Consider the following 71662-nt stretch of genomic DNA (forward strand, 5'->3'; position numbering starts at 1 on the left):
CCCCTACCCCCACACCTCCTACCTCTAGTTTTGACAGAATCTCTTGTTTAAGTCAAATCACCCATTTCATCCAAGTTAACATCATAGATTCAACGAACACCAGTTTCTTGTTACACTAACCCTTTGCTTCTCCTAGGTGGTAATTTTGAAGGTCTGCCTACTCAGGATAAAGGGAACCACAGTTGCATCAGCATGTCTCCTAATCCCATTGTAACTAGAGACTGAAATACCAGCTGATTCTGCAACACCTTTCATTTGTTCCTTAATCTGCCTTGCATTTCTAGTTATCCTTAAAGCCTTGGCATCTTTAAAAATCTAACTTGGACTATCAGCATCATACACCCATATGTGTATCTCATTCTTTCCAGCCAAGTCAGAGAACATCTTCATTAAGTCCTTATCACTATTAAGATAGTGGTATTTCATCTTATGCACATATCTAAATGTAGGGAATTTGGGTATTTCAATACGTCATTCAACAACATTATCCCAATAATCTATAATCACATCAATAAGGTTTATCTTATCAATGTCCTCGACAACAACATCTACATCACCACTTCTAAACCGGAACTTCAACACAATAGCATCACCCATTACAACCTAACAACCCTAAAAATACACAAGAATTTTTCCATTACAACCCTAGAAATACACAAGAATTTCTCCATTACAACCCTAGAAATACATATCTCAATTCAACTTGCAGAACTAACCACCCTATTAATACACAAGAATTTCTCCATTACAACCACAAGCATTCACATATACAAACCCAAAAAAACCACACACCAATTAACAATAAAACATACCCTAAATTTCATGAAAGATTTAAAATTTCAGTACATTAAACCCCCGATTATTCAACCACAATCATCCATTTAAAAAACAGGGCAATCATAACAACAATTCATTTAAATTCGAAAAAAATAGGAAATTTAGGGTTAAGATAGGATGAAATACCTTGTAAAAGTTGAAATCCGGCACCTTGGAGAGATTTGGATCAAAATTCGTAGATTGATGATTGTTGTTTTAGCGCTCCTCGAAGTTCATCAACGCAGCAGCAGAAGTTCGAACGTCTTTAATTGAATGCGCCTTTAATGAATTATTAGTGGGTGTTAGAGCGTTGCATTTACAAAATTAAAAGGGGTAGTTTAGTCAATTCCAAATTAGTTAACCATGGTTAGTAATTTAACTTAATTATGACAGATTTAGTAAAATAATGCTATATTAGAGAGCAATTAAATTATTAATGCTATTTAAGAGATTTTGAAAAAAAATTTGCTACCATTGAGAATGTGCAAAAGTTTATACTCCTTCTGTTTGTTTTTTATTTGCATCAGTTTGACCGACACATTTGCCGAGATGCAACATTGACCATTAATATCTTTAATTGTATATTAATAAAAATTGTAACAAAATTATATTATGACACTAGATATTATGACTAATCTAATGATATATTTTAGTATTATATACTCCTGGAATACAATGGATCATGGTACTCCTTACCCAATATATTTGATTTATTTTGCGCACACTTTATGTTATTTTGTTTAAATGTTGTGTTATTTTGTTACAACATGTTATTTACTTATTTATTAATTCAACCTCAACTCATGCTATTTTTAATTTACATTAAATAACATATATATAAATTGAAATAATAATAAATTCACATCAAAATAACATTAGCATTGTTGAGTTTTAAGGCATCGTGAATAGAATCAAACACTTTAGAAGATACTAAAGTTCTGGACATAAACACATTTAAACCCTTAAATGACCTTCAAATCAATTGATTTCTAAGAAACCTAGGAAATTAGAAGAAGAAAAGAGGAGAGAGAAAGTGTGTTTGATTTAGAGTTGGAGTAGTGAGAGGAAGAGAGATCAAGAGTGAGTGAGACTCAGGTTGATTCCTCAAAAACCCAGAAAATTGAAAGAAAGGAGAGAGAAAGTGTATGATTTACTTGGAGTAGTTGAGAGGAAAAGAGAGTGAGTGTGGGAGAAAGATGAATGAGAAAAGGGCGAAATAACATACATGTCGTATTTAAAAATAACATATACATAATTTGAAATAACAAAGAGTTAACATCAAAATAACATGAGTATTATAAAACCTAGAGCACCGTGTACATGGTACTCCAGGAGTATGATAAAAATTGCGTATAATAACATTTATTTCCCTGCCTTATAAAAAGTAGGAGATTGCGCTTATGAATAGTGCACGGACCTATATGCCCTTCAAAATGTTTGTTTACGTTCTTACCCCCATATATAATTTTTTTACATTTATATCATTCCACGTGTACAAATGTAATAATGAGTGTTGAGTTTTCCTTCTCCTTATATTTATGCACTTTATATTATTTATTTATATTATATGTAAATATATTATAGGTAAATTTAAACGCCATCTATATTGCAATATTGTATTGTTGAATAATTGCATAGATGTTTTGTAAAAAAAAAAAAAAAAAGTTGTAAACAACTAAAAAAGCCGTGCATGAAAAATGAAAGGTTCAACACTACGTGAAAAAATGAAATTGGCACCGGTTCAAACCCGGCCTAAGGCACCGGTTTGAACCGGTGCCAGAGTGGGGGGTGCCAATTACCCCCCTTTTTGGCACCGATTCAAAACTAGTGCCATAAACAGGTTTTGGCATCGGTTCACCGGTGCCAAAAATACTTTTAAAAAATATTATCCCTCCTTTCGGCACCGGTTAACCGGAGCCAAAAATGTCCAAATTTTTTTTTTGTTTTTTTTTTCACTTAACAATTAAATCAACTAAAAAAGATAACATCACAATATAAATGGAATTGGTTTCAATATAATCCAAAATTTACAACATATAATCAAATCCAAAATTACAATATAGATCAATTACAACTAACATATAAATAAATAAATAAAATTACATTATAAATCATAAAAAAATTACAATATACTCGTAAATCAAAAAGAAAATTACAATATAACATATCAATATTCTTGCATAATCTATACCTGCACCAATTAAACAGAAAAAAAATCAATTGGTAAAAATAAGCTTAAGAAAAAATTAAAAAAAAAACCCAGAAATTCAATCCAAACAATTCAAACCCAGAAAAAAAAGCATTAATTCAAACCAAGGAAAAAAAACAGAAATTGAAATCGAAATTAAAAAAATATCAAAATCGAAAAAAAAAAAACAAAAATTGAAATCGAAAAAAAAACCCAAATAATCGAAAAAAACAAAATCAAAATCGAAAAAAAACCCAATTAAAATTGAAACCCAAAAATTAAAATAAAAATTAAAACCCAAAAAACTAAAATCAAAAACAAAATCCCAGAAATCGAAAACAAAAACCAAAATCAAAAATTCAAAATTGAAACCCAAAAAACCAAAAATCAAAAACAAAATCCCAGAAATCGAAAAAAAAAAACCAAAATCGAAACTAAAAACCAAAATAAAAAAAACCAAATCCGAAAAAAAAAACCAAAATCGAAAAATTTGAATCGAAAAAAAAATAATTAAAATCGAAAAAAAAAACAGAACTTGAAAAAAAAAACCCAAAATTGTTGTTGATGTTGATGCCGGTGGGAATTGCGGCGGTGCTCGAACTTTGTGGTGTGGTGGCGGCTGTTGTTGTGGCGACTGTTGTTGCGGTGGCGGCTTTGGTTGCTGCAGATCTAAGGGGAGAGGAGATCGAAGGGAGATGAAAGAAGAACGAAGAGAGAGAGAGAGAGGAGATCGAAGGGAGATGAAAGAGGATGAAGATGGAGATGAAAGAAGAACGAAGAGAGAGAGAGGAGAGAGAAGGAGAGGAGAGGAAATGGGGAATGGAGGCGGAGAGAGGAAAGTTATTAGGGGTTTAGGGTTTTTGCTATGATCCGTTTTTTTTTTTTTTTTTTTTTAATGTTGCACTGGTTCAGTGGCACCGGTTCAAACCGGTGCCCTTTGTATTTTTGGCACCGGTTTGAGCTGAACCGGTGCCATTACTCTTGGTCTAAAATCCCGCCCATTTTAAGGGCGGTTTTTGCCACCGGTTTGGTCTGAACCGGTGCCATTTGGGGGTTGCCTTTTTATATTTTTCTACTAGTATTTTATAAAAGTGAAAAAAAAATTAAGTCAAGTATAATACTACGTACATGAATACTAAATAGTGCAAAAATCAAAGTGACACGCTATAAAAAAAAAAAAAAAAAAAAAAAAAAAAAAAAAAAAAAAAAGGAGTCTCTTATCTTTTTAAAATCCATATACTACCTCTGTTACATGTTATATGGAACGATTAGACATTTTCCCTCTCTACTTGCTTTATGTCAAATCATTGCAAATGACGGTACCATTTTGATTGGGAGCGCACGCATGGTATAATGTAATTTTCATGTATCAAATCAAACCTTTCACTGTACTCTTCTTTCTAGGGTTTCTTCTTCCCTCCTTTTTTTCCATCAAACCCAAAATTTCTTCACCAAAACCCTAGAAATCGAAATTCTCTGAACATAAAAAATGGTGGATTTTGCTAGAGTTCAGAAAGAGCTTCAAGAATGCAATAAAGATGTCAATTCTTCTGGCGTTAGCGTGAAGCCAAAAGCTGATTCTCTCTCTCATCTCATTGGTACTATTCCTGGTCCTGTTGATTCTCCTTACGAAGGTGGTACCTTCTTAATCGACGTCGTTTTACCTGGTAATTAAAGCATTGTTGTTGTTTGATTTTAATTTACTTTGATAATTTTGATATTTGAACTGTGTCAATTGGTGTTGTTAATGTTTAATTTGTCCTTTTGATTTCTATTGAATTCTGAAATTTGTTGAATTCTGAAATTTCTTCATTAATAAAATAGAGGCTTTTGTTTCATACATTTGATTGCTCCCGTAAATTTGAATTTTGCAAATTTGTTTTACTCCGTATTAGTTAGGATTATTATACATAATCTTGCTAAGTTTGGGGAATTCTTTGTGAAAATCATCTTGAGTAAGGAAGGAAAATGCCGAATCGCGGTAGTTTCTGTTTGCAATCAAGAATTATCCTTTCCTGTATTATATGAGTTGGAGTTTTGTAGTTATTCATTTGTAACTATGATTATTAATTGAAATGCAATGTTGAATGGTCAACTATTTGAATTTTCACTTGCGATATTCTGTGAATGGGTTGTTATATGATATTTATCTATTGCCTTTCTTTGATGGACGGTTGATCTGTTGCTTTCCCTCATTTCTCCCTGTTAAATTATTTTGCTCTTAAGGTATGTGTAACGATGTTTATTTACTTGACTGATAGTAGTAGTGCTGCTTTCCTTTTTTTTTTTTCAATCACAGATGGATACCCTTTTGAGCCACCCAAGATGAAATTCCTGACAAAAGTTTGGTAAGACATTTCTGTGCAGCCTTTTCACTTGTTGATTCATCTTGCTTTGTTTTGTTGAATTGCTGCATTGTCCAATAATGGCAATTGTATTTAATATGGAGGGCGGGGGGGGGGGGGATTCGCATTTATCATTATTTGCGAAGTAGTCAAATGTTTGGAAGTAAGATATATTGCATTAATCTGCACTTGTTAGCTTAAGTTGGCTTTTGCGTGATGAATGGGGTTCAAAATTTTCAAATGATGAATTTAGTTGGTTTGTTGCGCCAGTGCAAGTACAAATACTCTGTCTGATTTCTAGAATTTCTGTTGGTTAAATTTGGTGTAACATACCATCAGCAGTATTCTGCTTATGGTGCTCAATTGGCAGTGTATTTTACATATGATGAGAAAATTAGAATTATCACAGTTATCCCTGTCTGATGTGTCTGTGCTGATCCTTTGTGCTCTGATGCATATGTACTGCCAAATGAAAGTATATCGCCATTTTTAACTTTTAAGACTCTAGGATATTTTTCTTACAATCTATTTTTGTCTAATTTTCTGTTTGAGGAATTTCCAAACCTAATATGTGTAGCTTTTCAATTTATTTAGATTCATTTGTGGTAATTAAACTTTTGGGAAATTAGGTTCTGGTCTAATCATAACATCTTAGTGTGCTGCTGAGCAAGTGATTTTGCTGTTCATTTTTGAGGCTAATATCCATTAGATAGAAATTCTAAGGGCTGTATGTTTAGGAGAGATTTGGGGAAAAAAGAGAGTTTTGAGGCAAAAGAGAGGTTATCAAATCTCTAATGCGATTGTTTGGTTAAGAGAAGATTTCAGGAGGATTTCGAGTCCTAAATGCTAATTTTGAAAAAAGCTAATGATGGGAGCTTTTTGGTAAGAGAGGTCAGTGACTTTTCTATCTTAAAGTTGGTTAAATTTACTACCCATAACCAATTTTGCTCAAATTAATAATAAATTATGCATACACAATAAACGAGCTATATAACTTGTATTTATCAAACATACATCAGCTAGTCAAACTAGCTCATATATCAGCTAGTCAAACTAGCTCATATATCAGCTAATCAAACCTGCTCATACAAACCACAAACAACTAACCTCTTGTTGCCAAACAGGGTCTAAAGCTTTCTACTGCTAAGATATTTGTGGATTTAATCTCTTTTCCTTCTTTTGGCCATATATGTAGTTTGTACTCTTGGTAGGGGAGATTTGTGTTTAGCATGTGTTCCCCTTTAATGATTCTCACCCTTCTTTCCAATCCGTTCCAATCTTGGGATAATTATTTAGGAAAGACATCTGATTTTGATATTCGAAGGCACCCATCAAAATTAAAGTGGAAAATTTAACAATTTTATGGAGTATGGTAACTATTTGGAGTATAATCTTGCATACAAGCTGAGAGCTCGGTAATAAAGTGTCATACCTTTAGCCTTCCCCATCGCAATGACTTTTCTAAGGCAGCACCCTAAACCAAAAACTAAATTAGCTTATATACCATTGAAAATCAAACATTGATAACCATGTTAAGGATTACAAGAGTGATTAAATCTGCCAAACTGATTTATAATCTTAATCAATACTACAATGGAAGTACAACCTCATTGATCATTTCCTTATCCCCCTCAAAGCAGTTAGATGTTAAAGACCAATGCACAATTCATATAAAAGCTATAACGCCTATTTAATCTACAAATGTTGTTTGAAGGAACACCCAAAATTTAACCTAATGAATTTCTAACACATGTCAATAGCACAGTAACTGTTGAAGGTCCCAAAGAGCTTCACAACGAACCAAAAGGAGGTTCAAAACTCTAACTAATTCTATACATATTTAGTATTTCTAAAAATTCAATTGCCTTTCAAAGCGAGTCAACATAGAGATAGAATTAAGGGAAGGGAAGACTGAAAATATATGAAAGAAGGCCATAAAATTTACCTGTTGTTCGCTGATAGGCGAGGAAAGCCACAGCTACTATCAATGCGTAATTAAATCAAATCAATTTCTGCTTGATGACTGTAAGAGAAAAGTAAGAGGGAGCTTAATGATTGCAAAGACATCCTAGTCTATCAACCTCCCTTGTACACTTCTTTTCTCTGAACATGGAAGAAACTGTCAAGTAAGAAACATGATGTGATTATCTGCCCACAATATTATTTTGATTTTGGCTTTTGCTGGGTTGTCCTAGGGATTGTCAAGGATCACAAAATCATTCTACCACAACTGTAAATAAAATCGAATCATACACATTCTGCTTGCAAGAATATTTCCCATCTGTAAATTTTAAAGCTGTCTGACTACTGTGTTCTTTTTCAATAAAAAAGTAACAAAAAGCAATGTCAAGAAAACAAAGTCAATGCAACAACTTTTAATTTTAAGCCTCTTGATCAGAAATGTCTCCAAATCAATATCTACGGAGTCTTATTTTTATTAGGAATTTATGCATGCAAAATAGATTAAAGTGGAGTGAGAAAGTATCGTTTTAAGTGGTAACATCTAACATGAAAACTCTAAAGACAAGTGGAGAATATTCTTGTCGTCTTCTGCAGTCAAGAACTCAAGATCTGACGGAATTAGAAGGAAAAAAAAAGTAAATAAATGGTGATTCCATATCAAACTCTAAATTTCACATCATTCCAAATTTAATCTATATAACACAACCCAAAACAAATTCAATTCTAAATTTCAAACACAATAACTGGGTTATTACCTTTGTTATTTTAAAAATAAGGAAGAAGACAAGGAGGATTGTAAGGGAGAGATATTGTCTGTAAGAAAATGGTAGAAAAATGGAGGAAGAAGCAGCAGAATTAGAAAAAAAAGGGGGGGGGGGGGGGGAGGAGACGCAGTGCTTAACTGATAATGTTCATAACCTGCAATAAATTTCATGATATTTTTTCAATCAATTCACTGTAGTAGTGAACAATATGAGTTAGGCACTTTGAAGGGCTAGAGATGTTTGCAAAAGCCATAGAATCCAAATGCCTGTACCCTCATAATTTTCGTTTGGATGTCTGACTCTGAGGTTCTTAAGAGGGTGGAACCGTGGAAGTTTTAAGTGTTCAGGTAATTATTTTATCTAAACATGCACTGATAATAAATTTGCAAGTCTGAAGGTCTACCATGCTCAGTGTGTTTCTTATACACTGTTAAAGTGGTATGACAGGGAAATTATCTTCCGTTCTATTGTGAAATGGTCTTTTTCTTATTCCCACCTCCATATAAGAGCATTTCTAGATAAGATATGTTGGCTCTTAGGCAGCTTCATTTTCTTCTGATTTTGTGGTTTTCTTTCTGCTGCATAATGGGAGAATTTTCTGTAACATGTGATAAGATTATGGCTTAATTTGGGTGTTTCACTTTGGTCTCTTGGTTCGAGCCTCCTAGAGTCCTAGGCCTTATCAGGGCTATATATGATCATGTCTAGTGCAACGGTCATGCAATAGTGAATTGTGCACATTCCATTTTCTTTTTTTTTTGGGTGGGTGGTTGTTGGGGGGGGGGGGGGGTATACTTCTTATTTCATTTTTGGAAGTGTTTATATGTATTAAAAAAGTATGATTATGCACGACTCCCAGGGGATTACAAGCTTAATGTGTATTCATGCATTATATTGAAGGCATCCTAACATTAGCAGTCAGAGTGGGGCTATCTGCTTGGATATCTTGAAAGACCAATGGAGTCCTGCTCTTACTTTAAAGACAGCACTTGTCTCCATACAAGCATTACTTTCTGCAGCAGAGCCAGATGACCCTCAGGATGCTGTCGTTGCTCAACAGGTTGCTTTGCTGCTAAATTGCATGTTTTGTTTTTTTAATTTGATTTTCTCAAGTTTCAACTTTCGAGACCATCTCCTTACTTCCCCTTTTGTGCTTTGGGGAAGGGAATTTGGTGGTTTTACTATTAATCGCCAATAGCTAACCAGTTCATTTCATTAAACATGCATTTCATCATACTTATTTAATTCATGTGGAGCACCATGCAGTACCTTCGGGATTACCAGACCTTCGTAGGCACTGCTCGTTATTGGACTGAAGCTTTTGCCAAGACATCTTCCCATGGGATTGAGGAGAAGGTAGATAAATCATCCTTCTTAGCAGTGCCTCTAATACCTTTCATTTATTTGATCTCTTGTCAGTATGTCATTGATTGAACCACATATTTGTTCAAATATATGATGTCATAGGGAAGTTGAATATCATGCAGGTACAGAGGCTAGCTGAAATGGGCTTTCCTGAAGCATTGGTGAGGAGTACTTTGGAAGTTGTTGGTGGGGATGAAACTCTTGCCCTTGAAAAGCTTTGCTCGAGCTAGATTCATTGCTGAATTCTCTTTTTTGCTGCAAAAGCACTGTTTGAAGGTCTTGATTAAGCTGTATATGAACTGCTTGTTGGTCATAGTGCTTATATATCTATGCCATCTTTAGTCAACTCCTTGCTGAAATTTATATTTTGCTATTTTGTTGCTATTGATGCTAAGCTCCATCTCATGTAAAAGGAGTTACAAAACCTAGTTGTTGAATAGAATTGCTTAATGAATGAATGAGAAAGTCCGTTGGATTCTCCTCATCTCTATTTCTGCCTCTCTTTTATTGTGTTTGCGCACTGTTTCCTTACCTTTATGTGTTTACTACATCTGAATATTAAAATAAGAACTATTGAAGGTGTAAACAAAAAGTAGAGGCAGAATGAAGAGAATATTAGAGACGGCTCAGTTTACCTTTCACCTGTTCTGCATTTATGAATTATGATAGCTTAAGGAAGGCAAAAGGGGATCTGGTGGTTCTGTATTGTCTCAACCCACCCACCCCCCCTCCCTCTCTTTTCTAGAATCTGTATGGCTACACCTCTGTGAAATTTGACTTAAAATACTACGTATATTATTTGAAGATCTATGTCTTTGATTTTGTAATTTTGTTTGGAGTAGTGAACTGCTGGGCCAGTTTGGGACAAGATTAATTATATTGTTTGCTTGGACTACATAGTCTACATTTAGGTATGGTATGTGGTTATATTTTATAAGATAGTCTTCAATGGTTTGCGAATCAGTAATTCTTTTTGTTTGGAAAGGGGATTTGGGGTAGTTTGCTTGGGGGTAACGATTGCGTAGAAGACAATATGTTACCTTAGCTCAATTGAGAACGCATGTTTGCTATATATTGATATAATATCAAGTTTTTCGAAGTTCTGGTTTGTCGTTGAAGGATAAGAGTCTCATAATATTGGCGGAAATTATACAAGTGCTGGTTATTGTAATACACATGCAAGTGAGATGGAAAGAGGCTTTGAGTGTAAATTGTCGACGTATGGGATGAAGGATAGAAGGTGAGCAGCAGAATTTATAAATTGTGATTGAATTTGTGTGTTTTTTTTTTTTTTTTTTTTTTTGGGGGGGGGGGGGGGGGGGTGGGGGTTAAGTCTGGTAACACAGTCAGTGACTAAAATCAAAGGGAGGACAAGCACATTCTTTAGCATGAAAGACTTCTCTTTGAGGATAATGGCTGTCAGACAACTCAGCTTGGATAATATGTTGAGGATCCACCGTAATTGGAGTTTGAGGATCTTTCCAAAGTATTCAGTTTTTTAATTTTGATTTTACTCAGTTTGCTTATTTATTGAAAGTAGATATGGTATCCATTCTTGTTGAGTTCTGGTGTTTATAGTTGTGATGATCTTGGGTTATGTTTAAAGTCAGTGCCATACCTTCCAAGTTCTTGGCTACCATTTTTAATTGCTCAAGTCTTTGATTGTGGTTTTCAATTTCTCTGAGTTTGAGGTGTTGTGATTTTTTCCAATCTGACCTGATGTTATGAGCATACTTTTTATTATTACTTCTTTGGTCATGTAAATGAGTTTAAAGTAGTTTCTGGAAAAGGGTAATAAGTGTGGTCTGATATATTTTGTAGTCATCTTTAGGTTTGACATGAATTTTAAAGTTCATATTGTATCCTTTGAGATCTAATCTAGGCATCAATGTCGTCCTTTATTATGCAGCATGTGAAATTTGCTTTCCAATTTTTCATGGCACAGTGAAGAATGTTTTGCTGTTTGAGCGACTATGATGTAGTTATGCACTTAAAATAGTTGCTATATCTCGGTTCAGTGGCACGTCTCTTCAGTCAACAAGTGTTTCGTGAAATTTTAATTGATTTGTGTGACTAATACACTTCCTAATTACAGATGCGTTGGTTCAACTTACAAGCTTTACAAAGTCTCCAGACACCTATCATGGACTTCATTACCAAGTTACCAAAAGATTGTTCAGAGGTTGTCACTAAAAGATTGAAAAATACATCATTTGGATATTGATAGTTCTGGTCTCTTCTTTCTTGCACATTGAGATGTACAACCTTGAAGCTAGAGAGGTTTATCCACCTTCCATTTTCTTGTTACTAATGTAGATTTAGTTGCTACTATCATCCGTATGAGCAATTCGACTAAATTTTTATATCGTAGAATATTCTCTCTTTGAGTTTTTGTGGTTAATACTAAATATGCTTTCCTGGTGCTCTGAATTTCTCTTGATTCTTACCCTGCTTATATTAGCCTCTATGACGTCATTGCATCATAGATGTCAATGTCCAGGTAGAGCAACTCTGTGATTGGAATATACTACTTAGACTATCGCTTCATTCGCTTGTGATTTTATTTTTCTTTGGCATGTAAGAATTTGTTAGATTGCTATCCAATACTTCTAAAGTATAAGTCTTATATTTCTAATATTTTTTTTATAACATACTTCGTTAATGGTATAGGATGTGTATTGGCAAGTGTGAAACTCATATCGCCCATAGCGAAGTAAGGCCCTATTCTCATCGGATTATTTTTAGTTCAGTTCAGCTCACTTCTAATAAGTCCGGTTCAGTTCAGCTCAACTCTAATAATTTAAGTTCAGTTCAGCTCATCTATAATAAGTTAAGTTCAGCTCAGCTCCTAACTTCCTTCTCTCATAAAATATTTAATTTAGTTCAGCTAGTTCAACTCAGCTCCTAACTTCCTTCTCTCTTAAAATATTCAATTTAGTTAAGCTCTAATAAGCTCATTTTAGTTCAGTTTAGCTCATTTTAGTCAATGAGATCGGTTCCTAGTATGGTTTGATGAATGATACAAATTGTGTTGATCTTCCGTGTCAGAATTTTCCATGAATGATGATGGACTAAAACTTAAATTAGAATTACCTAACTATTTTGACAAGAATCCTATGTCTTGAATGGTAATTAGAAAGAATCTTGGATTTTCTCAGTATAGTCCATGCTGATTCTATCACGTGGGAGGACGAGGACATATCCTTCTCTTCCTCCACCATCATTTGTCCAAGCATCAGAGAGGTCAAGCTGCTTCTTGATTTTCGTGTACACCCCTCTATTTATGGTTTATTAAATTAATTGTTAAATAAAGTACTTCTTAATCATATTTATTAAACAATTTAAGGTTGGTGATTGATTTTGTTGGTACACCTCAAACTAAAGTTGACTTATGGATCAAGCCAGTGACGGACCTAGAAATTTAACAATGGGGGACAATTTCGATAATTCAACTAATATCAACCTATTTAAAAAAAAAAAAAAAAAAAAAAAAAAAAAAAAAAAAAAAAAAACGGGTACACAATACAAGTAATTTGGGTTTGGTTGGGAAATAGAAATAAGGGAGTAGTCGAGTGGTATAGTTGAAATAAAACACCAAAAAAAAAAGGAGTGATGTTACAAAGGGGATTCGAATGTCATATTATCTTGTGATGTTAATTTCTTAGCAAACATTTGCTGAAGATGCTCGTTGCAGTCTGTGACTCTTGGCCGCATGGGTGGTGGTTCGTGCCTCGTGGTTGGGAAATAGGAATAAGGGAGTAGTCGAGTGGTTTGGTTAAAATAAAGGAATTTTTTTTATTTTTACCACCTCCGAAAAACAACTTAATTGTTTTTACCACCTCCATAAAAAAAAGTTTTATTTTATCACCACATAAAAAAATGAAAATTGACTTTTACCACCAATCACCGCCAACTAACGGATTCTGTCGATCTAGGTAAACCTGAAATTGGGCCCCTTGACATATTGTTTCTAGCTCACTACCAACATAGCTAAGGCAAACTTCTTGTTTATTCTTACACTCAATTTTATATAACTATTTTCCCAGTTTTATTTTTTTCCTAAATTTTTTTCCTCTTTTTTTTTTCCGAAAGTGGTGGGACAATGGTCCCCCCTTGTTCCTTCATGGGTCCGCCCATGGATCAAGCATATAACTTATGACTAGTCGAAGTTTTAGGCCGGAACCTCATACAGGTTATCCCAATTTGGGTTTCTTTAGTGACTTTTGATCCTATAAGCCTTGTTTGGTTATTTCTAAACTAAGTAGATAATGTCGTGTAATAAGCATGATTAGTACACGAGCATTCTCGTATAGACGTATCTCAAAGATGGAAATGGTATACCTTTGTAGGATGCGAAAGAAAACCCAAATGGTAAGAGATGAAAAGAAAGAAGACTGAAGTAGATTTGATTGTACATTAGTGAGTTCTTTTATCGAAGAATGCTTATACTTTTTTATGGTAAAAGGGAACTCTGATGAGGTAGTGCAGAAAAAGTAGATACATATGGGTGAAATTATGTGGCCAACTAGCAGCAAGCAGTGGTACCATTAGACATTAGTAGTGTAAGTGCCTTTTGAGCTATAATATTAATTCAGAGGTTCGTGAGCTTGCCATTAAATAAAGAAGAGTCAGTACCTTGTGACTTGTGAGCTTCTCTTACGAGTGGTATGAGGATGTGCTGTGTATTTTACTCAGTAGTGTTTACTGACAATCTTTTGGGCAATCAAAGAACCCTATATGACCTTTTATTGGTTACGACCTTGCCACCTTGGTCTGGTTGTCATATTATTTATACTGATTATTACGGAGCAGTGATTACTCCGTAACTAAGCACATTATCATTTGGATCTTGTTAGATTGATAGATTCATATCTACATGTATTTTTAAATCTGAATTTTAATAAATTCTTTAAGTAGCTAGAGATGTTACAGAATAAGTGAACGGGAATTATAAGTTTTGATCTAAACTAATCTGAAAATTTGGTCTAAATTAATTTGATTTTGTCAAGAATAAGTAACAAGAGTGTGAAATCAGTTGGAAAACAACAACTCCAATGTTTACAGAATTACAGAGCATATAATTGAGTTTGAAAACTTGCTCTCGATTGCACAACTTGCACATGGAGATTAGATCACAACTTTAAACGAAAGAAAGTGAGGAGATTTTCTCTGATTTGTTCTCCGATTCTCGTACTAGTTTCGATTTAGACTTGGATTTTTTTATGTATACATGTATTTTTAATTTTTGTATTTCAGATTTTCATCTTTGTGGATTTGTTTTACGAGATTGAAGAATGGACAGGATTAAAGGGGAGTTGCATGATCATTGGTAATTCCTATTTTGTTCACTATGACTTGCTACTTTGTCATAGAATTTTTTTTTAATACTTCCTCCCCCCCCCCCCCCCCCCCTTTTTTTTTTTTTTTTTTTTTTTTTTTTTTACATCATACAAGTTGGGTACAATAATTTTGGTAGTGGGAAAAAAAGGAAGAGATAAAGGTAAAAATACAAAAGTATTCATTTGATATAAACCTGAACTAAAGAATAAGGCCCTGTTTGATTCACCTTAATTTTGCTAAACTGAAATTATTTTTACTGAACTGAACTTAATTTTACTGAACTGAAATTATTTTTACTGAACTTAAATTATTTTTACTGAACTGAAATTATTTTTGCCGATTTTCTATTATAATTCTTCTTTAAGAAAACTGAATTTTACTGAACTGAACTTATTTTTACTGAACTGAAATTATTTTTACTGAACTGAAATTAATTTTACTGAACTGAACTTATTTTTACTGAACTGAAATTATTTTTACTTAATATTATTTTTTTAAGGTGAAGAGAACAGAGCCTAAGTGTGAAAAAGGTAAGAGTATGTTGAACATAGATAATTTTTGTCCTAAAATAAAAATGGTGCAATATTTGTGAAATTTCTTTAAAAGACAAACTATACAATGTTAAAATAACAGAGAATATACAAAAAAAAAAAAAAATTAAGAACGGAGAATATATACGTAGTACAGTATATATTTTAAATTTTTGTATTATGGATTTTTTTTTTTTTTTTTTTTAATTTTGTGATGGTCGTGACTTATGGGAGATGGTGACTTGGTGAGGCTAAGTCCAATCCACTCACACCTTTTACATATACTAGGGCAGCTAACGTGCGCGCTATAGTTATTTTTTTTGAAAGCCGATTAGTGCATTTTATTATATCATAGTAAGCAAATCAGCAAAAACATACGACGAAACCTCGCTAGGAGCGTGGTTTTCCCAACATTGTTCACAACCAAACGGCACTAACCTAGCTAAGTGGTGGGCTACAAAATTCTCATCACGCTTAACATGAGACCAAAACATGGAAGAAAAATTAGAACTACAAAAAACGATATCCTCAACAATACTATCAATGGTAGAGAGAGTACAAGAATTCTTCTTCAGCTTTGTAATCAAAATCTCAGAGTCTGATTCAATGATTATGTCCTTATAGCCATACTCCTTTGCCTTCTTCAAACCAAATAGCGCAGCCTTCCCCTCAGCAACAAGTGGATCCCATCTCGCTTGTACTCGTCTTACACCAGCAAATAACACTCTGCTAGAGTGGTCACGGGCGACAGCCCCCAATCTAACCCAACCCTCATCCTTTGTAGAAGCATCAACATTGATCTTAATCACGTCAGGAGGAGGAGGAGACCACACCACCCTAATATGAGCATGGGAGTGCACCCTTTTCCCGTAAATTTTCTCAGTATAGTTGCTGAAATCCACCACCAACCTGCTATGCCTTTCCTTTCCAGAATAATGTTGTCTGGCTCACAGGTATTCTCAAAGACCCACTTGTTCCGTCTGCACCAAATGAACCAAGTGAGGAATAAGCTCCTTTAATAAATTTCCTCACTCAGTTTACCTGCCCATACTAACACAAGATCACCAAAATTTCCAGCAGACGACATATGTTCAAGAGCTTCAGAGCAGCCACTTTGATGCCAAAGAACAGTAGCACTGGGACAGGAGATTGTGGCATGAATAATAGACTCTTTCTCAAAACCACACCACGGACAAGAAGGATCCTCGAGAAGGTGTCTATGCTCAAGTACTCCGCGGGTTGGAAGCGAATTAAAACAACACTTCCATATGAAGTGACGAACCTTTGGAGTAACCTTCAATTTCCAGATTTCAGCCCAATAGTTCTCAAAATTCTCGAGCATAAAAGACATACCCAAAATGTAGGCTGATTTTACCTCGTAATTTCCGTCTTTAGACCATGTGTTAGAATCCAACTCCTTTTGATGTATTAGATTCCATTTAAGTGCTTTCCTAGAGTTTAGGTTATGTTTTCTTAGCTTGAGGTCCCATTATTGTGTTACTGTCAGATCAGTGTTCACTGGGGATTCTCCTTGTATGTCATTTAAAGCTCTTTAGAGGGCGAATGATTAATGAAATCTTAAAGCCTTCTACCAAGTGTTGCCTTGCTTTTATGCTTGTTTGTTGTTAGACCTTTATAGATATTGTGTCTTACTTGCATATTAGCTCCCCTCCAACCCAACTTGATGCGCTAAGGACTCGTGGTTCGGACCCGCTTGTGCCCGCTTTGAAGTATCGGCCATCACAAGCCCCGACCACCCGCACTCCGTCGCCCAAATAGACGTGAGTGCTCCTGAGATTCTATTGCCCGCTTGTGTTGCTTTGTGCTCACAAGCCCCTCTTCCGCTCAAGGCTAGCGTTCTTGCCGCCAAAAGGGTAGAGCGCGCCGCACGTTTCGGGGTCCAAACTCCCGGACCGTGACAGTTGGTATCAGAGCCGAGGCTCAAACCTCGTCGCAAGCAACCCGTGTAGGCACCAAGGAGGGCTACACGAAGATGGAATTCGTAGAAGAAAGGCTCGCTTGGCTCGAGGAGAAGGCGGACAAATGGGCCGAGCTCCAAGTCATTGTACACGAGCAAGCCGAGCAAATTGTGAAATTGATGGCTGACAGAGATGCCCTCCGCGAACAATTGCAATTTGTTCAAGGAAAAGCCGACGAAGCACTTGAGAAATGTGCTACCTTAACGCGCGCTGTGGGCAGAGACGCACTGGGTGTTGGTGCGGCGAAGATAAAGCCGCCCAAACCTCGCGACTACAGTGGCGCTAGAGATGCGAAAGAAGTTGATAACTTTCTCTTCGACATGGAGCAGTACTTCCGAATATGTCAACTAAGTGACGATCAGAAGGTGGATACTGCCATCATGTACTTGTCCGAAGATGCTAAGCTGTGGTGGCGCACCAAGCACGCAGACATCGAAGTAGGAAGGATCAAGATTGATACATGGGCGGAGTTCAAAGAGGAACTCAAAGAACAATTCTACCCCGTCAACACAGCGTTTGTTGCACGGATGAAGTTGCAAGAGTGCCGCCAGAAGGGTTCTCTTCGCAACTATGTTAAGGAATACTCGGCGATAATGTTGGACATCACAGACATGAATGAGAAAGATCGTGTGTTCAACTTTGTCAACGGGTAAAGGAATGGGCGCAGCGAGAGATTTTGAGGCAGAATATTGATACCCTCGCTGCTGCTATGTGTGCTGCTGAGAGATTGATGGACTACTCAGTCGGGATGGGTTGTCAATTCGAGAAGGATTCAAGTGGGACGTCAACACGCTCTAACAGTTCGTCTCCAAGCTCTCCAAAGGGTACAGAGAACGGCTCATGAGTATCGTCCAACACCATTAATACATATCATAGAAGAAGTGGAGGAGTTGATGCCAAGAGACAAACATCTACCCCCTCCCACAACTCAGGAAACTCGAGGGCCGGCGCATCCTCGGCAAACACAAGGGCAATAAACTGCATACTTTGTCGAGGTCCACACAAATGGTGGGATTGCGAGCATAAAGAAGAACTTGACAAGATCCAAAAGAGATTGTCATCCATGTCCGTTCAGGAGGCCACAAAAGAGACTAGCAGCGATGAGGAGCCCACATATAGGATGGGTTCCATACGACGCCTGAGTGCTATGAGAATGATAGCACCTCAAGAAGAACCAGAAGTCCGATATCTTTCGGCAATGCGAGTGATGGAGCCTGAGAAGAAGGCAACATCGAAGAAACAAGCTCGCACCAGAAACCCAGAGAAGCGGGAGATGAAACCCATGGAGTTGGCAACATCCCAGATACACACCCGCCAAAACCAAAATCAGTCACAAGGTTCGAAGCAAAGAGCGACGAGCCCAGAGACACCAAAGAGACACCAAAGAAGAACCTCCCAAGAGGGAGGAAAAACAGTGGTTGAGCAAACAACGCAGGGCGCATGCAAGGGATTACAAAGAAAATGGTCACCCAAGAGGCACCAGCCACAACTTGAAGCTCTCCACCACAGTCTCAAGGAAGCAGCTCCCCAACAGATGATGGTGGAAGCAGCTGTCCCCCTTAATTCAACAGATTCCACTCCCAGGAGGAAATTTAGAGATGAAGCTCTCAACAAGATGTTCGAGCCGAGCGACTCCAGAGACAAGCTCCTCGTCAACAAAGAAGATCCAGCTCAAGAGTCAGATAAGATTCCAGAAGATAGCCGCACCAACGGCGCATCCGAAAATTGAGATAGTTTAGGGTTTTCTAATTTTGATTGTAACTTTTGTAAGTCGACGAGGTCGTCGACGGCTTAAGTGGGGGAGGATGTTAGAATCCAACTCCTTTTGATGTATTAGATTCCATTTAAGTGCTTTCCTAGAGTTTAGGTTATGTTTTCTTAGCTTGAGGTCCCATTATTGTGTTACTGTCAGATCAGTGTTCACTAGGGATTCTCCTTGTATGTCATTTAAAGCTCTTTAGAGGGCGAATGATAAATGAAATCTTAAAGCCTTCTACCAAGTGTTGCCTTGCTTTTATGCTTGTTTGTTGTTAGACCTTTATAGATATTGTGTCTTACTTGCATATTAGCTCCCCTCCAACCCAACTTGATGCGCTAAGGACTCATGGTTCGGACCCGCTTGTGCCCACTTTGAAGTATCGGCCGTCACAAGCCCCGACCACCCGCACTCCGTCGCCCAGATAGACGTGAGTGCTCCTGAGATTCTATTGCCCGCTTGTGTTGCTTTGTGCTCACAAGCCCCTCTTCCGCTCAAGGCTAGCGTTCTTGCCGCCAAAAGGCTAGAGTCGCCACACGTTTCAGGGTCCAAACTCCCAGACCGTGACACCATGCCCGCATTAAAGAATCCTCGGGAAACCTTTCTCTGATGGGGATTGCAAGGATAAGTTGTTGATCACGATCATTAAAGACTTTTTCCACCATACCCAAGTCCCAATTTTTCTCGTCCATGTTGATCAAATCAGCCACATATGTACAGCCCTCTGCCCTGTTCTCACTAGTAGCAAACCGTCCCTCATCATCAAGAAGCCACGGATCTTCCAATATTTTGATCTTCCTGCCATTGCCAACCTTCCAAAGCATACCATCAAGAACAAAAGCCTTCGAACTCCACAAATTGCGTCAAGAATAGCTCGAACAAGTGCCCAAAGCCGATTCAAAAACTGAGCAATTTGGATAGTATTTGGCTTTAAAGACTCGACAGAGAAGAGAATCCCCTTGAGTTGCTAGTCTCCAAAGCTGTTTGCCCAACAATGCATCATTAAATACTCCCAAGTCCCTAAAACCCATGCCTCCCAGCCACTTGGGTTGACATAAATACGCCCAACTCTTCCAATGTATTTTCCTCTCCTTAACATTTGAGCCCCACCAAAATCGAGCCATAAGAGAGTGTATTTCGTGAATCAGAGATGATGGGAATTTATAAACTCCCATTAGATATGTTGGGATGGCTTGAATGACGGCTTTTAAAAGGACCTCTTTTCCCGCTCTAGAGAGTAACTTCTCCTTCCACCATTGAATTTTCTTCCAAATCTGGTCTTTCACAAAAGCAAAGACGGCTTTCTTTGACCTCCCCACCTCTATCGGTAACCCCAAATACTTCACATGATTATCTACCATTTCCATGCCAAGAGTCGAGCTAAGAGTAACTCTAGAAGTAAGATCAACCCCCTTACTAAAAGAAACCTCCGACTTTTCTAAATTTTAGTTATTAGCCATATTTTAGTAAGATCAAATATGCGCGCTATAGTTAGCCATATTCTGAATCTCTTTCGTTTTGGACTTACATTAAAATTTTAGTTATTAGCACTATAATGAGAGAAAATATATAAAGAAATATATTTAGGGGTATAAATGTCCACACATTATTTTTAATAGATAAAATAAAGAGGTAATTATCATTAATGAGGGCAAATAAGTAAATAAACATTTTAGATGGTATAATTGTCCAAACACTATTCATTTAAAAAAACTTGTACATAATTAATGAGGGTATATATGTAAATACACATTTTAAAGGACATAGTTGGCAAAAGACTATTCATAAGAGTAGTTTTGTACTCCGTATTTTTTATAAGGTAGGGATATGTAAATTTTGGGGGAATTAAACAATATTCAGGCTTTTTATTTTGCCTTAAAATTTCATATATTTAATTTTTTTTATACTTATTAATTAAGGACTTTTTCATGTAATTCCAAACTCCAAAGTGCTTCCACCGTGAATTTAAATTTGCATTACTTTGACCTTTTTTTTTTTAAGTTTTATTTCGAGACATAATTTTGACCATTAATATTTTTAATTATCTATTAATAAAATTGTAAATACGAAAAATTAAATTATGAAAACAGACATTATGACTAATCTAATGATATATTTCATAGTAACATCCTTAACATGTATTCATTTTATAATATTTTAAAAAATTATACTCTGCAATAAAAGTGTAAATAATGTATAAGTTAAAGTAGTGTAAATATTAAAAAATAGAGAGTGTAATAAGATTGTGTATTATATATGGAATATGAATTATATCCCTAAACAAAATGAGAAAAAGAAAAACTCACACTAGTTAATTTGGATTTGGTAGATATTATTCCAAATTACTGTGTGTTAATATTTTAATATGGGTACAATTTGAACTAATATTAGGTAAATTTGGATGAGTGTTGTCAGTTCAAGGCATATATAGGTGATAGGTCTAAAATTTGACTGCGGAATGGAATAAACGAAGCGTAGACTTCTTCTAATTGCGGAGTAATCGTATTTGATTGTTGATTTTATTGGTGGGAACAGTTGATATTCTTTGTGCATAGACTTTTTTTGACAACACAAACACAATTATAAAAGAAAACGAACCAACTTTGACTTCAAAATCATCACAAGGTCAAAACTCGTGCTATAATAATTGTTACATCAATGCCTAACATTAGCGTGCCTCTTACTTCAATAATCAAAACTGTTTATCATTTTTGTTAATTGATTGAGGAGTACTATGGTTATTATTCTTATTAGCTTATTATACTTAGTAATCTTGCACAAATCTATTTGGGGAAATTGACATGACATAGATAGGTAGGGGGTGAAACTACTTTAGTTTAAAACCAAACCAAACCGAAAACTAAACCGAATTAGAAATATGGTTCGGTTTTTTTCCCTTAAGTGGTTTGGTGCGATTTGCAAAATCAAGAAATCAAAATATTATGATTTGGTTTCAGTTTCAAAAATTAAAAAATCGAAAAACTAAAACCAAATCGAATTGTTGGCCCAAACCGCAAATTAACCCTAAACCCAACTCTAATTGTAGCCATAAGATATAAAGCAAAAAAAAAAAAAAAAAAAAAAAAAAAAAAACGTAATCTAACTTCCTCTCCTTTCCTCTTTTCTTCTGATCTTCTTTGCCCTTTCTCTCCCAGTCTCCTCTTCTCAAGTTCTCGGTTCTCACTCTCTTCTTTTCTCTTCTCTACTTCGTCCTTTCTCTCCCCTCTTCGATCTTTGCTCCGCTTTCACTCTCCTCTCCTTTTTGACTAGTAGTATTGAGGCAAACGACCAAAGACGACCGCCAATGTTCGCATTCAAAAGGTTTTTCATGTCAAATTCGATCATAAAAATATTAGATCTAGAGTTTTTATGGTCGAATTTGACCTTTAAAACCTAAATTCGAGGTTTTCGGTGGAATGTGAGGTATGTCCTCTTTTTCTTTCTTTTAATTTGGTTTGAGTTTTTTTTCCTACTTTATTTTTATGGTGGTGTGTGATTGAATTGCGGTGGTGGTATTTGGGTCGATCTAGGGTTAGGGTTTGGGTGGAAGGGATGAAGGATGGTGAAACAAGGTGGGTTGTGGTGGGTGCGAGTCTGGGTTAGGGGTGGTGAAATAAGGTTAAAAGTTGTTTAATTATGTTTGTATGGATTGGTTTGGTTTTGATTAGTGTGGTTTAGTTCAGTTTTTTTTTGCAAAATTTGATGTTTATGATGCTTGATAAGAAAATTCGTTGCGATTTGGGTTTTTTTCCGGTTTGGTTCGTTTTCAAAGCTAAAGTGGTGCGGTGCGGTGCGGTTTGTAAATTCCAAAATTCGAAATAAGGTGGTTTAGTTCGGTTTGGGCAACAAACCAAACCGAAAACCAAACTTTCACCTTGTAAATAGGAGTAATAAACAATTGAAGACTCCCTATAAAATTTAATATGTACTCGTATTTCATTTGTTTAATTTTTTTAATTAATGAATCGGAGGTTGTCTAACTCACTCTCTCACACACACACAAAAACAACCAATATCACTTGATGAGCAATCAAATTAGACCTGATCAATGGGCGGGTCGGGTTCGGGCCGGTCCGAGGCATAAAAAAATTAGTCCATTTTCTCGGGCCGGGTCGGGACAGGGCTAGCTTCGGGCCAAAATTTTCATGCCCAAACCCGCCCAAAATGGACGGGTTGTGCGAGCTTTTCGAGCCATTTTCGGGCCGGGCAAAAAAAATGAATTAAAATAGCTTAAATTGCATTCCCAAGCCCGCCCAAAAAAATAAAAAATTCGGGCCGGGCCAGCGGGTTGGGTTTGTTTTGACCAACTCTTAATCAAACCTTATTACTCTACCTTCACTACCAAGTAGTACTTGCTATAGTTGATATGGAGTAGGAGTTTTACCTCATAATTCAATCTCTATCAACTGTGATTTAAGGGGTGGGGATTTCCTTATCCTTATCCTTATCCTTCACCTTCTCCCCCTATTTCCTAGGTTAAGTATCGACGCATAACGCATTAACGCCTATATGGTTCAGAAACAAATAGGATGACATTATTGTGGATAATTGGGACATGAGAAAAAAGAGGTGGAAAATGCGTCCAGGTAACGTAGGAGGAATAGGTGACAGGTATTTTGGGGAAAAATATTCAACAACATAGTAATATAAAGAATTGCAAAAAGTATCACTACATGCATAATAGTACACAAAAAAAAATACTATTAAGACAACTTATTCTTTAATGGTACATTATACACGCATAATTGTACACAAAATGTACCATTGTATCATTAAGAGAGAGAAATATCAAATGAAAAAAATAAATAAAAATCTCATATTGCACTCCTATATGCATACGAAATAAATAGGCGCTGCTCCATTTCCTGAGTGTTTGACATGCGTAACTAAGCTAATTTCACTCATGTTATGTCCGCGAATTGATTTTTATTTCATGACAGTTCCTTTGCTTTTGAAAAATCAAATAATTTTGTGAATTGTTAAGATGTAGATCTAGGTTGCACGAGAATAGATAAAGATATGGGAAAGCATTAATCCCAAACTAGGAGACACACACATGGGTACGACATGTACAATTCATATATTCCCTTTGCCCCTTTTTATAATTCCTATTTGAAATTTTGACACTATTATAATGTCAAATAATCTTCCAAATTGCTCTTTATACTCCGTATATAAGACATAGCATAGTCATGTTGGGTTTTATTTGATTCGTCTCGATTAATAGATTATTAACATTCAATTGTTATAGGATTTTTTTTTACTAATAAACAACTAACGATATTAATGGTCAAAGTGTTACATTGACAAATGTGAAAGTCAAAATGAGAACTATAAAAAGGGGCGGAGGGGTCGCTCCTCATTAGGCCTTTTTCGAGCCAAGAGGTAAGAAAGGCGATGCTCTCTATTCACTGTTTAAAGTCTCCGGGTCCAGATGGTTTTATGCGGAATTTTTTCATCGACATTGGGAGACAGTGGGTGCAACAGTGGTTTAGGCGATACAATCCTTTTTTAACACCGGCTACTTGTTAAAGGAATTTAATGCCTCTATTTTGGTCATGATTCCAAAAGTGGAAGTTCCGGAAGTGGCGGCTCAGTTTAGGCCGATTAGTTTATGCAACACTGTCTACAAGTGCATAGCTAAGTGTATGGTAAACAGAATGAAGGGTCTCCTTCAAAGCCTTATTACGGAATCACAACATGCGTTGGTTTCAGGAAGGTATATGGAGGACAATATTCTCCTTAGTCATGAGCTTCTTCACTTTATCAACACTAGTAAGGGTGAGACTTATAAAGCGGCTATTAAGATTGATATGTCAAAGGCGTATGATAGAGTTAATTGGCTCTTTCTCTTGAAGGTCTTGGAGGCCTATGGTTTTCCGCCAAAGTGGGTGCAATGGATTTCTCAGTGTGTGTCAACGGTGTCGTACAGAACTCTGGTGAATGGACAAGTTTCAGAGATGTTCAAGCCTAGCTGTGGCTTAAGGCAAGGAGACCTGTTGTCTCCTTACCTTTTCTTGTTCTGCATGGATGTTCTTTCAAGGATGTTGATGATGGCGAAAAACCTGGGGCAGATTAAGGGCCTCAAGGTTACACTACTAGAAAATAGCTTAATTCCGACGGACTGCTTCCGACGGACCCGATATTCCGTCGGAAAAAGGGAAATTTACGATGGATTTTTTTTCGTCGGAAATTTCCGACGAATTCATCGATTCCGTCAGAATTTTTGTATTTTCCGACGGAATTTTCCGTCGGAAATTACCTTTTCCGACGGATTTATAGTCCGTCGTAAGTTTCCGATGGAATATTCCGTCGGAACATAATTTTTTTTAAAAAAAAAAAACCATTTCCGCTACAAAACCCTAAACAAACTTGAGAAGCGCCTCTTTTCTCTTCTCCTCTCCACTCTCTCTCTTCTCCGTTCCTCTGCTTCTCTCTCCTCTCGTTCTCCTCTTTGCTTCTCCCTCTTATCTTCTTCTCTCGATCTCCTCTCCTCCTCTCTGTCTTTCCTCTTCTCTCTGTTCTCTCTCCTCTCGTTCTCCCTCCTCTCATTCTCCGTACTTTCCCCTCTTTCGACCACCACACCACGGCATCAATAACAACACAACCACCGTCATCAAACACCACGGCATCAACAACAACACAACCACCGTCATCAAACACCACCGTCATCAACGACCAACACACAAACGACATCAACCAACTACTTGAAAGGTTTTTTAGGCCAAATTCGACCATGAAAAGTTTAGATCTACACTTTTCATGGCCGAATTTGGCCTTGTTAAACCGTTTTTGTGTTGAAATTCGAAGCATATTTCAATTTCAGGTATGTTTTATGTTTTAATTTTTCGATTTTTGTTTCCGATTTTTTTTTTTAAATATGGATTTCGGTGGTGGTGGTGGGTGTGGCTGATGTGCATGCGTTTAGCATTTTCAGTGGTTTGTGGTGGATGTGAGATCTGGGCTTAGGTGGGGTCGGGTTCGGTCGGGTCCGGGTTAGGGTTTGGGTGTTTAGGTGGGTGGATCTGGGTATGGGTGAGGGGTGGGGTATGGGTGTTTTGGTTAGAGTTCGGTCAGGGTGAGGGTAAAGTGGTGGTGGTGCTGTGGATAGGTTAGGGTGGTTGTGGTGGTGGTGCTGTGGATCTGGGTATGGGTGGGGGTGGTGCTGTGGATAGGTTAGGGTTAGGAAGTGGGTGTGGTTGGGGTTGACAGGGGTGTTTTGGGTGGTTGGAGGTTGTCGGTGGGTGGTTGATCTGGTGGTTGTGGGTGGTGGGGTGGTTCTGGACTGCTTATGTTGGGTTTTTCGTGGTTGGAGGTGGTGATACGCCGTACCCGTGGTGGCGCGGCGTATTTTTTTTTAAATTTCATAAAAGCAATTTCCGACGGAAATTCCGTCGGAAATTTTCGACGGAATTGAATCCGTCGGAATTTTACGACGGATTGTTGCAGTACCTAAAAATATTTTTCCGGCGGATAATTCCGTCGGAATAGTGTTTCCGACGGAATTTTCGTCGGAAAAGTTCATTTTTCCTACAACATATTTTCCGACAACCTCTTCCGACGGAATTCCGTCGGAAACCCTATTTCCGACGGATTTCAGGGTGTTTCCAACGGAATTTTTCCGTCGGAATTTAGCCTATTTCTAGTAGTGTTACTCGAGATCGTCGTCTATTTCGCACTTGTTTTTCTGACGATGCTATGATTTTTTTGCAGGTTACAAAGGAGTCTTATAAGAACCTAATGAATATTTTTGACAGGTTTGGTGATATCTTTTGCCATCGCTTAAATCTTGGCAAATCTTTTGTAAAGTTTAGTAAATTGGTGCCAGCTCACAAAGTGGAGAAATTCAAGGAGATTCTAAAGTTTGGTCAGGTCCAGAATTTGGGTCTCCCCCTAGGGGCTCCAATCGATCTTGCTCGAGGAAAAAAGGAGTCCTTTCAGTTTTTAGTAGATAAGGTGGTGCAGAGGGTTACGAGCTGGGGGTCGATGCGAATTTCCCAATCAGCAAAACTAATTTTGATTAATTCAGTGTTAATTAGCATTTCTTCTCATGTTATGAAATGTTTCAAGCTTCTGGGGTCAATTGTGAGTAAAATTGACTCCCTCATTGCCAGGTTCTTTTGGGCTAGAAGCGGGGAAAAAGGAATGCATTGGATTGGGAGGAATATCTTACACCTTCCGAAAGGTATGGGAGGGCTTGGTATTCGGTCTTTGGCAAACCTTAATGATGCTCTTCTTTTTAGGCAAGTGGCTAGGATGCACTGCAACCCTCAGCTTATGATAGCCTGCTCTTATTCTCCGGTGCATGCTTGCACAATGTGTGATGGAAGGCCTTCTGCCACCCTTAGGGTTAATGCTTCATGGGGGAGACGAGGCTTTCATAATGTGGCAAACAAGTTGGTTTCGGGCTTTGCTTGGAAGATTGGAAATGGAGAAAAGGTCAATTACGCAAGTGTGCGATGGGTGAAAGGTGCGGTGCCTGTCCTTAACTCCAATTAGGTTCAATTCTTCGTGGGATAGGGTCAGGGAAGGTCAGAGAGTTGATGACCCTCACCCCTGAGAGAGGTTGGGATGCGGAACTGGTTCTCTAAAAGTTCAAGTGGGGCTTAGCAAGGCAGATTTTGGAGATGGAGCTTCCTTCTAGGGAGAAAGAGGATTTTTTGTACTGACAAGGTCATAAATCAGGTATCTACACGGTTAAAACAGGTTATGCGTTCTTATGTCAACAGGAAAGGGAGATACATAATGTCTTGAGGGAGGATGATTTTTTCAAGCTGATTTGGAAATTACAGATCCCTCCAAACTGGAGCTTGTTTTTATGGAAGTTGATGTTGAATGGTTTAGCTATTAAAGCAAATCTGCGGCACAGGGGGATTCCTGTAGATGCGTTATGTGAGGTTTGTGTTGACTTTGATGAGGATTCTCAACACCTTTTTTGTTTATGTTCTTTGGCTAGGTATGCTTGGCTCAATTGCTCGTTGCATATCAGCTCTGAAATTGATGGGTCTACTCCTTTGCGACAATGGATCCAGAGATATATCCCGCTGTTTTATAGCGATGATGGAATTGTTAGTGACCGTATCAACACTTTTATAAGTGTTTTATGGGGTCTTTGGATGGTTAGTAATGGGAGAGTTTTCAGACATGAAAATGTTCATATGCCAGCTCTTATGCGACACCTCGAGAAGGGTACCAAGGATTTAACTATTTTCTTGAAATCGGATGAGTGGAGTCTGGGAATGATACAAGAGATGGGATCCACTGGGGGGGCCACCTCCGGGTTTTCAGAGAGCAACGATGGGTTGCAGAACTGTTAATCCAACTAATGATTTCGATAATACTCGGGAGGTTACAATCTTGTGTGACGGATCATGGTACAACGGTCGAGGAATGGAGGGTTTGGGTGGGCCTTTGCGCTTCTTGAGGGGATTATGAGGATGGAGGTGGAGGTTTTTGCAAAGCGGTTTCGGCCTTATATACCGAGCTTATGGCCTGTCTTGGAGGGATTAGTTGGGCAATTGCTAAAGGCTTTAGAAGAATTTGGGTCTACACGGACTCAAGTGAGGTGGTGGGCTTGATTCAGAATCCACAAAGAGGGGCTATGTGGTTTTGCTGGACTATTCAAGAGCTTCGACAACAGGGGAGCAATTGCAAAGCTATGTGGTTTGGAAGGTTAGCAAGGATCAACTCCGAAAGGCACATGTCTTGGCAAATGAGTGCAGGACTAATTTAAGCAGCTTTAGTGTTGGTTAATGTTTTTTTTCGTTCCTCGTTTAGTTTGCTATTGTCAAAAAAGGGGGGGGGGCGGAGGGAGTAATATTTTTTCAAAATATTGACAATTTATTCAATAAATACATCACTAAAAACTAAAAAGGATTAGTTATGAACTATCATAAATCCAACTTTTTTTTTAATAAGACCTAACTTTGAATAAGAAAAAAAAGATAAACTAGCAAAACAAATTTGATAAATAGGACCCATACTTAGAGTCATAAATCCAAATATTTTAAATTTTACAAACTAAATTATCATAAACTACTTGCACAATTTTTTTTAAAATAATAATAAAAAAATTACACAATTTATCTCTTGTCATTTTGTTTTCTTATCAGATTATCACACATTATCACATTAAATACTTAGTGAAAGTGAGAGATAGCTCATGTGGTTAGAGCTTCCATCCCGGTTTCAGGAAGGGTGTGTTCAATTCACCTAATTTTTATTTATCTGAACTAATCTGAACTTATTAGCCCATATTAGAACTTACTTTAGTTGTAAATTAAGCTTGGTAGCCCTGATTAACCCTTTTCACAACTTATGTGAAATTATTTTTCCTGAACTTATCTTATTAACCCTTATCTGAACTTATTAACCTTGAAATAAATGAAAATAAAGTGAACAGAACAGGGCCGAAATTCTACGATCGATTCTCACCCCCGCCCTTGTGGCTCTCTAAACACCAAAAAAAAAATTAAATACTTAGTACTTATTTAGTTCACACTTAATAACACTATAACCTTCTTTCTCTTACTTAACGCCTTGTTTGGATAGCAAAGAAGGAAGGAAAAGAAGGGGAGGGAAAATGGAGGAAGGAAAGGGAAAAGAAAGGGAGGGGGAGGTGAGCTCCATTTTCCCTCCAAATCTCTCCAATTTTGGAGAGATTATGGTTATTAAAGAGAGAGGGAAAATGGATCCCTCCCTCTTCTTCCCCTTCCTTCCCCCAATCTTTTACCCAAACAAGAGATTTTGTCCCCCTCCATTTCTCTTCTCTTCTTTTCCTTCCATTTCTTCTTATTCAAACTAACTGTAACTTTATTATTTATAAAGGTGAAGAAAAGAAGACCTAACTTTATTTCTGTTAGTTTAGTTTAATTAATTGGGCACATGTAATTTGTTTATAAGTTGACCTAACTTGAATATAATCAACAATAAAAATATTCCTCCAAATTGTTTGTAAGTGTCGTTTGGTTATCGTTCATTAATGAAATGTTTTTTTTCTTATCAAAAAATACATTGTTGGATTCGTCATAATGTATACTATCATAATATCAATCTTTGTTATACTTTAATAGGATTTAACATACTTTTGGGTGTTTTGGATGAACTAAACAACTTTAAAAAATGGGTAATGCTATATGTAGCCCTAAAGACCTATATATAAGCATTAAATATACTCTTGAAAATTGTAGTATAAAATTAAGAATTCATGACAAAAACACGCGTAAATAAGTGTACTAAATGTATATATTTTTATGATTTCCTAACTTTGCACGAGTTTTTAGTGTGTATTATTTAATGTTTATATGTAGCCCTAAGGCTATGTATATCATTTTTCTTAAAAAATATAATGAATTTTCAATCCATACTTTTGAAGTTCTTATTTTTATACTCCCCCGTCCCTTTATTACATTTCTGCTTTCCTTTTTCGGTATTTCAAAATTACATTCTTACTTTCCTTTTTTCGTAAGTAAATTGTTACCAAATATCCCAAATTATCCCTATTTTCTGTTTTGTAATTATTGTTTTCTTTATTTTCTCACTCTTATTTTCAGAATCCATGTGCATCAATTTAGATGAATATGATTCGTCTTTTTTTTCCATCAAAAAATGTTATTGGTTCTTTTTCTTTTCAAAGGATCGATGACATGTGCATCATTAAATAGTATTCAATCTTTGTTTTACTCAAAGACATCAATTAATGTCTTGTAATTTCCATTGCACTTTGTTTTATTCCAAGTTCCGGAGGGAGTACCATTTTATTTCATTTGTTTGAACTAAACGCCCCCTATAAAAAAACTTTGTACTTACGGAGTATTATTGACTTTTTATACCATTAATAGCATTGAGGTTTTTTTTTTTTTAATTTTTTTTTTAGGAAATAGCGTTGAGTTTTATTACCTTTGATTTATATATTAGGGAAAAAAAGTATTTAATATGGTATTTTAAAACTAATTTATTGATATTAATGCTATAACAATTAAAATGGCGATTCCTAAAAAAAAAAAAATTAAAATGACGAAATATTTAAATATTTAGAAATAAAAATGTCAAATCTAGTACTATTTCCGTTCCTTCGACTCACTGATTATTTATGTGATCAAAATAAAATAATTTTAACCACATTTTATCATTCATACAATCAAAATAGATTATTAAGTTTGATCTTATTAGATTCCCCTAATGTATGATTAATTTTTCAAATATCAACTTTTCAAAATTTTTACTTATACTTAGCAGAAGTTATTAATGGTCAAAGATGTTTATTGGAGACCGTGTAAATGCAAAGTGAGTCGAAATTTAAATAACGAGTGGAGTACTTTGTATTATGTATATATAGGGGACTAATTCAAAGAGCTGTAGGAAGTGTCTACCCTCACCTTCAAACATAGATATATTCTCCAATCTCTTTTTTTTTTGAGGAAGAAATATTCTACAAATTTTGGGTTTACTAATCTCCCATCTCCCATCTCCCATGACTTCTTAATTCGCTAAAATAAACATAGATTGTTCCAAAAACTTACCAAAGCATTATAATATAAATTTTGATTAATTTTTAAAATGAAACATTGGAAAGTTATATATACGTACTCCATAATTCAATATATATTCTTTTGGATTTTTTTTCTCTCCAAAGATATTTTTTTTTTTTTTTTTTTTCATTCATTCATTCAAACAAATTTGACATCGAAACTGAATAAGGGTTACATGAACTTCGATAATCGGATACCAAGATTGTTGTTGTTAATTTATGTAATGGAGGAATATATATGATGAGATAGTTTGAACGATTGAAAAGATAGAGTTATATTCTAAATTTGTGCACTTAGGAGTGAGGGTAAGGGCCTGTTCCGATTTAATGAAAACAATTAAAATGAACTGATTGAGGCTAAAGTGAACAGAACTGAATAGAGTTGAAATGAATTGTTTATGAGAGAAGGAAATTAGCAATTGAACTGAAGCTGAACAAAACAAACTCTAAATCTATTCTATTAACAATTAATAAAACAGAAGATGCTGATGTCACCACTGCCCACGTGTCGCTTTTTTGATAAAAATTTTCTACCTTAAATACAATGATGATGTCATCTTCTACTCTCTCTCTCTTTAATTTTTTTTTATTTTTTTTTATTTTTTTTGTAGAGCTATCCTATTTAACATTTTTGAAATTTAAATATTAGAAGTTTCTACCTTACAACTAAAACCTATCATTTTACTGTAGGAAATTGAAACAATTTTAAATAGCACACCAATAAATGACCTCCTACGTTAAAACTTTGAATATATCATAATTTTGATGTAAATAAAAGATTTTAAATTACAAAGTTTACGTAATTCTTATTTATAGTCGCGTTGGGTCTGCCGCTCAGTTGAAAGCCAGTTAACGGTCAATGTTAAAAATATGTTTTATATAAAACGTGCATCATATGAGTTCTAACCTAATGGTAAATATAATGACAAAATCAATTCCGGGTCATCTTCAATTTACTTGATCTTTTATGCCTTCAAATTTTCCAACCAAATGTGAATAATGCGATTTAATATTATTTATTGGTTGAATTAAATTTCCTAAAAAAGAATTGTCAATTGAAAATATCATTGGATTCGTATTGATATAAACTTTTCTGATAATTTTTTTTTATTTTTTATTTATTTATTATGAGTATAACTTTTTAAAATTATATATTCATAGCTTTTTAGTGATAAATGATTAAAAAAAATCTAATTTTTTTTTTGAAAGAAAAAAAAATCTAATCTTATTGTTTCCGAATTTAACAAATACGAATGTTTCAAAAAAAAAAAAGAATTTAACAAATACGAAGTATCAACTTAAATAACTTGAATTGAACCTAACCTAAATTACATTTTACTGAATCATTATTTAATTTCTTTTTCACCTGATTGATCAACTAAATTTATACTATACTAATTTCAAATTTGATTCTAAATCATTGGAGTGGAGTCAAATTTATCATCATACGAGTAATTCACAAAACCTTTGATCTCAACCAAAAAAGAGGGAAAATTATGACTCCGTGTGAGAACCCGAGGGCCCCAAGTTGAAATGTATAAACAAAACTTAAAAATAAACCCCTTTTTCTTCAACTTCAGTCCCTTTCCTCTCGTCAAACTCCCCTTTCTACTCTTCTCAACTACACAATTCCACCCTCCCAAAAAAAAAAAAAAAAAAAATAAATTCCACAACAAAAAAGAAATCAATAAAAAGTACCCTTTTTCATATTTCAATTTTCATTTTCATTTTCTCTCTCCTGAAAAAATTAGTTCTGCCATTGCAAAGCTGCAAAACTTTAGCTCAAACCCTCATAAATTTTCTCTCTCCTCCTTTCCATTGAAATGAAATCCAACCAATCACACAAATTTGCAGTAAATGTATTTGTCCCCTTTTAGATACCCCTCATTTACTCCTACCACCTCACTCCCTCACTCCTACTTCTACTTACACCTCTAACAACAACAACAACCCACCTCCTCTTTTTTCTCTCTCCTCCTCGACCCGATTCGGCCCGACCCGACCCGTTTACCCGATGCGACGGCGGCGGCGCCTTTAAATGGGTTGTATCATTAGCCGGAGGCGACCCGCCGGACCTCCACCTCCGGCGCCGGAAAACCCAACTCATCGCCGCCGTGCTTCTTCCCTTTCCTTAGGAAGGGACTCTCTTTCTCCTAATACTAGTACTAGTAGTAAGCTTCCTCGTTATTCGTCTAACTTCTCTACGACTGAGCTCCGGCGCCACGTCATCGACCCTTATGGAGGTGGGCCCACTACCCATCATGGGTGGCCCACTTGGCTTGCTGACGCTGTTGGTGATGTCATTAATCGGTTCTCCCCTCGCCGTGCTAGTACCTTCCAAAAGCTCGATAAGGTTCGTCTCTAAAAGTCCTTCCTGTTTCGCCTTTTAAAGGAAATACGGAATACCCATTTGATTGATTGTTTGTTTTGTTTTTGTGGTTTTTAGATTGGGCAAGGAACGTATAGCAATGTATATAAAGCAAGAGATTTGGTAACAGGGAATATAGTGGCATTGAAGAAGGTTAGGTTTGATAATTTAGAGCCTGAAAGTGTAAAGTTTATGGCAAGAGAGATTATAGTATTGAGCAAACTTGATCATCCTAATGTTATTAAGCTTCAAGGTTTAGTTACTTCTCGAATGTCTTCGAGTTTATATTTGGTTTTTGATTACATGGAGCATGATCTTTCTGGCCTTTCTGCTTCACTTGGTGCTGGTAATAAGTTCACTGAGCCACAGGTACTTTAATTTTTCGATATTTTTTTACTGTTTTCGAGATTAATTGTTACGTTGATAGTGTAATTTGAACGGAAAAACTAAATCTGGGTGGTGGGTAGTATTTGATTTGTTTGGTTGTTTATTGTTTAATCTGAAGTTTTGTAATTTACTTGATTTGGGGTATTTTTAATTATTATTTGTGCTGCTTGTCATTTAGTTTCTTGGGTTCTTTCTTGATAGTAGTTTTGACAGTAGTAATTTAATGGAGAATCTTGAGCAATGGGGGGCCTCAAGTTCTGCAAAAATTTTTGTATCTAATTACAAATTGTGTGGTTATAAAACTAAATTGAGTTTGTCTTCTTATTACTTGGGAAAGTCTGAGTTATCCTGTCCCCTTTTATGCTGATAGAAAAAGCCAAGCAGCTGAGAGTGCAGGATGTGACTGTTTTACTAAGATTAGATGCCTGAGTTTTTGCAATAGCATTTGGACTGGGAGTTATTGTGGTTCATTGGACATTTATCGGTTTTTATCCGAATTTTTAAGTCCAGAGTACAATACTTGTTTGTCGCCCTTATGTTTGTTTTCCCTTACAAGCTTTGCTTATGTTTGTCTTCTTATTTGGATCTGTGATGCAAAACATTATTTTATCAGCTATAACAACATAGCATGTGCCCTGCTTTAGGTGGGGTTTGGAGAGGTTTAAATTTATGCGGCCTTACTGCTATCCATGTTTAAACTGATAGTGAGACTATGTTTGGTTGCAACACATTTCTGGCCATATAATTTTAAATTGTTGTGTCGGACTTCATCTGGCGATTGATACCCAGGAGCATATCAACCACATTAAATATCATGTTTTAGTGCTCTAGCCCTTGAATCAGAATATAATATTTGGTTGTTGTACTCTTAAATGTTTCTATAGATAAAAAAAAATCTCTGGATTTGGCAGTTTTCTTACTAAGTATCTTGAGAAGATTGTCTAAGCTCTTCCAGTCTTCCCCTCTTTTTTGCATGGAGTTGCATCAGAGAGATCTGTGGATGGATTAAGTTCCTAATAGGTCCATCGATTTAGTGTATATTGTATATGCTCTCAGAACTCTGACAAGAAGCTTAAGATTTGTCTAATATCAGACATTCCTGGGAAAAAAAGAAACCTTTAGTTTTTGTAGATGTTTTCAATGAAAGCAAACCTTGTTTCTTCCCTGCAAATCTCATCATTGTCTTTGAGCTGAAATTTAAGTAAAGCCAGCATTTTTGGAAATTATATTAGGCTTCAGCTAGATTTAGGGAAAATTACATGTTGATGGTCTGAGGTAGACATATCAGGATTACTTTGGGAGATTCACAGCAGCCCGTGGTTATTCATGAACAATGACATTCTGTCTAAAAAAGTTTAAATGGGTGGTGCTAATATGTGAGAAAGGGTGTGAAAGCCATTTTGGGACTTTGGAGATCCAGAACTAACCATCTTTCTTCATTCTCATGTAAATTATAAAGATACGAGTTCCATCTTTCTTCATCCTGAATGGGTCAATGTGATTTGACGAAGCTTGGAGTATGAAATAAAGAAATTGAAACTTTGGGGCTGTTTGGTTGGCCTCATTGGAAAGAAGGAATTGAGAAAGAGATAAGAAAGCTGGAAAGGAAAGTTTACAAAATCGCCCAATGCCCTATGCTGTTTGGTTGAATGAAGAAAGTGACCTGAAACCCTTTGTGACTGTATGTTACACAGATGCATATTCAAGCAGAATCAAACTCTCTTTCTTAACTTCCAGCCATTTCTTCTGACTGCCGGCATTTTACAAATAGTACAATCACCACTGCTCTTCACCAATAACCAAGCCACTGCTGGCAAGTTTGATAACGGGTTACAGTTGGCATGTGGCATCTTCCATTGCAACTGAAGGCACTGCCTTCCAACATTATAGAAGGATATGGATAATATGGTCAATTTGAACATCAAATCTCTAGATCCAGAGCATTCATGGTCAAAATACACCATTTAAATCTTTAATTAGAATGTTGATGTCTGTCTCTCCTTTTCTTTTTCTCTCTAATTTGTTGGTGATCAGGGTGGTTACGACTGTGAGTATGTGGCACATTGTTGGTGAATGTGAATCTTGTGATGGCCATGGGGTTTAGGATGTTAATTATCATGGTCATGCGGTATTAACTTGGTGTTTGAGGTGACTAGTGATGATAAAGTTATGGCGGTGCAAATGGTGGTGGTTGATACTTTGGTAGTGGTCAAGTTATGGAAGTGGCTGGTGGCCTTGGGTCAAACTGGTGGTTGGGTGATGGAGTTAATTGGTCAAAGATGGTCAAGGGGAGTCATGGTGTGGACTGTGGAGGAAGTTGGGGAAATTCTCAACTCCCAAGTTGGGTTGGAGAATCTGTGTAGAGCAATATTTGGAAACGCTGCAAGCAGAAGGGGAGAAAGAAATAAAAAAAATGTCAACTAAACAATCACCAAGGAAAAACAGGGTTAAATTTCCTTTCCCTTACCTTTCTGCCCCACCTTCCCAAGAATCCCAACCATATAGCCACTTAGTGTTTTAGTTATGTACAAATAGATATAGTTTGATGTAGTTCAATCTATATTATACTAACTTTTTTGAGTGTTATAAGTATGAAAATACTCCTAAGACACTTGTAATATTTTTGGGATCTAGGATTTCATCTGAAATTTTAGAATTGGAGCAAATGAAGTGTTTGGCAAACAAATGAATTTGTAATTAGAATTTATCCAGATCCACAATACTTTAACATTCTGTAGATTAGTAATTTTAAATTACTTTAGTAAAGTTGTCATTTCAAATTCTGAGCTACATCATATCGCTAACCTTTCCCCTTTTATTCTTCTGTCTTCTATTTGTTGTCTGAATAACAGCCACAGTAGCTATATGAGATGAACTTTTGAATTGTTTATGACAATGGTTACGGATTAATAAACTGATGGGTGTAAATATGGAGCTTGTGGTTTATGAGGAGATAATAATTTCTATGCTTAATCAATAAGGTTCGATCAATATTCCTCTTTCTCTCTTCTCTCTAATATTCATTTTCTCTCTCCTCCATCTGCCTCCTAAATGAAACTTCAAGTACAATATGATTTCAGAATTTCTGGAATTCAAACTTTATGATCCAAACACACAATTTGGATGTAAAATTCATCAATTACAATTCCACAATTGAATTCCAGTATTTGAAATGAATGCTGAGTTCCCAAATGCACTCTTATAGGGATTGCTGAATTCACCCTTTTTTTTTTTTTTTTTTTTTTGACAATCAATAAGAAAGAAATAAATTCAACTTATATTTGATACTTTCTCCTTAGGTAACCCAAATAATTTAGGGGTTTAACACTGAATAGGATTTCTGAATGAATAAGTTTTTTTATTGTATTCAAGAATTCGAGATGAATGTAAAAACCTTATGATTGGTGCCGGCTTAATATATTACGTTCTGTCGTTTGTTAACTGGTGCAGTATGACACCCCTTTGTGAGGCAGTGAGGCAGTAGATTTGCTGTTGAAATGGTACCTGCAGTTTACGACTTGTGAGAGAATCATTAATAAATGACTGAAGATTTGGTATAATCTGTGACTGGCTGCCTGCACATGCCACTGCAAGCTTATGATAGATAACGAAGTAAAGAATGAAATTAAGGCTGCCACCCTGACCAATGAGGCAAAAGCTTGCTTAAATCTTTCTTTAATAGATTTTTCCTCGGATATTATGTATAGCTGGATGTGTTAATAAAAGGATACTATTTCTTTTTCTTCTACACACTGATCCATTCCAATTCTGTTGTATCTCAATTTAATAACTTCATGCGCTAAATATGTTTTTGCTGCTCTGAGTTTCATTTATTAGCTGCCTGATTCAAATGATTAAGGCTGACTGATTAGTGATCACTGAATGATTTTTTAGGTAAAGTGTTTCATGAAGCAGCTAATATCTGGGCTTGAGCATTGCCACAACAATGGAATTCTGCACCGTGACATTAAAGGCTCCAATCTCTTAATTGACAATGAAGGAGTTCTTAAGATAGCTGATTTTGGATTAGCTACAATTTACAATCCTAGTCAAAAGCAACCTATGACCAGTCGAGTTGTCACCCTGTGGTATCGTCCTCCAGAACTGCTTCTTGGAGCCACAAATTATAGTGTTGGTGTTGACCTTTGGAGTGCTGGCTGCATTCTGGCAGAATTACTAGCTGGAAAGCCAATTATGCCAGGGCGGACCGAGGTGTTGCATTTCTCCAAGATCTCATGATTTGATTGACAATTTTTAAGCTTCATTCTTGCTATATGTCCTTTATCCTTGTCTGGGATACATTTCTCACCGTAGACCATGTTTTTTTCTAGGCTAAATGTTTTGAAGTTTTGTTCTAGACTTGTAATTCACATTTATATCTATTGTGTGGCCAGGTAGAGCAGCTTCACAAGATATTCAAGTTGTGCGGCTCTCCTTCTGAAGAGTACTGGAAAAAATATAAGCTACCAAATGCTACTCTTTTCAAGCCACAGCAGCCCTACAAGCGTTGTATTTCAGAGACCTTTAAAGAATTCCCCCCTTCTTCCCTCCCACTGGTTGATTCACTTCTTTCAATAGATCCTGAAGGACGAGGCACTGCTACTGACGCTTTAAATGGTGAAGTGAGTATTTTATTGGACACTGCATGTTTTGAACTGAAAAATTAAAGGCTCATCTTTGAACTCCTTGTGTCATGTATGATAATTTATATTATTCACTCGTCAACATGTGTCCACCTTCCACAAATAGAACAATCTCAGGCGTAAAAAGAGAAATGGAGATTTGAATAGCAGTTAGGCTGCTCAGCTTGATCTTATTGGCTGTTATTGCTTTTTAGTTTGATGATCTGATTTCACATACATACATTGGTTGTGCTATTTAGCTATTGCAAGTAAAGATGGTGTCTTCTTTTTACCCCCTCCCCCCTCCCCCCTCCCTAAATGAGATGAAAGAAAAGGTTGGTTTGATATGTAAGCTTACATAAATTAATTGGTTGCCTTCATGTATAGTTCTTCTCCTCTGAACCTCATGCTTGTGAGCCGTCTACTTTGCCAAAGTATCCTCCCAGCAAAGAGTTAGATGTAAAGCTACGGGATGAAGCTGCAAGAAGGTTTACACTACCTCCACTTTTATTGCACTTGTTTTATATTATTTCCCAAAAAAAAATAAAAAATAAAAATAATTGCACTTGTTTTATATTGTTATACTTTCACTAAATTTGCCAGTTATCTTCATAGTGCTTACTGTCAAATTGCCACCTTCATAATAGGCAAAGGGGCTTAAGTGGAAAATCTAGCATTGCTGATGGTGCCAAGAGAGTTAGAATACGTGACCGGGCTGGCTGTGCAATTCCTGCTCCAGAGGCAAATGCTGAGCTACAAACAAATTTGGATGTATGTTGAACAATCTTTATTTAATGTGTCTGTTTTTTCCCTTTTGCTTTTTCCACTGTATTTGGTAGCCTTTTTTGGGTTTCTTCACTGCTGCCTTCTACATTGCATGTCTCATCAGTAGTTTCAGGAATGTGCTGCAAATGATATCCAGTTTAAATCAGCTACTTTATATAAGGAAAACACTAAACAGAATTCGTAAAATTCAACTTTAATCACTAAAACTTAGTTTTGGACTTTTGGTTTGTCAAAATCTTTTCACTGAAATCCAGTTTTAATCAGTTTTAAATTCCATTAAATCAGTGAAATTCAGGTTAAGAGAACAATGCCTTTGAAGTTAAACTACTTGCATTGTTTATTATTGTTTAGTTTCAATGCAAAATTTTGATTGATTAATATCTTAAAAATGCTACAAGTTAAAAAGTATGAGAAGTTGATGTTCCTGTGCTAGTATTTATAGAGATGAATTTGTTTTCCTTGCGAGAAAAATACTACAGATATCTGTCTTGTTATGGGATGCAGCAACTAATTATCTACCTTTGAGTTTTCCAGAGGATGAGATTTGTGACACAAGCAAATGCAAAGAGCAAAAGTGAAAAGTTCCCTCCGCCCCATCAAGATGGAGCTGTTGGAGTTCCTCTGGATACTGCCAGTAACGGTCCTCTGTCCTTTGGCCCAACTGAGCATTCCTTTGATACATCACATTTGAAGCCTGCATTGTCAAAGTCAAGAAGTGTAACGCCTGCTGAGGGGACTTCAAGGAAGAAGAGAACCAGTAAAGATCAGGACTTGGCTTCGTCGTGGAAATTCTTCCATGCATGGAAACCATCAACCATTGGGCTGTCTATGGATCTAATGTTCAAGGGTAAAGGGTCAATGACACGGGTATCTAGCAGTAGAAAGTAAGCGCGCATATTCAACTTCTCCCTTACACAAACTGAAGGGACATTCTTCAATCGTAACTGTGGTCATAAAATTTTTACTTTTTTAAGTTATGGAGGTGTAGTATGGAACGCAACCGTGCTGGAAGTTTTTGTATACTAATACACAAGGTTAGTTGTACAGTTGGTCATAGCTAATGCTACCTATTTTGATGTGTCTGATATTGTCTATATGCTACGAAGTTTCTATTAGTGACTCATTCAAAATTAAAATTATTTACCCCTTCGTTTTAAAGCTACTTCAACCATCCAGTTTGCCACTACTAGCTCTTTTGCCTCAACAGATGAACTTTCTAATCTTACTTACAAATAACATTTTAAGGGAGTTTATGACGATGTATATATTTGATTCAATTCTAGCTAGGTTACGGCCTCATGGGTTCCACCCCCTATTCTTCAAACATTTTTGCTCACATTATTCTCATAGCTAGGTCGCAATACAATTTCAATAACGCATTAAAAGATTGAGTTAGTGTTCACTTCACCTAAATTTCACTAATGTTTTATATTGTATACACTTGGACCTTAGTCCTTCCCGTGAAATTTTTTCCATATTGATAGGATAATCTGTCATTTTTTTTTAAAAAAAAAAAAACATAATTTTTTACTAATTAATGATTAAAAATATCAATGATCAAACTTATGGATTTTTGAATACGCCCAAAAATGCGATTTTTTATTTTTATTATTTATTTATTTTTTTATGAAAGAGGGAGTACAAGTATCATAATCCGTATATGTATGGCCTCATGGCCCTCTGGCCTCATCTAGCCACGCTTACTAATTAAAGAGGGTAGCTGTGTAATTAATTAGACCTTGATTGGATGTATATGTCTACCCAGTACCCACCATTTTGCATGATTATATATTTTTTCTATCATTTTACTATCTTGGACTTGGATAATACATGCAAACACAAACTTTGAAAGTACTAGTAAATGGATACTGATTTATACGTAAATGGATACTAAGCTATCCGTAAACATCTATAATATTATTAAAACTGAAGACCTATTAAAAATTAATGCATGATTGATTTAGGTTTTGAACCATTAAATTTAAAACATTTACCATCAAACTATCAATGTCTAAAATAGATTAAAACTAAACATTGTAGCTTTCTAATTTGACCATAATCTTCTTATTTTACAATTTTGTATTAACTACTCAATATATTATTTCAATTAATAAGCAAATATAATTTTTTTTTTTTTTTAAATTTCAACTTTGGTTCTCATTGAAATTTTGTAACTGTTGATCGCCATCAAATATTCCCACTATAATTTCTTAGTTTCCTCTTCTAATGTCTAATCAAATCGACAATTTTTTTTCAAAAAAAAAAAAAAATTACTACTTGTATAATCAAAATACAAGCACTGTTTGAGTGAAATTTTTATATACACCCGAATGCTTGATCATCAATACAGAAGATTTGCGGTTTCATTCTAGTAAAAAGATATAAAATAAAAAATACTCGTATATAATAGTATTTTAAAATTATACTGTATGATGATCAATTGAGATTTTACATAATCATAAAATATAGCTAAAAGAGTTTGTGAATTGCAAATTGACGTCACTGATGACCATTTGAATGAAGATCTTAGTGAATTATTCTTATAATCTGGATTATATGGATAATAACTTTATTTTTTTGGATAGCATAAGGATGATAATACAGCTACGAAAAAATAAATGGATAAATAAAAAAAATCAAATTTGATATGATACATTGACAGATTAAGATATTAATCCTTGAGATAAACCCACAATCTCATAGGATAACTATCAAATGACAAAGATATCAAATTAACAAAAAATAATCATTTATAATTTTCCCTATATAAACCCTTCATCCATTAATCAAAATTCACAAGAATAAAAATCATTTATTATTGTGTGATTAAACCTAAAAAGAGAGAAATTCAGGATATAATGGGGAAAGGAGCAAGTGCTAGTGATGTTGCCTCTCTTTCAGAGAACAAGGCTGCTTGGTTATATGGAGTTAATGATCTTCGCATTCTTCCTTTTAACCTCCCTGCTCTCGGTAATTAACTTATACTCGTCTAGATTTAATTGTCACGTTAATAGTTTAATTTAAACTAGTTATGTATTTTAGCACGTGACAATTTTATATTACTTTATTTTGTTTGTGACAGGACCTCAAGATGTGAGAGTAAGAATGAAGGCTGTTGGGATTTGTGGTAGTGATGTGCACTACTTGAAGGTATTTTCATATGTTACATATACATTATGCAAATTATTAAATTAAATAATATTTTCATAATTAATTGTAATGCTAATTTGATTGTATTATGGTTAATTTGATTAGACAATGAGCTGTGGTGACTACCATGTGAAAGAGCCTATGGTGATCGGTCATGAATGTGCTGGGATCATTGAAGAAGTCGGTAGCGAGGTTACCTCACTCGTTCTGGGGGATCGAGTAGCTCTTGAGCCCGGGATTGGTTGCTGGAGGTGTGACCGGTGCAAAGAAGGGTCATACAATCTCTGCCCTGATATGCGCTTCTTTGCTACCCCTCCCATTCATGGATCTCTTGCTGATCAGGTTTATATCTAATTGATACATATGTTAATTATTGATTATTCATTATTATAAGGTCCACTAATATGGTATATGAAATTCATGAATGTTATGTGTATGTAGATTGTGCATCCTGCAGACTTATGTTTCAAGCTGCCTGAAAATGTCTCATTGGAGGAAGGTGCAATGTGTGAGCCATTGAGTGTTGGTGTGTATGGTTGTCGCCGTGCTAATGTTAGTGCTGAGACTACTGTCTTGATCATTGGTGCTGGACCTATTGGCCTTGTTGCCTTGCTATCAGCTCGTGCTTTTGGCGCGCCTAGGATTGTTGTGGCAGATGTGGATGATCATCGTCTCTCTGTTGCAATGAGCCTTGGTGCTGATGGAATTGTGAAAGTTTCATCAACTAAGGAGGTTTGATAATGCTTTACAAATTACCTATAAACTACTTGACAACTGTTATTTTTGAAACGAATATCTAATTTTTTTTTTTCCTTACAGTTTGTTTCAGCTGAGGTTGATGAGATTAAGAAAGTGATGGGAAAAGATATTGATGTAACTTTGGATTGTGCTGGTTTTGAGAAAACTGTCTCAACTGCTTTCGGTGCTACTCGTAATGGTGGTAAGGTTTGTTTGATTGGAATGGGTCATTGCAACATGACCGTTCCTCTTACCCCTGCTGCATCAAGGTAAACATAGATTATAAATTTTGATCAATCATGAAACATTGTGATATTAAAGTTATTTTTCAAGAAAGTTTATGTATCAATTTTGTTATGTTGTCTATATGACAGGGAGGTGGATGTGTTGGGAGTGTTTCGTTACAAGAATACTTGGCCACAATGCATTGACTTCATAAGCAGTGGGAAGATTGATGTGAAGCCTCTCATTACTCACCGATTTGGATTCACTCAAGAAGATGTCATGAAGGCTTTTGAAACAAGTGCTAAGGGTGGCAAAGCCATTAAGGTCATGTTCAACCTTTAAAGGGTTGACTATATATACTATATATATATATATATATATATATATATATATATATATATATATATATTATATATATATATATATATATATATTTTTTTATATATATATATATATATATATAAAAAAAAAAAAAAAAATAATATATATATATATATATATATATATATATATATATATACCATAGCATACAATATGTGTAAAGATCCCTAAGATTGCACATCTATATATAAATGCTATTATGCAATGAATTTCAAATTATAAATCTCTATTTCAAGTATTATAATTTTCGTTGATCAACAAATTATTAAAGGCTTGAGTATAGATTTTTGATCATTTGCTAGCTACTTGCAAGATAATTAACAATTTCATCATCTTTAAAACGGTGTTTTCCAATAGGCAGTGATCATTTGCACTTGTGCAAAGCAAATTTTCCCCTGTAACCTGAAGGTAGGTTTGGGGAGTGGGAATTTTCACTCTAAAATGCAATGGTGCACTATTGTATTTAATTTTCTTTGTACAAACTTATCAAAACTTATTTTTTTAGTTTGTGAGTATTATTTTTACTCAATTTTCTTTTATCAGAACGTAATTTTTGAGTTTGTATATGAAAATTAGTTGTTTTAATTGAGTACTAAGTAATAAGAATAGATCATTCAGAGTATGTACAATACAAAAATCCTAGGAAGGGCCTTCCCAATACCCAGAGCTCGAAAGCTTCTTACAGATGCTGACAGCTACAACTAGCACTGGCTGCAGCATGAGAGCTGAGAAACATATGCACTTGTTGTTCAGTACAAATTGAAGATATGTGGGGTGGGGCTGGTGGTATAGAGTTTAGCCTGGTGATCCGAAAACTTGATAAAATGATGTCTTAGCTATCGTACTGTAGTCATTGCTCTTGAAGGAGGCGCTACAATAGAGAATATCGTACTGTAGTCATTGCTGTTGGAGGCTCTACAACAGAGAATCTGTAAAAAAAGTTGTTGCATATACAGAAATAAGTAGACTACTTGATATGATATAAGGATTCGACATGAATAAATATTATTTATCATCGTATTAACTTTTATACCAATCTGTCATCTAATACAAATTTTTATACTAATTTGTTATATTTGACTTATTTTAATATGAATACATTAATTATCGGTTAGAATTTTTATACCAAAATGCCGCGAGGGAGATAATTTTTATACAAATGAACTCCGTAGCTAGTTGTCCCTTTGATTTGGGTAATAAATCAAACTTTGGGTCACTTAGGGCCTGTTCACATTTATTGAACTTAGCTGAATTGAACTAATTGGAGCTGAACTGAATTGAGCTGAACTGAATATTTTATGAGAGAGAGAAGTGAATTTAGCTGAATTGAACTAATTGGAGCTGAATTGAGCTGAACTGAATATTTTATGAGAGAGAGAAGTTACCTCTCAAGTGGTGAGACTCAAGTGAATATTTTTAAAAAATAGAGAGTATTTTTTGCAATGTATACCAATAAGTTAGTACGAAGTATTTAAACTTAGTAATTCCAAAAGAAAGTTGCTAAGTTTGGATACCCAACTTTGAGTCTCATTTGACAAAAAGTGTGGGCCCTTTGTCAATATTCTAATTTATATTTTGTAATTTATTTAAATTTTACTTTTTTTTTAAATATCACATATTTGATAATAAAAAAGAAATGAATTTGGTCAGCCATAATTAAAAGTGACATTTGTATATTTTAGAGAGTCGAAATTATGTTTTACATGAGTTGCTAAATTGAGAAGTGAGTATGATATAACCATTAGAGGTAAAAAAAACAACTCATTTTTTATTTAAATATTTAAATTTGAATCTCATCGTTGAAGATGGTCTTATAGATTAGTAACTTACGTAGTATAAAATAATTTGGCTCTTTCATATGAGGAGTACTAACTCTCCAACTCAGATCATCATCTCTTTTGCTTAATTATGAATTCAATTGCCGATATGAGAATTATGGAGAGGGAACTCTAACGGGTCGGCAGATTGCCGTAACATCCATTTGCCGCCGGAATTATTGTTGGAGATCTTGACATGGCTACCTTCAAAAACCCTTTTAAAACTCAGGTCTGTTTGTAGAACTTTCATTGATTCTTCCAATTTCATTCCTTTGCATCTGTACAACTAAAATTCCCAAAAATTTACTCATCATCTGATAGCTATTGAAAGATTTGTGGGTGTTTATGTTTTTTCACAATTCTTAGTAGTGACACATTGAATAAAGTTGCACATCTTGTTGAATTGCTTGAACCATATTCAATTTCTGGAAACTGTAATGGGTTGACTTTGTTGACATACAGTACAAATGCCGTTCGATTGTGGAACCTTCTATAAGAAAATCTTGTTTCTTCCCCGTTGTCCATTTGCGACTCGTTGGGGTAGAATTCGTCGTTGTTGTGTAACTTATGCTTTAGAATTTTGCCCTTCTAGTAATGATCATAAGGTGCTTGCCATTAAGACTAATATTAGTAAGTTTAGTGATGATAAGACCTATATAGTTGTTTACTCACGGGAACTTCTCTGATTCTCATATTGAGAAACGAAATTTGTTTCTCATGAGGGCATTTTCGTGAATAAATTAACAATTTTTTTTATTATTGTGGAATTCACAATTGAATAAAGTTGTTGGTTTATTTACGAAAATGTCATCTCACTATGAGAAACTGGGGCATCCTCTTTATGCACTTACTGATCACCTTTGGAGGGTTAAACACAATCCGGTGAGTGAGTCGAGTTGGGCTATACGAGGTTTAGGCGTTGTGGAGGGTTAGTTTGTTACAGAGGGGGGTAGTATATTGGATTGATAATGATTTATACAGAAAACCTGGAGCTAATAGGAAGCTCTACTTGTATGACTTTGATGTCGAATAATTTAGTGTTATGCAATTGCCCGATTCTGTGTAAGAAAGGACTGATAGGCTTATTTTTGCCCATGGCGAGTTTTTAGCAGTTTTATTGATGTCCTCTGAAAGTATCTGCATATGGGTTTTGAAAAAGGATGGTGGAGAGAATCCATGGAGGCTTTGGTTTTCAGGAGAGCCAAATTTAGGTGCTGTATATGGTAAAAATGGCTATATGTTTTTGTCGAACAACACTCTTGCTACAATGTCTTATGACTTTGCAAGCAACCAAATGCGAACTTTGGAAAAAAAAAAAAAATCATGAGTAGCTGGATTTCTTTCCAGACTTATGTCGAAAGCTTGGTTTTGCACAATGGTTTTAATGAGACTATCACATCATTCCTATGAAATTGATGAAGTGTTGATAATGGCTGATTCTGGAAGGTCACATGTAATACTTGCTCTTAATTATGTGATTTTTTTTTCCCACTTACATCTTCTAAAATATGTGAAATACACATTATGATATATTAATTGTCTTTTGTCGTGCTTTAAAATGCATTGTTCAGGAAGACTTGTTTTTTGTTGTTCTATATAGATATTTTTTGAACTTGTCCTTATATAGGATCATATAACCTTTTATCTCATTTACCTAACCATAAGTGAATGAGGTTGCATTCCCTTTACCTTTAAACACAAAACAATTTCTAATCCATCACCAGAGTTGAACAATGAATAATTACTCCCCTCAATAATGTGGTCTATCCTATATGCCCTTCCAAAATCTACTCATCGTCACAAAGTAAGTATTTAAGGTAATTTTGTTAATGAAAAAAAAAAAATCGGAATCACTTAAATAGAAATTATTTGGAATAGGTTATTTTTGTAAGAAACTACCTTATAAAGTTGAGATTTTGTGAAAATTACCTATTAAAAACATGTAGTTAACTACCTTATTAAACCCAAAATATTGTAAGTTGCTACGTTTGCCTGATATCCCTTGTTGACCTTTTTTGGCATTGAGCTACCTAAGTGACCTAATATATTTTTTATTTATTTATTTATTATTTTTTTTTGTTTTGGGTTTATTTACAGTGCTAACAGGTGTAATGATGTGACATAGGGTAAAATGGTAATTAGTTTTGTCATCATTTGTGTCTATCCATGTCTTGAAAATAAGGTTGGTGACTTGGTGTTAGTATTCTCAATGTAATTATGATCCGAATTAGTAGAATTGAACGTGGGAGGTTTGTGGTGAAAAATCAATGCCAAGTCTGAGTCAGTAAGAATACTAGTGAGATGTTAAGTAAGATACAAGTAAGAAGTTTGCTTTAGCACATTCTTGAGGCAGTGTTGGATCTTCACCTATAAGTGAAGCATCAGTCTTCACTGTGGAGTCTTGATCACCCATCTAACAAATAGTGCTTTAAAGTATTATGAGTGAATGAAAACCCCTGGTGTCTTAAGATAAACAGGTTTTATATAAGATCTTAATTATTTGCGGATTTAATCTTAAGCTTTGACTCTCTGTTGAAGGCTTTCAAGTTCTAAATATGATTATCTCCATACCAAAATGAGTAACGTGAAAATAGCAACACTTTACTACAATAAGCAGATCATAAACATTTAAAAAATAGTCTAGTAGTCACAACAAGGAACTGGAGAGGAAGCATTTGATGAATACTTTTTGGGAGAAATGTAAATCCATGAAGTTTTGGAGGGAGGTTTGGCAGGTTGCCAGTGTAATATTCTAGCTAAGTGTTTTTGTGTAAAACAGGAAGTTCTCTAGACTGTAATTGATTTCTTAGTTACATTCCTGTGCATTATAAGCGTAACGAAAACATTTGCAACACACATCTGCTAGCCATTGAATGTTTAAGCTGTGCATATGAAAGCTGCTCATATTCTGAATAATCTATAATTCATATTTTCATACTTTTTTGTTGGCATTGTTTTGGACTGATGCCTATATAGAAGCCCACCCGAGACTCTGAAAGGATGAGACAAGAGTGTAGATCCCCTGCATGAGAAAGTGCTTGTTACTTCCTCATTGTCTTTTCAATTCACTGGTATTCAGGTTATTATACAATTGTTCCTTTGGGGTTTCAGTTGTGTAAATGTAATTAATCTACTCAATAGTGATTTGTGGACCATCGAATTCTGATAGGATAAATCTTCTTGATTAGCATCTACAAAATGGAGGTGGGTACGTATTCTTACAATGCTGTGATGATACCTAATGTAATTTGAAACAAGGGACATATCTTTTTCTCCATTGACTTTGATGTCAAAGAATTAAGCTTTGTGAAACTGCCAGTTGGTGCAAAAGATATTAGAGTCAGGTCTAAAACTTCTTCCTCTGTGATTTATTAGTAGTTTTCACCGTGTCTTCTTAAGGAAGCTTCATACAGGTTGATAAAAGGAGGATGGAGAGGATCAATGGGGCTATGTCTATGTAGAGATTCTAGGTGATTGCTAGCTACTTTCTTCCATACATTTTTTTTTTTTTTTTTTTTTTGATAAAGCTTACAATATAGTGGAGTCATTTGGGGAAACAGAAATCTTTAGTAGATATCATTTCGTACTTGTGTGGATAGATTGGTGTTGCATAAAGTATATGAAAGGTAGACTTTGACATTTCTATGGTTAAACTTATAAGAATTGCAGATGCACTTAACTAGGTATCTCTTGCATTTCTCATTTTATAAAATTTTGCTAGCTTAACATGCTATAATTATACTTGCATTTATGTTTAGCTATTCATGACATACATTACTCAAGGATACTTAATGTTGTTATTCCTTCGGATTACATTACATTTTTGTCCCATACAATAAATTCTGACTCAAGTTATGTTCCCTGTGTTGTTTTTGCACATCCTCTTAATCGGGATTCAGCACTTTTTCATTTTCTAATCTGTTGGGTTTACACTTTTACGACTTATCCACTGAATGAAAATTTCTTTGGAATGTGTGATTTCTTCCCTATTTATTTATGAGATACAATTAAGGGAATGTGATTTGTTAGGCACAAATACACTATATATATGTATATATTCTTCGTTATTCGACTTGCTTTGTTGGTTTTCTCTAGTAAAATTTTAAGGTATAATGAATGCTACTCTTATACTAGATATGATTGCAAATCTGTATTTTCCTTGTGAGAAGGGTTTCCTACTGTTTTCTTTTTCTTTCCTATATAAAAAAGTATTGCAAATCTGCATGAGTATTAGCCTTGTATAGTAATTTGTTCAAGTGCCAATGTTATTGGTATAAGGATGAAGCTTTCTAATAGTTATGGACCTTATGGTTTGCTATCAGATTTTCTTTGTTACATTTGTACTTTAATATCTGCATTTTATCCAATTTAATTGTCATAGACTTTTTTTTCTGAACAAATTGTCATAGCCTTGTTACTGAATGGATTATTTGCTGATTTGCTCTTTAAAGAGATGCATACTAGTAGCGCCCGCTGCCTGAAGTTGCTAAATGCCCAGTTTATTTTCTGTTGCTACTGCCGCTCTACCATGGTGTAATATACTGGTGTGTCTAAGCTCACATGTGAAATCTTGAATGTATGCATAAAACTCATATGTAAGACTGTCATATTTTGGCTGATGAATGTATGGCCTGTATCAGTTCAGCCCAAGTACATGCAATTATGCTAGCCTGTTAATTAGTAAGTGCAAAATGTATGTCCTTAATGTACTTGTGTATTGTAATTTATAAGTACACTTCAAATTATATTGGTCCAATATGTTTTTAGGTATCAGACTATCAGGTTCTGTTATTCAGGGACTATTCCCCTTAGCTTTTGTTCAACTTATATGTTTTTAATGGCTTTTATGGTTTATAATTAAGAGGATTATGACATATGAGCTCTTGTTAGATTTGCATCCAATAAGTCATTACCAAATACAAAATATTCTGCATAAGATTATGCCATTGTGGGTTAGAAACCTAAGCTTAATCGGATTGATATTTCTCTCAATGGATTGCATGATTTCCATTATTTTTTTATTTTTTTATTTTTATTTTTTTCTTTTTTTAATTCTTTCTCTTGGATCATTTACATTAATAGTCCAACAAAATTAAAACTCCTTTGGACATTGGATTACATTATTTTGTCGTCCAAGGAGTCATTTGCTACCCCTGTATTTATTTTATTGTGCATTTTATACATTTTTAGTTGATTTAAGGAGCAGCCTTGCAGCATGGTTGTTCGGTTTGCAGATGAAAACCTGCTGCAGTCAGCACGTAATCAAGATATAGGGAATTGGTTGTCAGAGAGTAACTGAAGGGTACCATCAAGTATGATATTAACTTGCAAACTTTGGCATCAACTTATTTTGAGGTCATTAACCCGAAAGAAAGTGAACTGATGTGGGAGCATTAGACTTGGTTAATGTGGTAAAAATGTCATAAAGAGTCAGTTTCATGGATGATTCTAAAGCTTTTGTAAAAGGATTCTTGGATGGTCAACTCTCGGATTGACTATCCTATGTCTTGAGTAAGGTCTGATAGCTTGGAGAGTTGGGAGGTCTTTGGTCAAGTTTTAAAGCTGTCAATGTGCGACCACTTGGAGGAGAAAGTTGTGTTTAAGAGTTTTTAATGCATAGCCTATAACATAACTTATACAGAGTAATAAGCTAGAATTGTAGATCACTAAATTTACCTTAGCACAGCCATATCGTAAATTACTGTCACCCGTGCACATCAAGTCGTGCAAGAGGGTTTGTGTGTCTTTGTATTCTAGATTTATTTAGGGGTTTTAGAAGCAGTAGTCACCCTATAAGGTGATTGACTGATTGTTCTTTTCTATTTAGGGGTTTTAAAAGCAGTATGATAAATATGAAATATAAAGGTTTTCTGAAATTTTTGGCGAGCCTTGTAATTTTTTTTTTGTTTATTTATATACTCCGTATCTATTTTATTAAAGATATATCCATTTAATTTTTTTGGTAAGGAAGAAGAGTTTTAGGTAACCATATATTATGGGAAGCCTGATAAAAAGTTGATTATATTTTTTTGGCAAGCCTTGTAAATTGTGTGGAAGCTTGTCAATTTTTTTTTTTTTTTTTGGTTATAAAAGATCAAGTACAGTTACTTAGCCAATATGGAGTACTTTTTTAAACGAGGCTATAAGATTGCCAAGGTTATAGAGCTTTATTGCTACAAAAATTTTGCCAAATTTTCATTGTGAGAGAGGGTGATTGATGGATTTATCAGAGCACAATTACTTGCCATGGGACCTAATAATAGCGATACTGGCGATGGGATCTAAATTTTACTCTGTCTATGGTTGATGTTGGTGAGGCCGCCGTCCTACCTGTGCCCTCGAACTCCCTTGAGACTGTGGAACCCGTCTATTAGGAAGTCTTTGATTCTTCCCCTTTGCCCTTTGGTCTCCGCAAGATATGCTCCTTGTAATGATTACAAAGTGGTCGCTTTTAAAACGAAACATAATTTAAGGGTGTTACTAAATGTCACAAGGAAATTACTTAGGGCGCGGTATTAAATGACTCATCTACCCTTATAAATTCTATGTTTGACATTATTCAATTTTTCTCACCAATTATACTCCTTCCACCACCATCACCCTAAACACCATCACCACCACCACCCTAAGGTCACCAGAATCACCATCACCGTACACACATTACCACCACCACCCTAAGGTCGTCGGAATCATCCAATTTCTCACTATCTATCACACCAAATCAACCACTTATCATACCAAATCAACCGGAAAGGAAGGGGCTGACGACAATGGAATCGCGGCGTGGGAAGGGGGTTCGTTTGCCGGGAAACGCGGGGAAAACGCCGGCCAATTCGTCGGTAATTTTTTTTTATTTTCGCATAAAATTGCATAGTCGCGTGCTATATGCGACTCCACCATGGTACAGTCGCATATAGCATGCGATTACACCGTGGTGGAGTCGCATATGGCGTGCAACTATACCGTGGTACAGTCGCATATAGCATGCGACTCTACCACGCGACTCTACCATGGTGTAGTCGCATGCTATATGCGACTGTACCACGGTATAATCGCATGCTATATGCGACTACGCCGTGATGGAGTCGCATATAGCACGTAACTATAGTTTTTTTTTTTTGAATTTAAATTTCGAATTATGATTGTAATTTGTTTTTTTTTTAAATTTCGAATTATCATCCGTAAATTAATTTTGAATTGGTGATAAAATTAGTAATGTAATTTGAATTATGGTAATCTTATTTTATTATTTTTTTTTAAAAAAATTCGAATTAATATTTTTTTTAATTCGAATTAATATATTTTTTTAATTATGGTATTTTTTTTTTGAATTCGAATCAATATTTTATTTGATAATAAAATTTAAATATTGGTCATGTTTTACTTGATCCATGTTTATCTTTATTCGATAATCATCAATGTTTTTGTTTTGAATCAGTTTATCTTTATTCCTAAGAGATATATATATATGATTTAAGGGAGTAGTTATTATTATTATTATTATTATTTTAATTTAAAACAACAGTTTTAATTTAATAAAAAAAGCAGTTTTTTCCTTAAAAAAAAGTTATACTTAAAAGAGTCAAAGACTACGTAGTTATTATTATTTTTACGGGGCTCGCAATGATAGAACTGTCATACACGGATACAACTCTCCTCGTGGGCCAACTCCATAAACCATAACTGCACAATTCCAAAAATTTGCAATAGGGTACAAATCATCAGGCAAGTCCATGTAATGGTTCGCGCCACAATGTCCACCGGTCCAGGTGATACGATCAATTGCTTGATCCAAGCCTCCGTGATACAAATGTATTTACTCTGGTCGATTGGCCTTAACCTCGTTCACAATTAAATACCGAGCTTGTATCCAATTGTCTTGCCCACCTAATAAATTAAACAACAAAATTTTAAGTAAAATCACTGGAATATAATGTGACACTTACTTTATGCAAAGGCTTACCTAAGAAAAAGTCTGCAACACATCGAAATTCACAATTTCCGTCACCCATTACATTGTTCCAATCCTCCACAAATGGTTTGATGATATCGGGAAGCCCATAAAGGTAAGGAAAATCTGAAATGTCTCTTCCTCCTGATGAATAACGAATTATTAATTTTGTAGTTAACATAAACATCAAAGTATAGCAAAATAAACAAAAAATTACAAAAACATAGAGAACCCTTACCTCGACCTCCATTACGACCACCATCACCACGTCCCCCATTACGACTGCGACGCCCACGAGTACCACGTGTATACTCCCATGCACTACGATTACGTCGTGTACTATTTGATTGTGGTCTCCCTCTAGTAGTTGTGTTCCTAGGCGGCTCATTAACATCAAATTGATCGGAATGGAGATGTTCATCTATTAGGCGAGATACAGAACGCATGATTGCCGGGTCACTTCTACTCACCTCACGCACAAGACTCTCAAAAAATCGACTTTCCTGTGACTGATGATCGGGGTCATCTAATGGAGTCGGAACACTACCATCCTCACCAATCACTAGTGTCCTATAAAAGGGGTGCACTTGGTCTAAGTAGAAGTATGTCCCCGAATCAATGACACGACGTATATCACATGCACAAGGAATCTGATAAGTCGTCTTATAAACACATCCACACAGAACATTCACCTCATGACTTAACTCTGTCATTCTTTTCTTCTCATTCACCAACAACAACATACAATGGTGGGAGGTACGTCCATTAATATGTTGTAATGGCATAACATCATATATCCGCCCATGACTGCGTCGACTGCGCTCAAGTGATTGCTTAATCTGTGTGACCTGATCTTCAATTGCCTTGTTTACCTTGGCCCATACAGAATCGAGAGAACCAGTTGAAGTTTCCAACCACCCCTTCAAAGATGAATGTGCACTTTCCACTCTACAATTGGTGACATTGCCGAAGTGAAGCACACCATTGGTCCAAAATTTCACAAATTTCTCCTTATGATTGTTTAACCAAGTGTCCTTCACATAAGAAATCACAGCAGGAAATGGTACATACACTAGTAGAATAAATGTGATGGGAAGCGGTTATAGGCAAGCGGTTTACAAAATCCGCTTCCCATTAGATTAATAAAAAAAAAGAGGGAAGTGAAATGGCAAGCGGTTTTGGCGCGAACCGCTTTCCTTTTAATTAATGGCCAGAGGTTTGGCCTTGAACCGCTTACCATTAATTAAATTAACAAGCGGTTCAAGGCCGAACCGCTTACCATTTTTTTTAAAAAAAAGCGGGATATACACACCCTTTTCTCCTCCCTGCGAAATTTCACCACTTCACTTATTCGTTCTCACTTCACTCCTCCTCTCTGTCTCCCGCCTTCACTCATCCTCTCTGTCTCCCTCGTCCTCACCTCTCTTCTCACTTCTTCAAATTCCGGCCACCACCACCACCACTCCATTCATATTCATTTTTTTTTTATTTGGCTGCGTTTGGGGGTCGTGGGTCGAGGCTGGTGGTGGTGGTGGGTCGAGGCTGCTGCGGGTTGGTCGAGTTTGCTGGTGGTTGCTCGAGGCTACCGGTGTTTGGTGGTGGTGCATGTTTGAGGGTGTTGTTCAATCGAGCCCAAGCACGCATTCTTCAATCTTCAATCTTTGTCTTTCTCACTCTCAAATTAGGGTGAGTTCTTGCTAAATTTTAGCTTCATATGTATTAATTAGTATTAATTGTTTGGTATTCCAAAATTTCAAGTTAGGGTTTCAAGTAGTTAATCCAAGTTTCATATGTATATATATATATTGTTTGAATTTGAGTAGCTTTGAATGAAATTTATGAATAGAGTATATATTAGTTAACATTTTAGTTTGTCAAATGTGGTTAGTAAATTGCAATGTATGAATATAATGGATTGCTATATATATATATATATATAAGTAAACTTAGTTTGATTTTGTATGTATGTTAATTTAATTATTAGCCCTATTAAATGAATGAACTTGTTTATTGTTGAATGTCAAATAAATGAAAATAATAATTGAATGCTTGCATCATCATTTGCCTAGATACCCGTTCGAGTCTTTCTTAATAGGAGAAAGTCTTGAATAGTCCCCAGTTGGGACTGTTCTTGGACGTTTAATCTCACTTAGGTAGTGAATGTATGTCTCTTTTTCGATTTTAAGGAATATCCGGGCTTCTCATTTTCTCACCATGTTCTCTAGGTACATATGTAGGTAAGTTATTACCTACATCGTGTACTTGGAGAACTGGGGGGAAATGCTGCCGGATTTTCCTTAAAATTGAAAAGTTGACATACATTCACTAGTGAGATTAGACGTTCAAGGATGGGTTAGGTTGGAGTGATAAGGACCTTTTGGGAGCATTCATTTTTACGATATATGGATGATATATATGCTATGTACTTTGATTACATAATATATGTTACATTTATCATTGTTTGAAATGTGTTGGTATGTTTAAAGGCAATTTAAAGCGTCAATGGATCGCGGTTGGATGTATGGTAGACGTGATACATTGGAATTTTTTAATGGGGTTCAAGAGTTGTGCAAGAGTGCTTCACAGTATCAGCTTAGAACGGGTGTCAATTACCTTTATTGTCCTTGTGTCAATTGTAATAATGTCATAAGGGTCAATAGTGTGGATACCGTCATGGCTCATGTACAATGTCATGGGTTTAGGCCTTAATATCATGTTTGGGTTTGGCATGGTGAGAAGGGATCGTATAGGGAGAATGTTTTTGGCAATGAGACGCATGTTGAAAGTGCCGAGATTCATGTTGAAGAAGAAAATGGGAATGATGATGGTGGTGAAGGGGATGACACTAAGGATGGTGGTGGTGATGATCACTTGGATGAGATGATGCGTGATGTTGAAGGTGAATTTGGTGACCGCCCTGATGTATTTGAGTCATTATCAGAGGCTGCCAAAAAGCCTTTGTATCCCGGGTCCAAAAAATACACAAAACTCTCAGCCGTGCTTACACTATTTAACATTAACTCTAAGCATAACTGGAGTGACACTAGTTTCACTTCTTTGTTGACTGCGTTATGTGATATGTTGCCAGATGGGAATGAACTTCATAATTCCTACTATTATGCAAAGAAACTAATGTGTCCATTTGGTTTGGAGTATAAAAAGATATATGTATGTCCTAATGACTGTGTTCTGTATCGAAATGAATATGAAGAGTTGGAGGAGTGTCCACGTTGCGATAAGTCGCGTTACAAGCGATCAAGCTGCAATGCTGGTAGTAAAGGACCTCCTGCCAAGGTGTTGTGGTATCTTCCTATTATTCCAAGGTTAAAGCGTCTATTTTCAATACCAAAAGACGCCAAGAACCTGAGATGGCATGCTGAGGGAAGAAAGAAAAATGGTTTGTTGAAGCATCCTGCTGACTCTCCACAATGGAAGAACATCGATATGAAGTTTAAGGCATATGGTGGTGAAGTCAGAAATTTATGGCTTGGGTTGTGCACGGACGGTATGAATCCATTTGGCACTCTTAGTACTAAACACAGCACATGGCCGGTACTTTTAGTGATTTACAACTTGCCTCCATGGTTGTGTATGAAACGGAAATAGATAATGCTTTCACTTTTGATAACGGGGCCAAGGCAACCTGGAAACGACATTGATGTTTACCTTGAGCCCCTTATTGATGATTTGAGAAAGATGTGGGATGAAGGTGTTACCGTTTATGATGCCCATAAGAACGAGATGTTTCTTTTGCGTGCTGCCCTTATGTGGACCATCAATGATTTTCCTGCATATGGCAATCTGTCCGGGTACAAGAACAAAGGGCATAAAGCATGTCCCATTTGTATTAATGACACACCAAACGTGTACCTTGACCACTATGGCAAAGATGTGTACGTGAGGACCCGAAGATTTCTTAGGCGCGATCACCCGTATCGTAAGCAGAAAAAGGCTTTCGATAGGAAAGTTGAGGAGGGGGTTGCCTAGGCCATTGAGTGGAAAGGAGGTTTATGAGAGAGTGAAGGGTATTCCATGTGTTTTTGGTAAAACAACGAAACCAATTGACCCACACGCTCTCTTTAAAAAGGAATCAATCTTTTGGAAGCTTCAGTACTGGAAAGAACATGATGTTAGACATTGTCTCGATGTGATGCATATAGAGAAGAATGTTTGTGATGCAATTCTGGGGACAATTATGAACATTCCTGGAAAAACGAAGGATGTCAAGAGTGCGCGGTTAGATTTGCAAGAGTGGGGTGTTCGTCCGGAGTTGTGGGTTCAAGCTAAGGTAGGGATGGCGAAGGTTAAGGAAAAGGGAAACGAAGATGGTGGTCAAAACCGTAAGGGGAAGCGCAAGAAAAAGGCCGCGGGTATCGCAAAGAAGAAAGGTGATGGAAAAGGAAAGAACCAAAAGGTGTATTTACCTCCAGCTTGCTACACATTATCAAAGGAAGAAAAACAGAGGTTTTGTGCTTGTTTGTATGACATTAAGCTTCCATCTGGGTTCTCGACAAACATGAAAAGGTTTGTTTCCTTAAATAGAGAATTGAAGTTGACTAGTATGAAATCCCATGATTGTCACATGATGATGCAAGTTTTTCTACCGATTGCACTTCGTGGTATTTTACCAAAGCACGTGAGAGAAGTTATAACAAGCCTCTGTGGGCTTTTCAATAATATATGCAGCAAAGTTCTTGATCCCTTTACACTTGATGCTCTCCAGGCGACTGTTGTGGTAACTTTGTGCAAATTTGAGATGTTGTTCCCACCTTCACTTTTTGACATAATGGTGCATTTAATTCTGCATTTGCTTCGTGAGATTAAGTTATGCGGTCCAGTATTTATGAGGTGGTGCTACCCTTTTGAACGACACATGGCTACACTGCAAGATAAAGTAAGAAATCCTGCCCATCCGGAAGGCAGTATGATACAAGGAATTGTGTCCGAGGAGATTGGGAATTTCGTGGCAGAGTATGTTGCCGTTGCTGAACCTATTGGGCTTCCCACTTCCCGACATGAAGGGAGACTTGATGGTCATGGCACAATCGGGTCAAAAAGGATCTGGGCTGCTCGAGATCAAATCATGCAAGCTCACCTATTTGTGCTTCATCATATTGCGGAGGTTCACCCATATTTAGAAGTGCACATGGATAGTTTGCGTGTTGAATATCCATCAAAAGGGGAAAGAGACCTAATGCAGTTGCATAATAAGATGTTTGTGATGTGGTTCCATGATCGTGTGATGCGTCAATTGGATGAGACTGTGTCTGATACAATAAAGTGGCTAGCTTATGGTCCAAAGGAAGATGTTCATTCATTTGAGGGATATGATATAAATGGGTACACATTTTGGACTGAAAGTCGGGATCAGAAATCCTCATCGACTCAAAATAGTGGTGTCACTCTTGTGGCTTCATCAAGAGAGTTTGCAAGTGCGAAGGATACATCACCAGTTGACGCACTATTATCATACTATGGACGAATTCAGGAAATATGGGAACTAGATTACCGTGACTTCAAGGTTGGTCTATTCAAGTGTAAATGGGTCGATAATAATAGGCGCAACGTGAGAAATGATGACTTCACTCTTGTAGATCTTGGCCACTTGCGGGATAGTCTTGAACCATTCATCCTTGCATCTCAAGCTAAGCAAGTGTTCTATGTAACTGACCCGTCCGATCCAAGATGGTCCATCGTCCTGGCTGGCAAAAGGAGAATATTAGGGGTTGGAGAGGTTGAGGACGAGGAAGAATATGATGCATTTGATGATTCTCCCCCTTTCACTGCTCCTACACTTGATGTAGCAACTGATGTAGATGATGATAGATCTTATATTCGATCTGACCACAATGAGGAAATACACAAATGAGGTACTTTTATTAATGCAGTTTTATTTACTAAATATCTTATGCTCCAACAACTTTGTTTATTTCGGGAAGTGTTTTATTTTTTTGTACTTTCAACGTATAAGCATGTAATATGAACTAAATAAATGAATTGTTTAGAGGATTATATGTGAATTTGTTATGAAACCAAAGAAGTTGGGTAAGTGTTTGTCTTTCTTCGTGCCTCAGATTTGATTGCCATTACTGATGACTAACAACATGCTTTGCTTGTTTACTGTAGGTGTGCACATATCATGGATCCTGATGAGAACCTTCATTCCGATGAGGATATGGATGATGATGATGATGGTGACGAGTTGTATGATGTTAATAAGGAGACGGATATGGGGGAACCGGAAGACCAAGCTTATGACGAGTTCTAACATAAGCTTGATGAATTTGAGCGTATAGCTGAAACTGCCCCACCTATTGATGATAATGTGGTTACCGAAGTTGTAAGTGATTCACATTGTGAAACTCAAATGCAAAGGCAAGTGAAAAAAACCGGTGGTGGAGGAGGGGTAAAGCCACCGGTGAACAGAAAGAGTAGGGGTGCTACTAAAGCTTTCAAGAAACCCGGCGTTCCTATGGTGCTTGAGTTTGATGAGTTAGGTCAACCTACTGGCCAATGGCGCGACAAATTTTCTAGTCAAGTTGGCATTCTAACTCGTAAAATACCAATCACACTTGAGTTTGCCGATATACCTCACGGGTTGCTTCAAAAATTTTGGGACGATACTATGGTAAGTATTTATTTCAATCACACTTTTCTTATAAATTCATATATATCTTGCCAAAAAAAAAAATTGCATAAACCTCCCCCGTGCCTAACCCGAGGGCTGCAGCCGGCAGCTGCCCGGGGCTGCTGCCTCGGTGCTGTAGCTGCCCGGGGCTGCTGCAGCTGCCTCGGCTGCTGCCTGGGTGCTGCAGTTGCGGGGCTGCTTCCTTGGTGCTGCAGCTGCGGGGCTGCTTCCTGGGTGCTGCAGCTGCCTGGGCAGTAGCCTGGGTTGCTGCAGCTGCCTCGGCTGCTGCCTTGCCCGATTCCTGGGTTTTTTTTTTCCACTTTTTTTTCATTTTTTTTTCTCTTGCCTAACGTGGATGTTTGCGCCAATTACAGAGTATGTTCCATATTCCTGATGAGCCGACCAAGAGAAAAGTCTTTGAAGCTTTTGTACAAGAGAGATTCAAAAACTTCAAGAGTTACTTGAGGACGAGATGGATCCATAAGAGAAGAAAGAGAAGACCAAAGAAAAATGTGCCTGCAGATGGAGAAGAAGAGAAACCTGATAAGAAACCGTGTGATTTATATTCACAAATAACGGTGGATGATTGGGAGAAGTTTGTGGAAAAGTCTTCCACTAGGACCGCACTTGTATGTTTTTATTTATCAATAGAGTCGGCTACTCACATTTAGTTTCTTACAATGACTGATGCTAACATATATTTCTAAATGTGTAGGAAAAAGCGAACAAGCTAGAATCAATGCCGGAAATAAATTGTATAGCCATCATATGGGTTGTAAGACCTTTGCGGAGTCAAGACCAAAGTGGGTCAAAGCGGGTCTATACCCCAAATCCATAATGTCATCAACTGATAAACCACTTTCTTCCACGGTCACAACTTTGGTTAATCGTGCAATTGACTGGTGGTGTGCTATGCATGGGATGGACAAGGAAACCGGCAAGTATGTCATGCCACCGGATAAGAAAGTTGTAGCAGATGCAATTGTAAGCAAATTTTTCTACTTATTAATTATATTTCCTTGTCAAGTACATTGTACTTAGATCTGATAAATTTTTGTGTTGTTAAAGCTCAAGCATACTTCGGAAGTGATTGAAGGCAAGCTGACTCCAAGCATCGAACATGATCCTTTCACCTTAGCTTTGGGAAAACCATACCACCATGGGCGAGTAATTGGTTTTGGCGGGAAACAACTAGGGTGGGAGAAGGTGATGGGTTCAGAATACACCAAATCAGCATAAAGCAGATCAAGTGTTTATTCGCCACATCGGATTGATGAGAAGGAAAAGGAATCAATTAAGGTGGAGATACGCGCGGAGCTGCAAGAACAGATACAAAGTCAATTCAATGCCATTCCGAAGCACATGAACTTTCCGCCTTTTCCATTTCCCTCAAGTACCCCAGTAGACTCATGTAGTCACCCATGAGGCCCCGAGGACGATCCAGAAGTTAAGAGAGAGGTAATTTTAGTACAACTACGAATTACGTCATAAGAAGTTCGTCTAATGAGGTCGTTTGCATGTTTAATTATTTTACTTTTGCAGGATCCTAGTCTTATGGATGCAGAGTCACTTAAGAGAGCAAATCTGATGTCTGAACCTTTCCCAGATGTTAAGGTGAACTTCACTACGTAATTAGCTTTTCTTATGTTAGTCTTTCGTTTGTTATTTCTTAACTTATGTCCTAACTCCTAACCAAATATGTAGGAAGAGACGCCTTGTGAGCTTTTTCACCCCGGGGAAAACACCGGTGGACAGTTGCAGTTGGTGGGGTATGGTAGTGCACAACCTTTTGACAAGGTCCATTTTAAGTCTAATAATAGCACCCCATCTCGGTCGAGATCGATTCTATAGTTGTTGGGTTTGAGGACTTACCACTACCGGTGCCTAGAGAGGAATATGATTTTTTTAAGCTGCGTGACGCGACCGGGAGCTTTGTGCAATAGCCACGTGATCGGTTGAGGTTGGTAGGAGGGGTAAGTAAACACTACTTGTATGTAAATACTTGTATGTAACTAGATTACCATGTGCTTTGTGAAATGACCATGTTCTTTTATGCTACTATATTACTATGGAAATTCAGTCCGCTAAAAGGAAGAAGGTGGAGAAGCCAAAATCCAAGGAAGAAGGTCCTCCGAATATGGAACAAGGACAAATGTCGAAGAAGAGTTCGAGAGCTTCATGTACTCCACTCGTACAAGCCAATGTCCTTAGGTCGCTTTCGAAAGCATGTAATTTTCTTCACAACCGTGTTAGTGAGTTGCCTACGGGTACACACATTCAAGTGAACTTGCCTAAGGAATTGTTCCACTATGATGAGGATGCGCTCGCATACATTTCTAGAGAGGATGTGACGGAATTTCTAACCGGTTCCATGCTTAACATTTCCATCATTCAAACTTTCATGAGGTAAATTAACGAGACTATTTCTAAACATATTGTATTTTTGATATTTTCATACCAAAACAATGAAACTAGTAATTACTTGCACACATTACTTTCTTGAAGGTCACTACAGGAGCTCCTTGCTAGTAAACCCGATGGTGAAGCAGCAGTTGGGTGGTTATGCCCCGAGCAGACCTCCGTAACCAAATGCTTGCATAACCCACATGATGTGATAGATTACCTTGAGCGGGGTATTAGAGAATCAATGCGTGCGGGAAACAAGTTCTTATTAGCCCCTTGTTTTGAGGAGTAAGTTTAAATGTGTCACTCTTAATTTGTTTGTTAAGTATAGATGTTGACGCATAACAATTAATGGATTTATATTTGCTTTAATATACATGTAGTCTACATTGGAGCCTTATGGTGATTTGTGTTTCCAATAACACAATCTACTACTTTGACTCGGCTCGTATATGGCCACCAAGGAAGTTGCTAGTGAATAACCTATTGAATAGGTACATACCGCTTCCTATATATTGTTTTGTATCATCACCTAAGTGATTGAGTGGCTATGTTCCTAAATCGTTTGTTTTTTTATTTTTTTGAAGTGTTATGAAGAAGTTGAATTGTCGTTCGGTTGCGGGTCCCACGTGGAAATATGCGAAGGTAAAGCCTTGATATACTGATTTATTTAATAAAATTTCCTTGAGTTATGGCTATGCATGATTATTTTAACTTTGTGTCATGTTAGTGTGCGGAACAAGACAACGGCGTTGACTGTGCCCTCTATGTGATGAGGTTTATCCATGACATAGTCAATAGGTGCACTGAAGCCCAACACATTGAGGAGGTACTTATTTTTACTTTTTTCCGGTTCGATTTCGGGTAAAAGCCGTCCTAAAACTAAGTATAATGCTAATTTGCTATGATTCCAAACATTAGACACCTAAGACCAGTTGTAATTGACATGTTATGATAAAGAAATAGCTCATTAGATAAGAAATGTAGAAATCGGGCAAAGTAGAAGTCAAATAGGCGATTTTGGGTATAAGCCGTCCTAAAACTTAGTTGAATGCTAATTTGCTATGATTTCAAACATTAGACACCTAATACTAGTTGTAATTGACATGTTATGATAAAGAAATAGCTCATTAGATAAGAAATGTAGAAATCGGGCAAAGTAGAAGTCAAATAGGCGATTTTGGGTATAAGCCGTCCTAAAACTTAGTTGAATGCTAATTTGCTATGATTTAAAACATCAGACACCTAAGACTAGTAATAATTGACATGTTATGATAAAGAAATAGCTCATTAGATAAGAAATGCAGAAATCGGGCAAAGTAGAAGTCAAATAGGCGATTTTGGGTATAAGCCGTCCAAATACTTAGTAAAACCTTCTTCTGATGCGCTTACAGACCTTAGACAACCAAGAATACTTAATATGGGTCTGCTCTAAAGCCATTAGGTCATTTGATACAAAATGCAGAAAATGGGAAAGTGAGCACCTGAGGCAACTGCCTCGGGTTATGCCAGGCAGCTGCAAGCTGCCTACCACCAAACTGCAACAGCTGCCAGGCAGCCACAGCAGCAGCCTAGGCAGCTGCCCAGGCATCAGCTGCTGCAGCCTAGGCAGCTGCACAGGCAGCCGCAGCATCAGCTAGGCCGATGCACAAGCCACTGCAGCAGCAGCCTAAGAGCTGTACAGGCAGCTGCAGCAGCCACCAGGCAGCTGAAGCAGCCACCAGGAAGATGAAGCAGCTACCAGGCAGCTGCAACAGCCACCAGGCAGCTGAAGCAGCCACCAGGCAGCTGCAGAAGCCACCAGGCAGCTGCACAGGCAGCTGCAGCAGCCCAGGCAGCACCCAAGGTAGCTGCAGCCGTTCAAGAACCGAGCAGCTCATGCAATTTTGTGTAATTTTTGCGTACTTGCATTGTTAGTGTATTATGGGCAACAATGTTTGTGAAAAAAAAAATTCCAAACGGAAAAAAAATGTAAAAAACGGGCAAGTAGAAGTGGAATATGCGACTTTTGGTAAAACCCGTCGTAAAACTTAGTAGAATGCTAAGTTGCTATGATTTCAAACATTAGACACCTAATACTAGTTGTAATTGACATGTTATGATAGATAAATAGCTCATTAGATAAGAAATGTAGAAAACGGGCAAAGTAGTAGTGAAATAGGCGAGTTCGGGTAAAAGTCGTCCTAAAACTTAGTAAAATGCTAATTTGCTATGATTTCAAACATTAGACACCTAAGACTAGTTGTAATTAACATGTTATGATAGATAAATAGCTCTTTAGATAAGAAATGTAAAAAACGGGCAAAGTAGAGGTGAAATAGGCGATTTCGGGTAAAAGTCGTCCTAAAACTTAGTAGAATGCTAAGTTGCTATGATTTCAAACATTAGACACCTAAGACTAGTTGTAATTGACATGTTATGATAGATAAATAACTCATTAGATAAGAAATGTAGAAAACGGGGAAAGTAGTAGTGAAATAGGCGATTTCGGGTAAAAGCCGTCCTAAAACTTAGTAGAATGCTAATTTGCTATGATTTCAAACATTAGACACCTAAGACTAGTTGTAATTGACATGTTATGATAGATAAATAGCTAATTAGATAAAAAATGTAGTAAACGGAATAAGTAGTGGTGAAATAGGTGATTTCGGGTAAAAGCCGTCCTAAAACTTAGTAGAATGCTAATTTTCTATGATTTCAAACATTAGACACCTAATACTAGTTGTAATTGACATGTTATGATAGATAAATAGCTCATTAGATAAGAAATGTAAAAAACAGGCAAAGTAGTAATGAAATAGGCGATTTCGGGTAAAATCCGTCCTAAAACTTAGTAGAATGCTAAGTTGCTATGATTTCAAACATTAGAAACCTAAGACTAGTTGTAATTTACATGTTATGATAGATAAATAGCTCATTAGATAAGAAATGTAGAAAACGGGGAAAGTAGTGGTGAAATAGGCGATTTCGGATAAAACCGTCCTAAAAGTTAGTAGAATGCTAATTTGCTATGTTTTCAAACATTAGACTCCTAAGAATAGTTTTAATTGACATGTTATGATAGATAAATATTTCATTAGATAAGAAATGTAAAAAACGGGCAAAGTAGTAGTGAAATAGGCAATTTCGGGTAAAAGCCGTCCTAAAACTTAGTAGAATGCTAATTTGCTATGATTTCAAACCTTAGACACCTAAGACTAGTTTTAATTGACATGTTATGATAGATAAATAGCTCATTAGATAAGAAATGTGGAAAACGGGCAAAGTAGTAGTGAAATAGGCGATTTCGGGTAAAAGCCGTCCTAAAACTTAGTAGAATGCTAAGTTGCTATGATTTCAATCATTAGACACCTAAGACTAGTTGTAATTGACATGTTATGATAGATAAGTAGCTCATTAGATAAGAAATGTAGAAAACGGGCAAAGTAGTAGTGAAATAGGCGATTTCGGGTAAAAGCCGTCCTAAAACTTAGTAGAATGCTAATTTGCTATGATTTCAAACATTAGACAACTAAGAATAGTTGTAATTGACATGTTATGATAGATAAGTAGCTCATTAGATAAGAAATGTAGAAAACGGGCAAAGTAGTAGTGAAATAGGCGATTTCGGGTAAAAGCCGTCCTAAAACTTAGTAGAATGCTAATTTGCTATGATTTCAAACATTAGACACCTAATACTAGTTGTAATTGACATGTTATGATAGATAAATATCTCATTAGATAAGAAATGTAAAAAACAGGCAAAGTAGTAGTGAAATAGGCGATTTCGAGTAAAAGCCGTCCTAAAACTTAGTAGAATGCTAATTTGCTATGATTTCAAACCTTAGACACCTAATACTAGTTGTAATTGACATGTTATAATAGATAAATAGCTCATTAGATAAGAAATGTAGAAAACGGGCAAAGTAGTAGTGAAATAGGCGATTTTTGGTAAAAGCCGTCCTAAAACTTAGTAGAATGCTAAGTTGCTATGATTTCAAACATTAGACACCTAAGACTAGTTGTAATTGACATGTTATGATAGATAAATAGCTCATTAGATAAGAAATGTAGAAAACGGGCAAAGTAGTAGTGAAATAGGCGATTTCGGGTAAAAGCCGTCCTAAAACTTAGTAGAATGCTAAGTTACTATGATTTCAAACATTAGAAACCTAAGACTAGTTGTAATTGACATGTTTTGATAGATAAATAGCTCATTAGATAAGAAATGTAGAAAACGGGCAAAGTAGTAGTGAAATAGGCGATTTTTGATAAAAGCCGTCCTAAAACTTAGTAGAATGCTAAATCTGGCAAGTTAGAATGATGTTTTAAATATTTAACATATATACATTATTATTTTTAAATTATTAGTTTGAATTTTATGTAATATATGAATGATTATGTTTAATGTTTGGTATTTTTTTTCTTTTCAAAGGTTTGTAAGATTCAAAGGGAAGGCCCTTTGATAAAGGAAGAAGTTGATGAAATTCGCGACATGTGGGCTTTTTTTGTGACATTTGATGGCATCTAGGTAGAATATATAATATATATGTGTTAGTTAGATACTGAATGAGATTGATTTTTTTTTTTTTTAATTTATGAACAATTAATATTTAGTTACTATATCTTTTTTATTTTTATTAAATCCATATGTACATTATATTACTTATTTGTAATTAGTACTATACATTATTTATGAGTTTTATATATGTTATTATTATTATGCATTTTATTGTTATTGAATTATTATTATTCCAAAATTTGTAATATTTTTAATTAATTATTATTAATTATTAATATTAATTAATAATAATATTAATAATAATAATTTTTAAAATTACAGATTAATGTGCATATCAAAACAGGTCACTTGTAATATTATTATTATTAATTATTATATATACAAAAAAAAAAAACTAATGGGAAGCGGTTTGGCGCCAAAACCGCTTGCCATTTGCACTGGACATAATGTTACGTGTAGTGCAAATGGCAAGCGGTTTTGGCACCAAACCGCTTGCCATTCCCCCCAAATGGGAAGCGGTTCTGAACCGCTTGTCATTTACATGGCAATTGGGAAGCCCCCTAAACCCATGCGGTTCAGAACCGCTTCCCATTTGGGGGTTTGAACCGCTTCCCATAATGTTTTTTCTACTAGTGATAAGATCCCTCCATTTGCCGAACCGCTCTATTATAATCATCCAATGTGGTGGCATTGAGAATTGGATTCCACCTTGTCAACCTGAAAAATTTTCCTTGATCTTTATTATTCGTTATTTTCTTAACTCTATGCTCTACATCTTTGTTAATATGCCATGTGCATAGTAAATGAGCAGTGTCAGGAAATATTTCCCGAATAGGCGACATCAAACCCAACTCACAATCGGTTATAATAGCCGTAGGCGATACATCACTACCAACCAGCAACTTTAACTTATCTATCACCCATGCATAGCTCACAGCGCTCTCATCCTTCATAAAAGCATACCCGATCAAGAAATTCATGTTGCAAGGAGTAACACCAATGAGCTCCAAAAAAGGCATTTTTTATTTTTTTGTCTTGTAAGTTGAATCAATGCCAATGACCCACAGATACGTGCGTAAGAGCGCTAGAGAGGTAGGATGTGCCATAAATACATGAGTCAAAACATTCGTATCCGGGTCAACCAAGTTCCAATGTGTATACTGCGACTCGATACCAAGTTCAAGGAAATATGTAACAGCGCTCGACCATCAGCATCTTCAAGTCTCAACCGATCCCTAAAGTTGTAAATATGTCTACGATTGGGATGATCATCAGGAAACTGATTCCGTACAGCCGCTAAGATATTTAGTGGCTTCACTTTTGCATCGGTCAGGTCACGAACAAGTTGCTTCGCACCCGGACTAAGCTTACTCATTTGTCGATTGCCTTCTTCATAGACAATTAGCTCATGGTTGTGTTTTCCATATGCATCGGGACCCAAGACAATCTGCCATCCTTCATCATCAGAAATTTTATAACCCTTGATCAAAAACTTGCAACCGCAATGTTGAATTTTTGTGTTTAGTCGTTGAGCAACACTAAGATCTCTATTTTTCCCCCTATCTCTTGCACCACGATTGCATCTCAAATACAACCATCCGTTATGGTTGTAAGAAATCACAAGTTGAAATTTGAGTGTTAAAGAAAAATACTAAGTTAATTAAAATTAAATTTAACTAGAAATTAAATTAAATTCAATTGAAAACAAATATAAATTTTTTTTTTCAAATTTAAACTACTAATTTTTTTTATTAAGCCATAAAATTACTAATTAAATTAAGTGTATTTTGTTATTTTTAATAATTATCAAAAATTAATAAATATAAATTACACGGATTGCTTAATATATATATATTATATAATTATATAATTATATATATATATATATATATATATATATATATATATATATATATATATATATATATATATATATATATATATATATAAAGGTTCCCGGTCGCATGCTATATGGGACTATACCACGGTATAGTCGCATATAGCATGCGACTATACCATGGTATAGTCGCATATAGCATGCGACTACACCATGGTATAGTCGCATGCTATATGAGACTACGCCATGGTGTAGTCGCATGCTATATACGACTATACCACGGTATAGTCGCATATAGCATGCAACCGGGCACATCGGAAATTGAAAAAAAAGTCCGACATATACCTGACTCGACGGCGTCGTCGGTTCATCGTTACCGCCAAGTGCCTCCGATATGAACGCCGACCGTCGTCGACTCATTTTATATCTCGTGGGTGGTCAAGGTAAAGTCGTGGTGTATGATGGTCAAGGTGGAGTCGTGGTGGTGGACCAATAATCAAGGTGGAGTCGTGGTGGTCGACCAGTCAAGGTGGAGTCGTGGTGGTGGACCAGTCAAGGTGGAGTCCGGGTGGTGGACCAGTCGAGGTGAGTGATAGTATGGGTGGTGGAGCTAATGGTGAAGGTGGAGCAAAGGCAAAGTTAATAATGGTTGGATTGTTAGGTAATTTTTAAAATTGTAAGGGGCATGAAAGTCATTTAATACTATAACTTGAGTAATTTCATTGTGGCAAATAGCAATTCACTAATTTAAAGGCACTATTGGAAGACCAAAACAACTTCCGGGATCGTTGTGGCATGCTCATGTTTTTATAATAGGATTTTTTTTGTGAAAAAACTACCTTTTAAAAAAATTGCTGTAAATGACTACCTCTTTTTTGAATAATGTTGTAAATGACTACAATTTGCTGGAATCTGGCCGTTGACTCACTTTTCCGGCGTTGACCACCCACGTGCCGGTCACATGACCTTTATTTTATTTTTCTTTTTTTTCTATGCATGCACCACCAGCAATGCCGCCATCTTGACCACCGCCTCACCACCAAAACACCTTAACCCACCCCAAAACACCCTTACAACCGCCCCCACGTATCCCAAAACCAACCCAACCCCACTTGAAACCGCCTCCACCTCGGCAAATCAAACACAAACCCTCAATCGCTCCCCAATTCCGCGACCTTCAAACAGCAACACCATTAACTCCGTTACCCTGCCATCACTGCACCACCACTCTCCATCTTTACCTCTTGACGCTACCAATAATTACACCACCACACCCACCAAGCTACAAATAGCAGCCATACTAACCACCATCCCAACCACGATACACTAACAACAATAACGCAGCAATCAAATTAAAAAAATTAATGATTGTAAATACCAAACAATTGAGGAAAGGAAGGGAAGGGTTCTGGTTTTTTTCAAGGGGGTCGAAGGAGGGTGGGCGGGCGGGATTTCGAGGGTGAGAAATGCGTAGGTGGGATGAAATTTGACTGGAAATTGATAATTTATTTGAGGGGTGGCCGGAAATCAAGAATCAAGGGGAAGGGGAGGCGTTTCAATTCAGGGGAAACGATGAGCAGTAAAGGGAGGTTGGCAGGGAAAGGACTGCCGCGCCGGAAATAATGGAAGTGGGGGTAGGGATGGGAGTGGCCGGAAATTGATAATTCTGTTTGAGGGCTGCAAGAAGGGGTAAGGAGGGCTAGGGAAAAGGAGCATTGCGGGGGTGGGGGATGGTCGGAATTGGAAAAGGGAGGCGGAGGGGCAACCAGTGCAGCAGTCAGAAACTGGACAAGGGCGGGGGAGGTGACGGCGAGGGGGTAGGGGGTGGTGAAAAACTAGAAAAGGGAGGAGGAGAAGGGGGTGGGGGTGGTTGAAAACGGGAAAAGGCCGCCACGTGGGGTGGTCAACGCCGGGAAAGTAAGTCAACGGTCAGATTCCGGCAAGTGGTAGTCCTTTACAACATTTTTTTTAAAAAAGAGGTAGTCATTTACAACAATTTTTGTAAAAGGTAGTTTTTCACAAAAAGTTGTATATAAAAGGTAGTTTTTCACAAAAAAAATCCTTTATAATATGCAAAGGGGTGTTTTCTATCAAGGTGCTTTCTATTCGGTTGGAGTTCATTATTCATTTGGAGCTCTTTTTCGATTTGACTTTGATACTGAGGAAGATACCTCTTTGGAAATTCCGGATACTCGGATTGAACTAATTAAATGATTCGAGCTATGTTTTCATCCTCGGTTACTCAATGGCAGTTTGCAGTTTGTCTTTGCAAAGTACTCCCACTCGTATATGGA

The 71662-nt window shown here is 36.3% G+C and overlaps 5 protein-coding genes and 1 long non-coding RNA gene across 7 annotated transcripts; 5 read left to right on the forward strand and 1 right to left on the reverse strand.

The window, feature by feature from the left end:
- The first annotated feature begins 4379 nt into the window (after positions 1-4379).
- LOC110703918 (ubiquitin-conjugating enzyme E2 27-like) lies at positions 4380-11803 on the forward strand. 2 transcript variants are annotated; one of them, XM_021881717.1, is made up of 6 exons: positions 4380-4671; positions 5304-5352; positions 8976-9135; positions 9342-9431; positions 9563-9716; positions 11536-11803. In XM_021881717.1, exons 1-5 carry the CDS (start codon positions 4494-4496, stop codon positions 9668-9670), a joined length of 585 nt encoding a protein of 194 aa, XP_021737409.1. In that variant the 5' UTR covers positions 4380-4493; the 3' UTR covers positions 9671-9716; positions 11536-11803. The 2 variants fall into 2 exon arrangements, with proteins under 2 accessions (XP_021737409.1, XP_021737408.1); XM_021881716.1 differs by lacking the exon at positions 11536-11803 and having other exon boundaries at positions 9563-9930.
- Positions 11804-15654: 3851 nt separating this feature from the next.
- On the reverse strand, positions 15655-16661 carry LOC110703860. The gene is made up of 2 exons (XM_021881638.1): positions 16362-16661; positions 15655-16233 (listed from the first exon to the last, which is right to left on the reverse strand). The coding sequence occupies exons 1-2, from the start codon at positions 16659-16661 to the stop codon at positions 15655-15657; spliced, it is 879 nt and encodes a 292-aa protein (XP_021737330.1).
- A 16951-nt stretch (positions 16662-33612) lies between these two features.
- Positions 33613-40899, forward strand: LOC110703920 (probable serine/threonine-protein kinase At1g54610). Its single transcript, XM_021881718.1, has 7 exons — positions 33613-33927; positions 34021-34311; positions 38224-38541; positions 38724-38951; positions 39339-39439; positions 39599-39722; positions 40272-40899. Exons 1-7 carry the CDS (start codon positions 33613-33615, stop codon positions 40623-40625), a joined length of 1731 nt encoding a protein of 576 aa, XP_021737410.1. The 3' UTR covers positions 40626-40899.
- Positions 40900-42556: 1657 nt separating this feature from the next.
- LOC110703830 (sorbitol dehydrogenase-like) lies at positions 42557-44192 on the forward strand. Its single transcript, XM_021881614.1, has 6 exons — positions 42557-42707; positions 42820-42887; positions 42993-43229; positions 43329-43619; positions 43707-43894; positions 44000-44192. The coding sequence occupies exons 1-6, from the start codon at positions 42596-42598 to the stop codon at positions 44190-44192; spliced, it is 1089 nt and encodes a 362-aa protein (XP_021737306.1). The 5' UTR covers positions 42557-42595.
- A 1875-nt stretch (positions 44193-46067) lies between these two features.
- LOC110703921 lies at positions 46068-52135 on the forward strand. Its single transcript, XR_002507795.1, has 2 exons — positions 46068-46277; positions 50500-52135. It is a non-coding gene; the product is annotated as an uncharacterized LOC110703921 (long non-coding RNA).
- Positions 52136-62337: 10202 nt separating this feature from the next.
- LOC110703831 lies at positions 62338-67718 on the forward strand. The gene is made up of 6 exons (XM_021881615.1): positions 62338-63033; positions 63133-63318; positions 63414-63524; positions 63618-63675; positions 63761-63859; positions 67445-67718. The coding sequence occupies exons 1-6, from the start codon at positions 62696-62698 to the stop codon at positions 67538-67540; spliced, it is 888 nt and encodes a 295-aa protein (XP_021737307.1). The 5' UTR covers positions 62338-62695; the 3' UTR covers positions 67541-67718.
- Positions 67719-71662: the final 3944 nt, after the last annotated feature.

The sequence above is a fragment of the Chenopodium quinoa genome, unplaced genomic scaffold (genome assembly GCF_001683475.1).
Source record: "Chenopodium quinoa cultivar QQ74 unplaced genomic scaffold, ASM168347v1, whole genome shotgun sequence".
Classification (NCBI taxonomy): domain Eukaryota; kingdom Viridiplantae; phylum Streptophyta; class Magnoliopsida; order Caryophyllales; family Amaranthaceae; genus Chenopodium; species Chenopodium quinoa.

Bases quoted from the DNA above. Each gene is read 5' to 3' on its own strand.
- LOC110703918 (XM_021881717.1), top strand. From the start codon at position 4,494: ATGGTGGATTTTGCTAGAGTTCAGAAAGAGCTTCAAGAATGCAATAAA. The intron at 4,672-5,303 runs GTAATTAAAGCA...TTTCAATCACAG, and splicing joins AATCGACGTCGTTTTACCTG to ATGGATACCCTTTTGAGCCA. The intron at 9,432-9,562 runs GTAGATAAATCA...AATATCATGCAG, and splicing joins CCCATGGGATTGAGGAGAAG to GTACAGAGGCTAGCTGAAAT.
- LOC110703860 (XM_021881638.1), bottom strand. From the start codon at position 16,661: ATGTCTTTTATGCTCGAGAATTTTGAGAACTATTGGGCTGAAATCTGG. The intron at 16,234-16,361 runs GTATGGGCAGGT...TATTCTGGAAAG, and splicing joins ATTTTGGTGATCTTGTGTTA to GAAAGGCATAGCAGGTTGGT.
- LOC110703920 (XM_021881718.1), top strand. From the start codon at position 33,613: ATGGGTTGTATCATTAGCCGGAGGCGACCCGCCGGACCTCCACCTCCG. The intron at 38,952-39,338 runs GTGAGTATTTTA...CTTCATGTATAG, and splicing joins CTGACGCTTTAAATGGTGAA to TTCTTCTCCTCTGAACCTCA. The intron at 39,440-39,598 runs GTTTACACTACC...CCTTCATAATAG, and splicing joins CGGGATGAAGCTGCAAGAAG to GCAAAGGGGCTTAAGTGGAA.
- LOC110703830 (XM_021881614.1), top strand. From the start codon at position 42,596: ATGGGGAAAGGAGCAAGTGCTAGTGATGTTGCCTCTCTTTCAGAGAAC. The intron at 43,230-43,328 runs GTTTATATCTAA...ATGTGTATGTAG, and splicing joins ATGGATCTCTTGCTGATCAG to ATTGTGCATCCTGCAGACTT. The intron at 43,620-43,706 runs GTTTGATAATGC...TTTTCCTTACAG, and splicing joins AAGTTTCATCAACTAAGGAG to TTTGTTTCAGCTGAGGTTGA.
- LOC110703831 (XM_021881615.1), top strand. From the start codon at position 62,696: ATGGAAATTCAGTCCGCTAAAAGGAAGAAGGTGGAGAAGCCAAAATCC. The intron at 63,034-63,132 runs GTAAATTAACGA...ACTTTCTTGAAG, and splicing joins ATCATTCAAACTTTCATGAG to GTCACTACAGGAGCTCCTTG. The intron at 63,676-63,760 runs GTAAAGCCTTGA...GTGTCATGTTAG, and splicing joins CCACGTGGAAATATGCGAAG to TGTGCGGAACAAGACAACGG.